The sequence below is a fragment of the Emys orbicularis genome, chromosome 6, assembly GCF_028017835.1.
Source record: "Emys orbicularis isolate rEmyOrb1 chromosome 6, rEmyOrb1.hap1, whole genome shotgun sequence".
NCBI lineage: Eukaryota > Metazoa > Chordata > Testudines > Emydidae > Emys > Emys orbicularis.
In genome coordinates, this window is record NC_088688.1 from 79,698,222 (window position 1) to 79,770,310 (window position 72,089).

Sequence of the window (72,089 nt, forward strand, 5' to 3'; positions counted from 1 at the left end):
TCAAAGGAGATAAAACACAGTAATCCATCAGTACCGAGGCTGCAAATCAAGATCCACTCCAAAATATTTCACAAGGAAAAGATGCCATCGTAGAAAAGAACAGGGCAGCCACAACTGAAAAGTGCCAGAGTCCTGGAGTACTGTCATGCTGAAAGCTCCCAGGCCTGGTTTTCCTTGGCTTCTGTTGGCACACAAGATTACTGCTCTCTGGCAATATTTAGAAGATCTCTGGTCAGTTCCCCTCCATCTGTTGATACTTGGTTTCCCCTGCATATAGTCCTTGAAACAGGTTAATACAAATGGGAAAGGGCTGCTGTCTGCTGATCACTTCTCAGATTGCTTCTTTCTCCTTTTGCAGTGCTACCAGACTGCCAGTCTTTCACAGTCCCAAGCAAAGGTGTATATAGTCTTTTGAAAGGACTTCTAGTAAAACATCAAATTTACAGCACCTATTTCCCCTCCAAAGGATCTCTTTAGAAGGGCTATGGCAAAAAGGTTCAGAAGTGACTACTGTTTTGGGGTGCCTCCATTTTAATATGTCTGACTGGGACACCTTGAAGCTAATATTCACAGGAGCTGTGCTGTGAAGTCAGTGGCAGCTGAGTATCAGAGGGGTAGCCATGTTAGTCTGAATCTGTAAAAAGCAACAGAGGGTCCTGTGGCACCTTTAAGATTAACAGAAGTATTGGGAGCATAAGCTTTCATGGGTAAGAACCTCACTTCTTCAGATGCAAGTAATGGAAATTTCCAGAGGCAGGTATAAATCAGTATGGAGATAACGAGGTTAGTTCAATCAGGGAGGGTGAGGTGCTCTGCTAGCAGTTGAGGTGTGAACACCAAGGGAGGAGAAACTGCTTCTGTAGTTGGATAGCCATTCACAGTCTTTGTTTAATCCTGATCTGATGATGTCAAATTTGCAAATGAACTGGAGCTCTGCAGTTTCTCTTTGGAGTCTGGTCCTGAAGTTTTTTTGCTGTAAGATGGCTACCTTTACATCTGCTATTGTGTGGCCAGGGAGGTTGAAGTGTTCTCCTACAGGTTTTTGTATATTGCCATTCCTGATATCTGACTTGTGTCCATTTATCCTCTTGCGTAGTGACTGTCCAGTTTGGCCAATGTACATAGCAGAGGGGCATTGCTGGCACATGATGGCATATATAACATTGGTGGACATGCAGGTGAATGAGCCGGTGATGTTGTAGCTGATCTGGTTAGGTCCTGTGATGGTGTTGCTGGTGTAGATATGTGGGCAGAGTTGGCATTGAGGTTTGTTGCATGGGTTGGTTCCTGAGTTAGAGTTGTTATGGTGCGGTGTGTGGTTGCTGGTGAGAATATGCTTAAGGTTGGCGGGTTGTCTGTGGGCGAGGACTGGCCTGCCTCCCAAGGTCTGTGAAAGTGAGGGATCATTGTCCAGGATGGGTTGTAGATCACTGATGATGCGTTGGAGAGGTTTAAGCTGAGGACTGTAAGTGATGGCCAGTGGAGTTCTGTTGGTTTCTTTTTTGGGCCTGTCTTGTAGCAGGAGGTTTCTGGGTACACGTCTGGCTCTGTTGATTTGTTTCTTTATTTCCTTGTGTGGGTATCGTAGTTTTGAGAATGCTTGGTGAAGATCTTGTAGGTGTTTGGTCTCTGTCTGAGGGGTTGGAGCAGATGCGGTTGTACCTCAGCGCTTGGCTGTAGACGATGGATCGTGTGGTGTGTCCGGGGTGGAAGCTGGAGGCATGAAGGTAGGCGTAGCGGTCGGTGGGTTTTCGGTATAGGGCGGTGTTAACGTGGCCATCGCTTATTTGTACTGTGGTGTCCATGGTGGCCAGCACTCCCAGCTATCTCCGTGACACCACTGATCTCCTGAGAAAACTACAATGCATTGGTGACCTCCCAGAAAACACCATCCTAGCCACCAAGGATGTAGAGGCTCTCTACACAAACATCCCACACACAGATGAAATACAAGCTGTCAGGAACAGTATCCCTGATGATGACACAGCACAACTTGTTGCTGAGCTCTGTGACTTTATCCTCACGCACAATTATTTCAAATTTGGTGACAATATATACCTCCAGACCAGTGGCACCACTATGGGCACCCGCATGGCCCCACAATATGCCAACATTTTTATGGCTGACCTGGAACAACGCTTCCTCAGCTCTCGTCCACTCACGCCCCTTCTCTACCTACGCTACATTGATGACATCTTCATCATCTGGACCCATGGGAAGGAGACCCTGGAAGAATTCCACCATGATTTCAACAGCTTCCACCCCACCATCAACCTCAGCCTGGACCAATCTACACGGGAGGTCCACTTCCTAGACACCACAGTACAAATAAGCGATGGCCACGTTAACACAGCCCTATACCGAAAACCCACCGACCGCTACGCCTACCTTCATGCCTCCAGCTTCCACCCCGGACACACCACACGATCCATCGTCTACAGCCAAGCGCTGAGGTACAACCGCATCTGCTCCAACCCCTCAGACAGAGACCAAACACCTACAAGATCTTCACCAAGCATTCTCAAAACTACGATACCCACACAAGGAAATAAAGAAACAAATCAACAGAGCCAGACGTGTACCCAGAAACCTCCTGCTACAAGACAGGCCCAAAAAAGAAACCAACAGAACTCCACTGGCCATCACTTACAGTCCTCAGCTTAAACCTCTCCAACGCATCATCAGTGATCTACAACCCATCCTGGACAATGATCCCTCACTTTCACAGACCTTGGGAGGCAGGCCAGTCCTCGCCCACAGACAACCCGCCAACCTTAAGCATATTCTCACCAGCAACCACACACCGCACCATAACAACTCTAACTCAGGAACCAACCCATGCAACAAACCTCGATGCCAACTCTGCCCACATATCTACACCAGCAACACCATCACAGGACCTAACCAGATCAGCTACAACATCACCGGCTCATTCACCTGCATGTCCACCAATGTTATATATGCCATCATGTGCCAGCAATGCCCCTCTGCTATGTACATTGGCCAAACTGGACAGTCACTACGCAAGAGGATAAATGGACACAAGTCAGATATCAGGAATGGCAATATACAAAAACCTGTAGGAGAACACTTCAACCTCCCTGGCCACACAATAGCAGATGTAAAGGTAGCCATCTTACAGCAAAAAAACTTCAGGACCAGACTCCAAAGAGAAACTGCTGAGCTCCAGTTCATTTGCAAATTTGACATCATCAGATCAGGATTAAACAAAGACTGTGAATGGCTATCCAACTACAGAAGCAGTTTCTCCTCCCTTGGTGTTCACACCTCAACTGCTAGCAGAGCACCTCACCCTCCCTGATTGAACTAACCTCGTTATCTCCATACTGATTTATACCTGCCTCTGGAAATTTCCATTACTTGCATCTGAAGAAGTGAGGTTCTTACCCATGAAAGCTTATGCTCCCAATACTTCTGTTAGTCTTAAAGGTGCCACAGGACCCGCTGTTGCTAGTGGCAGCTGAGGAATTCAAAACCAGCATCCACCTTTAAAAATGTTGGACTAAACCTGTAAGCCCTGAGCTTCTGCCTCACTACATCTCCGTTGTAGCTTTGCCCCATCAACCATGGAAATATGGGAACTGACTCCACTCTTGCTCTAATTCCACAGCTTTACAGGCAACCACAGCACTGCTCACTCAGACTTTTTGGGGCTACCTTCTCTAGCTCTGTGGCACCTTTATGCTGTCCATTTTTGAGAGCTGCCTCCTTGGGCACCACTCCACTCACAAGTAAACATCATTTTTTGCCAGCCTTACCACTAGACTCTCACAGTCCTCAGCTAGTGTTCATTTTATGGCTCCAGAGCTAGCATGAGTGACCTCAACTCATTTTAGATCCCTTTGATGTCAGGTGTAGGGGCAGTGGTGCTGGAACAATTTTTATAGTGGGGGTGCTGAAGACAGAAACCATGTATTTGGGTTGTTATTACTACCTCAAGCCAGAGGCACCCCTAGTTCCAGCACCTATGTGTAGGGAACAAGTCTGTAAATTTGTTATGCCCTCACCCTCACTGCACAGGTTGATTCCAGACTGCCTGAATCCTTATGGCCCTAATTCCCCACTGCCTTGCACTTTGTGTAGTCATTTACACCCATGCAAAACAGGTGTAAAATATTCATTTTCTCATTTTACACTCAGTTTGCACTGACTTTGCACAGGTGAAAGTGACTACAGGAGGTGCAAAACAGTAGAGAATCAGGACCAATATCCCCACCACCTCTAATGGTAGGTCAAGTGGAAGAACTGTAATTTAGCTTTCATCCTCAGAGTCCTCCACCAAAGTTGTCAAAGTCCTCCAGTAAAAAGAAAGAAGTCAGGACTTGATATTCATAATGTAGAAAAAACACTAAAAACACACAGGACTTGAAAGCATTAAAACTGCAGCCATGTTTATACAATATAAAAGAGTGATAGAGGACAAAGGCACATATTCTTATGTTATTTGCTTAAAGGAATACCGTCATCCTGAACTCAGTTCAAATCTCACAAAATAAGTTAAAACTGGTTTCAGGTACTACACCTGCCATTTTGCACCACACATGCCAAAGTTTATGGTTTTACAATTGCATTTTCCTATTTTTAAAAATGTTCTTTCCCCCTTTTGTAAAAACTAGCACAAACAACAGGAGGAAATGACTAAGGTACCAATTCTGCACACTTACATAAATGCTTAATTTTGAGCATGAGTACTCCCTCTGAATTCACCCTCTTCAATGTGAGACTATTCACATGCTTAAAGTAAAGCATATGCACAAGTGTTTGAGTGAACAGGGTCTGTCAAAGAAAACATCCAGTATTTTGATGTTGTTTGTTTGTCTAATTGCTTTCAGTTATAGCACTCATGATACTTGTATCTTCTCCCTTTAAATTGCAGTTCACATTTAATGCTTATGGGAATTTAGATGACTTACTATGGCCACTAGATAACTACCATATGTTTTCAGGAATGCAACATGTTTTGAATAACCAAAAAATATATAATTTAAAGTGGACACTAAAGCACCTGTTACCTCAAGGGGAAGAAGGTAACGCTTCAAAGGAAATACTAGAGAGATGGTAGAGGGAAGATATAACAGGGAAAGCCCCTTTTCTCAGAAGCACAGACTCGGCTCCCTTCCGTGTCTGTCGCCGGTGGATTTAGCTACCCATGAAATAGAATAAAATAAAGAGAAGACAAGATAATATGGTGCAAATAAAGGTAAGTGTATTAGGGATAAAAGGTACAGAAAACTGGGAAGAAGGGGGGGAGAAATACAAGAATAACACAGTAAAACAGCAAAACCATGAATCAGTAAAACAGTGAATCAGTGACTGACTCTAAGAGCTTGGAGCTCAGGCCCATAAACCCTCCCGTGGGATTCTACAAAACAATAAACAATACCCCAACACAGAAACCTTTCTCCTATTGCTCTGATGCAGCAGATGTCACGTACAGGCGTGATGCCCAGGACCTACAACTCTTGGACTGATTTAGAGTCCTTAAGGAGGAACACTGGGGAGTCCAGACGACTGATGGTTCTCTTCGCTGGCGAGGAGACCATCTGGGATGATGGACACCAGGAAATGCAGGATATAGGAATGACGATGACAGGACTCCTCTTCCTCAAACACACTGCGGGATAGATGTTGTTCTTCGATCTCAGCTCTGGAGCTCTGCGAAGACCCGACCGTGTACGAACTGTCGCTGGAATGGACAGCCCCGCGCAGGCGCTGAACAAGTCCTTATAAAGCCTTTGTGGCGGGAAGAGTTCTTAGGTGATGGAACGCTTCTGAGGTGATGGAACACTGAGGGTTGGACTTGGCGGGAAAAACTGGTTCTGACTGGTTTGAGCTAGAGTCTTTGTGGTAAACAAGTCCCCTTTCAAAGATGGAGTTCAAAGTCAGAGTTCATATACTCCATTTTGAATTTCAGTTTAAAATCAGTAATTCACTTCAGTATTTTAAAAACATCTTATTAATAGCTAATTGAAACAGTACATTCCATCTAACACACCGATCCTGCAAGCACTTAGGCACAAGCTTAACTTTAAGCATATAAATAAATCCTATTTACCTCAATGGGACTACTCACATGTTTAAAGTTAAGCATGTGCCTAGGTGTTTGCAGGATCAGGATCTAAAAGCTGTAAGCAAGTATTATATATATATATAATATATATAATCATAATATGAATTAGGGAAAATACTTATTTATCTATATATATACTACTATATTATATACTACATAATATATATATTTATTAGCAGTAGTATTAATAACAACAATGATAATTTTAATTTAATTTATTATGCCCCTGCAAGAAAAAGTTACATAATTCCAAAATACTCTGCATTTTAGACTATGTGTGTAATAAAACGCTTAAAAGTAGTCTTACTGAGAGGAAAAGAAAGATATAAAGACCTGGTAAAAAAAAAATAAAGCCACAACAGAATTTTAGTCTACAATCAAAACAAAGGGAGATCTTTTTGTTGTTATGTTACTATATATAGACTTAGCTTGATAACCAGTGGAATGTATACATGTTATATTAATCAAATGAGAAGTTCATTCCTAGTGGACAGAGCACTGGACTGAGACTCAGGAAACTTGTATTCTGTTTCTGGGTCTACTATTGGCCTGCTGGGTGACCTTGGGTAAGTTATTACATCACTCTTTGCCTCAGTTTCTCCATCTGTAAAATGCAACTGATACTGACCACTTTTGTAAGCGCTTTGAGATCTATCAAAGAAAAATGCTATATAAGAATTAAGTATTATTATTATTATTATTATTTATTATTCCATAACAGTGATCATATGCAATGAAAAATTCTGCCTGAATGCAATAAAAGAGAATTGCAAAGGAAAAGTAATCAACCATTTTATTAAAAGGCAGCCAAATTCAAAGTGCATTCTATTGACGATTCCAGAAAACACCCTTCCAAAAACAAACAAAATGCTACATATTCAGTTCCACAACAAAATGTGCTGTTGACTTCAGTGGCTGCAGGAATGGGTTCTATTTGGTTTATCTGAAGAATATTCTTGGATGTTGTAGGCACTTGGGTTAAAAAGGAAGTGATCCATTTTACTCTGAAGGGAAATATAAGAAAATTTTGAATAAATACCACTTTAAAGTAAAATCAATGGTTCTGAAAGGTACCTAATTTTCCTCACTAGAAGATGAAGTCTTTTATCTATCCACACAACAAGCACAGCACACAAAACAGTAGTTCGAGCTTCCTCACCCCTTCCTGACAGAGTGCCTTCACAACTATGACCTGGAGATCTCTATAGATTATAAAGTAGTTCAGTCTCCATGACTATTCAATCATTGTCCACTCTGCTAAAACTACCAAGAAGAATGCCAGCGGGTACTAGAATTATACCATCAATTCCTTTCACACAGGTCACCACAAGACCTGTTAGATAACAAGTTTCAATCACTATTGACCTGGGCTGGGTTTGAACTAGTGACCCAGAGGTAAAAAGCACTTTATCCCATAAGTTCTTGAGTCATTCAGTCTCCCTGTAGTTGTAACTCTTAATGCAAACCTTATTCCTAAGGTTAATTTAATACCTAAGATCAAGCAGGTTCCAGTTGGCTGTAAGTTATGCAGCTTCTGATGCAGTTGGAACTTCAGCAGCTCCAGAGGTGGATCAGGCAAGGGCATGCTTTTAGAACAGTACCTGATTCACTTAATTAAGAGGGCTTTGTGGCCATAACTGCTGTGGCCTACCATTCCCTGACACAATGAACCCCCAGAAAGAAAAGGATCCCAGGCATCTGTGCTTGAAATTGACAAGAAGCCTCACAGAGATTATGAACTCAGATGACCCTTCTGAAACTTCAGAGAGTTCATGTTCAGAAGTTCTGACTCTGACACCTCTCAAAGGGACAATAAAAAGACACTAGAGAGGTACACTGCTATATGTAGGTATGTCACTAGAAAGACACAGGTTTTCTCTCAATATTGAACACTGAAGTTCTAAACCTAGTACATAAAGACTGTGTGACAGATCCAGCATGAAGAATTTTGAAAGGGGATATTTACTAATGCATTTTGAAAATCTTGCCCAGACCTTGTCTTTTCAGAAATATGCCCTCATTTGTATGTTTCACAGTGACCTTATATCCACAGTGTCTATAAGGTTTCTTTGCATTTTGGCTTTGGAGTGCTTCTGAGAGAGAGGCGGGATTGTCCAGTGGTTTGGACACTAGCCTAAGAGTTAAAAGACCTGGGTTTAAGTCCCTCATCTGGCACAGATATCCTGTGTGACTATAGGTAAGTTACTTAGCCTCTCTGTGCTTCAGTTCATCTGCATATGAGGATAATAGTACTTCCCTATCTCACAGGGGTGTGAGGATAAATATATTAAAGATTGTGAAGTACTCAGATACTCTGGTAATGGGGGGGGCACACTTAATAAGTACATAAGATAGTCTTATTGTGTCCCACATTTGAGAACTGAAAGACTCCACTCTCTGAATGTCTTCCTTTTCCATCTTCCTTGTTTTTCCATCTGCTCCTTAGAACTATGTTAAAAGTTTACTGTTAGAGTTCTTTATATCTTGAAGTGAATTTAAGTGTGAAATGTGCTAGATTTACAGACTTGGGGCTTGAAATCATCTAGCCATGGAACAAATATAGCACATGCAGCACACAACTTGTCCACACTAGCCTGCCAATCTGTATCAATCCTGATTTGCAGGGCCGGCCCACAACATTTTGGCACCTGAGGTGGGGAGCTCAAATGATGCCCCCATTCCCCTTCGCTTGGGCCAAAACTTTGAAAGGCCTCAGTTCTGCCTTCTTCCTGTTCTACTCCTCTCATGGTACTGCTCTGCTACCTACCCCAGTAAAGGAGAACTAACAATTTTAAATGCCTTGTTCAAAAATTTTAAGTAACATTTAACTTTCAAACGCCTGAACAACAAATGTATTTTTTCTTGTATGAATAGTAAACACTGGCATTTTTATCTCTTTGAATAATCAAAGTGGTGCTTTCCGTGCCTTCTTGGTTGCAAAGATTTGAACTGCTTCCTGAAGGTCCACAGTCTGGGCCAGCTCATGCTCTGTTGAGATGGCTGCAAGGCCAACCAGCCTCTCCTGTGTCATTGTGGGGCATAGATGTGTTTTTATTAACTTCAGCTTGGAGAAGCTGCGTTCTCCACTGGCAACTGTTACAGGAAGTGTTAGAAGTATGCGCAGAGCAACAAAAGCATTTGGAAAGAGGGTGGTCATCTTATTTGTGCACATATATTCCAGAACAGCCTTTGGAGTTGATCCTGCTGAAATGTATCTTGAAAGGGCTTTCAGTTCATTACCTAAATCACTCGCATCAATATCGTGCATGTCATCATGTGTCAACACTGTCTCTAGTGCCCTGCATTGCTGGTGTAGGTCTTCTTCAGGTATAGTGAGGAGTTTTGGAATATCATACAACATCCCAAATATACTGCTGTGTTCCTTGAGCTGCATGAAACGTTCTTCAACTGACTGTATTGCACAATCTAGCACCTGGTTAAAGAATTCAACTTTGAATTGTTGTTTGGGGTCTCTTATGGGATTATCCCATGCCTCGTAATCAAAATGTTGTCTTCTTTGGTGACTCTTGTATTCTTGAATGGGTGAGAAAATAGCTTCAGTGTGAAGTTCCTTTGCCAACTTCTGTGCACTCTTCAGAATGTTTTGAAATCCCTCATCTGACCGGTAAGACTGTAGGTATGACTTTGCTTTGTCCAGTTGTTCCATTGCTCCAGATATATCAAGGTCAACACCTTGGAGTCTCTTGCTTACAACATTTATTTCAAACAGTATGTCATGCCACAACACTAAGCCACATAGAAATTTGAAGTTATGTATGTTTCTGGTGATTCCATTTCCCTCTGCCACTGTTCTCCCACGAACAGTTCCTGTCATAGCATTATCCTCCATAAGGTCAACTATGGCAACATCTATCTTCCCAATTTGGTGTTTGATAGGCTTTATCGCCTCCACTCGACTTTCCCATCATGTGGCACTCAGTGGTTTCAGAGTCAGAGAGGATATTCCCAGATGTTGCTTCAAAATTTTCCATTGATGAGTTGATGCAGAGAAAAACACATAGATGCTTTGAATTACATTAAAAAATTCAGCAGCCTCACTAGAAGCTGATGCTGCATTACAGATCACCAAGTTCAATGAATGAGAATTGCATGGGACAAAAAAAGCTTGAGGGTTTAACTCTTGGATCCGTGTCTGCACTCTTGTGTTTTTTCCTCTCATGTTGGCACCATTATCGTAGCCCTGACCTCTCATGTCAGCTATCGCAATTCCCGTATCTTCCAGCCTTTTAAGAAGCACATTTGTCATACCAGCTCCTGTAGTATCATCAATGTCAATAAATTCTAGAAAATGCTCTCTGACAGTCACCATTGCAGGGACGTTTTCACTAGGTTCTGTTGTTGTTACAAAACACACCATTAAAGTCATTTGTTCCGTATGGCTGATGTCAGGTTTGCAGTCCAGAATAACAGAGTAATATCTTGCTGACTTCAGATCTACCACAATCTTCCATTTGACTTTTGTTGCCAGTAACTGTATGATCTCATTTTGAATGGTTTTTCCAAGGTAGTGGTGTGTGTACATTTCTTGGGTGGTGACTCTTCTTAGATGCTCCTGGAGTACAGCATCAAACTCAGTCATCAGCTCTACAATTTGAAGGAAGTTTCCATTGGTTGGCACATACAGTTGATCTGAAGTGCCACGCAGTGCTAGGTTTTGGGTAGCAAGCATTCTCACAATGGCAATGAACCTTTTCAGAACATTTTGCCAGTAAAGAGACTCTGAACCAATCTTCTCTTGATGTTGATCATCTATGCTGGCCGTTAACCTTAGTCTCATCTCAAGCTCTTTCCACCTATGGAATGCTCTCTGGTGATTTGCTGCCTTCTCATGGCATGCCAGATTTCTAGCCAGATTTTTCCAGTCCTTTGTTCCTGTAGAACCCAATGTGGCTGGAACATTAAATTAGAAGAGTTTGCAACAAAAACAGTATGCAGCATTCTGGGTTTTTGAGTACATAAGCCATGGCCTCTCCACTTTGTCACCATTGGGGATTTCACGGCAGTAATGTGTTGGATGGAAACTTCTATTTTCACTGTCTTTGGGGAACATGAAGTTTTTCACTTGCTATGGCCCATGCAGTACAAGGAAGTCCCTCAGGCTACTGCTCAAGTGGGTCCACAGTCCTGGATCATCTAGACTTAAGGAACTAAACTCAGCAGCAGCTGTTTCTTGCGCCTCCACCACATTCTTCTCTGATCTACACTTTTCTTCAGGAATGTGCATGGTTACATCCATTTGAGATGGAGATATGGATGCTGCAGTAGCTGCCAGGTCACCTGCACTCTGACTAACTGGAAGATCAGGCATCTCCTCACCACTCACATCTTCACTGGGGCCGGAAGGCTGACCGTGACCATTTGTGTCTGTGTATCTCAGGAGAGCTCCTTCCTGCTTAGATAGAAAAGCTTCCTTTGCTTTCTTTCTTTTTCTGAATGCTGCCCCACAGGGGCGTTTTCTTCTTTCACTCATGACTGCTGTTCTGTGCCAGCTATAGTGGCTCTCAACACTCCGTTGAAGGAGACAAATAAGCAGGCTGGTAGCAGAGCCTGAGTGAAGGAAGATATCAGCCTAAGGGCCTAACTGGCTCCTACTACTTCAGTTGACTGCCTGTTCTCCTCAAGTGGGTTCAGGGAAGCAGCAGGAAACAGGAAGCTCCCTGAGAAGCTGGTGTTAATCAGTCCAGGCTCCTGGGGGTGCTAGAGAGGTACATAAGAGGCTTCTCCTCCTCTTTCTCCCTGCAGCTCCTGCTGCTTTCTGTTATTCCCTCTCACCTTTTCTCCTGCCTGCCTGTTATGTCTCTTGTGCCCTCCTTCCTCCAGCACAGCACTCCACCATCTTTGTGCATATAGAGCAGAGAGAATACATATGCACCAGCAGCAGACACAATTTTCTACACTCTGGGTCCTAGTGTAGGCCGCCTCAGTTCGTCTCACAGTAAGGCCAGCCCTGCTGATTTGGAGGAACTATAGTGTATAGTTAATACCACATACCAGGTAGTTTAACACCCACCTTTGGCTACTCTTTTGATATTGCCAATAAGAGGACAATTAGGATTTTCTTATACTAGAAGTATAAGAATTAGATAAGTTCATGGAGGATAGGTCCATCGATGGCTATTACCCAAGATGGTCAAGGATGATCTGGGTGTGCCTAAGGCTCTGACTGCCAGAAGCTGGGACTGGACAATAGGGGATGGATTACGCAATAATTGCCCTGTTCTGTTCTTTCTCTCTGATGCATCTGGCACTGGCCACTGTCAGAACACAGGATACTGGGCTAGATGGACTATTGGTCTGATCCAGTATGGCCATTCTTATGACATTCTCTCTCTCACCCTAAAGTTTAAACAGGAGAGATTGAGAGACACCCACACGTAAAAATATTCCTGTAGTGGGGGGAGCACTCTTCTGAGAGGTGTGGGAGACCACTGTTCAAATCCTTTCTCCACCTTTAGGCAGAGAGTGGAACTAACATGGGTCCCCCTGATAAGTGCTCTAACCAGTGGGCTAAAAGTTTTTTTTTTTTTTAATGAAAATTAACTGACTTTAATGGTCATTAAGCAGTCTTTTCCCTCCTCACACCCCAGCTAAGGACAACAAATCCTCTTAACCCATATACTAGTCCATGAGCTTTCCAGGGCGGGGGGTGGGGGGGGACACCTATTTTGGTGGAAATCTGTCTCAACAAGAACCCTCTCCAATTATCTTTCTTTCAGAAGTTCCAACAGTGTCAAACTGCAATGGCTAGTACAAAAAGGTATACAGTGTATTTTTAAAAAGGCCTTTTGAATTGCGTTTAGTAGTTATCAAGCTGCTGGTGTCTTGGGAGTGGGCTAAAAGTTATAAGGTTGGCACCCTTCGGCCCCTTGCTTAGACTCTGAATAGGGCCAAATCCATGAGGTGTGCTCAGAGCATGCATTCCAGATCAGGCCCTGCAGAGAAGATATGGGAGGAATGCCTATTTTCTCCCAGTTTGTGGATTGTGCTGGGCTTAGGAGGGAGATAGAACAATGCGCATACCCAGAGGCAGAATCTTAGGCACCAAGGGAATGTTTACCTTGAAAATTTAGGAGCCAAGCGAGTTTAGGCACGTACAGGGAGTGGAAGTTTTGTGAATCTCAGTGAAGCCTAAAACTGAGACATAGGCACATAAATCTGTGGTTTAGGTATCTAAGTACCTTTGTGGATCTGAGCCTAAGGCCCCTATTCTGCAACGAGCACCACACGAACACAGGATTCTGCCCTTATTGCAGGGCCAGAACCTAAGTAAAAGCTGAACTAGAACTTCAGGATTTGAAACTTAAGTATTGCAGCCCATAGAGCTAGTTTAAGTATTGATTTTATTTAGCAGTAACGCAAGGAACCTACAGGCCTGTATCCTGTAAGACACTGGCTTTAGCAGTAAGCATAAGGCTTGAGGCCAAATTGTCATCCCTAAGTTTTGGGGAACTGGGAATAGAGTGTTTAAGGGAGAAGTCTGTACAGAATGACTCCAGGCAACCACAAGAATATGAACAAAAACCAGTTTTTGGATATTTTAGGATAGGAACATCTGCAGATGTCTGACCACAAGAGTACCATGGCAACAAAGTGACAGATATGATGATAAATTGAGATTATTAAAATATTAACCTATAGAAGAAGGGCACCTCAACATTAGTAGGGTGAGGAAATAAAAATAAGGAAGATGGAAGAAACCTCTACTAAATATGATTAGGCATAGTGATGTCAGCATAACATATTATAAAAGTTGTATCCCAGCCTGTGTACAAGAGGAGAGAGAGATGTAGCCCTTGGGAGGTGCCAGGATTATGGACAATGGTGATGATGAGGAAGGTGATGAGGAAGATAATGGTTAACATTTCAAGTTTTTCTGCAAGGCATAGTGAGTTTATGGCTGTTCAGATGTACATTCTTTATCTCTCTCTACCTTGCTGGGTTAGAGTTTTTGTGACTTTGCTAAATGTATTAATAAACTATTACAAATACAGAAGGGTTCCTAAAGTGTGAGTGTTGCAACTGTGCACATTGTGATTTCCAGCTGAACAGTAAGTTTAATAACACTGGGCCTGATCTTGGGACAAGAACCTGTCAAACTTCAGAATGATAACTAGGAATTCTTAAGTAATCAATATAATTAATACACAATCTATAGATCAGGCTACAGTATAGACACCCTTTTACACTGTTTTACTGTGAATTAACCTGGGAAACTGGGGTATATAATGAGTCACATTTTATCCTGGCTGCATGTAACAGGGGGCTAGGCCATACTTGCATGGAGGCCCACGGTAACTTACTCTGTAAAATTGGAATAATCATGTATAACTATCTAATAGCAGTTTTCTAATGTTTCATTAACATTTGTAAAGTCTATTACAGGCTAGGAAGGAAGGTGTTATATAACTGCACAATATAATTATATAAATAAAAATAGGGACTGTAATTGGCCCTGAAGAGTGACAAAAGATAGCAACACAATCATACAGTATGGCTATCTGTTGAGATAATGTGGCAACACTGCAACACTATGCCATCAGGAAGTGGCAATCTGGTGACACCTTGCTGATGTGCTACCACATGGTATGCTCAGAGACAGGGCCGCCCAGAGGAGCGGGCAAATGGGGCAATTTGCCCCAGGCCCGGGGCCCCACAGGGGCTCTCAGCCCCGCCTCCGCCTTCCTCCATCCCCCGGCGCCTCAGCGCGCCGTGTCAGGAGTGGCCCTGGACAGCACTGCAGCAGCGTGGCTCCGGCAGGGCCTGAGCTCCTCCCACTGAGTCAGAGTCGCGTGGTAAGGGGGCGGGGCTGCAAGCTCCGGTCCCGCCGGAACCACACTGCTGCAGTGCTGTCCAGGGGCCAGGGCAGCTCCTGGACGCGATGTGCTGAGGCTCCAAGAAAGGGGAGAGGCGGCGTTAACCCAGGAGCGGCCCTGGACAGTGCTGCTGGGGGGCGGTCGGGGGACGGGGGGTTGGATCGTGGGCGTTCTGAGGATCTGTCAGGACTTGGCGGGGGGGTAGATAGGGGTCGGGGCAGTCAGGGGACGGGGGGGTTGGTGGGGGGTGGGGTCCCGGGGTGGTGGTTGGGAGGGGCGGTGAGGGGACATGGAGCAGGATGGGTCAGGGATTATGAGGGGACTAGTCGGGGGGCAGGAAATGGGTGGGGGTCAGATAGGGGGCAGGGCCAGGCTCTTTGGGGAGGCACAGCCTTCCCTACCCTAAAGCTCATTCAGCAGTTTGAGGCTTGCAGACAGCTATTTAACACAATGAGCCAAGCTGTTATCTTTTCCCTTAGGGCTACCATCCCTTTCACTTCTCAAATGCCAAATTATAGTCTACATTTAATTTCAGTGCCATAGGGAGATTCATGTCATGGGAGGGTAGCTTCATTTAAAATTAGCCACTTTAGATTAACAGTGATAGAGCCGAGAGCCATGGGGGAGGGATCACATGAGAAGAGCAATATCATACACACCTACCTCCTTCCCAACCCTACCAAAGGAGACCCCCCCCCCTCCCCTGCATTCCCCGAGGCTCCAGAGGGGTTAATTCAGTGGTTCTCAAACTTTTGTACTGGTGACCCCTTCCACATAGCAAACCACTGAGTGCGACCCCCCTTAAAAATTAAAAACACTTTTAAATATATTTAACACTATTATAAATGCTGGAGGCAAAGCGGGGTTTGAGGTGGAGGCTGACAGCTCGCAACCCCCAGTAATAACCTCGTGACCCCCTGAGGGGTCCCGACCCCCAGTTTGAGGGGTTAATTTAATTTTAGCACCCTGTGTCCATTCACATGCATGTGCTATTTTGAGCATTTCAGTTTTCACAACATAGGCTCTTCCAGATTCTGGAACAAGCTCAAATGCTCAGTTCGTGGAGTATGTACATAAGCTATACTAAAGACAAACCCACAGTAACCGTCTCCAGTTTGTGAGGGACCCCATGGAGCCAGTCTCTAGGAAACAGATAAATTCATGGAGGTTAAGTCCATTAATGGCTATTAGCGAGGATGGGTAAGGAATGGTGTCCCTAGCCTCTGTTTGTCAGAGGGTGGAGATGGACGGCAGGCGAGAGATCACTTGATCATTACCTGTTAGGTTCACTCCCTCTAGGGCACTTGGCATTGGCCACTGTCGGTAGACAGGATACTGGGCTGGATGGACCTTTGGTCTGACCCAGTATGGCCATTCTTATGTTCTAACTGTTGGCCAAATAGGGCCCGTTCTCCCCGGAGCTTACCCAATTACACCACGGAGGCACGGAGAGACAGGAAGACGGGTACCAAGTTCTTTATTGATCGATCAGCTGAGCGGGCGCTCTCATCGGCTCATGCCAGAGGAGAGACACACCTTACATGGCCGAACAGGCCCTTTTTATAACCAGTAACAAACAACTTAGCCTTCATCCTTTTGCGTCATTACGCTGACCTATGGATAGATAATAGGGTACACAAGATACATATATTACTTTTGGGGAGGGGGATACAAAAGACATCTGTGGCGGATACATTTGTCATTTCGAAGGGAAAACAAGGTACATTTGCTGACCCTTTGCACTAAAAACCTTGAGGAGATATGGGGAAGCAGCTGCATATACTTGTGAGCCAAATGAGCCAATTAAATTGATTGGGAAATAGCTAACATGATTAAATACATGGTTAAATGCATATCCTTAATTCTACTTAGGCCTTTAGGCTTTTTCCATCAAATCTTTAGGCCTTTTCTATCATAACCTAAGTGAACCCAAAGTTATGGAGACAGATATGAGTATCCGAAACCTGGAAAAATCTCTGACTGGATGGGCTCAGGCGTTTGTCACAAGCTGAAGTGGTTCAAAAGTTTTGGATTTTTTTTAAGCAGAATTTTTTTATTGTTTCTTTAAACAATCAAACACAGCAAGCAGCAAATATTTGGCCACACACTTCTGAACCCCCAAACCATGTTCAGGTTTTGGCAGACTAATTTCAGCTTTTCAATTAAAAAAACCACAACAAATTTTGAAGGAAAGCAGACATTGTCCGTGATTTTTTCTGCTTTTTAAAAACCCCTAGTTTTTGATCCAAAAAAAGTTTTGACGGAAAATATTTGTCCAACCCTTTTAATGAGCTTTAGTGCCTTTTAGCACTAGCTGATGCTGAAAACCAGTGATGCCTTGTAAAGGTGACTTGAAAAGAAGTTTTCTCAAAACTGGGTTTGTGCCAAGATGCGGAAGGTTTTTAAATGTTTATTTTTCCCAGGGCTGCCGGGGGGGAAGTGGGGCAATTTCCCCGGGGCCGCAGGGGCCCCCCCGCGAGAATACAGTATTCTACAGTATTGCAACTTTTTTTTATGGAAGCGGCCCCAAAAATTGCTTTGCCCTTGGCCCCCTGAATTCTCTGGGCGGCCCTGCTCGGAGAGAGCCACAGGGATCTTTTCTATCAAGCTCCCATAACAGCGGTGACAGGGTGATATCCTCTAGCAAAGCAGTGGGATGACGTTGCCCATGCAGAGACCTGACATGGTGGCCGATGATGTCGTAGGATGTGGCAAGATGATGTCCGGACAACGTGCCTGGGCTTCTTTTTCCCTTGGAACAGTCCCAACTAGGCCTTCCATGGGGATTTCCGACAAAGACTACAGGTCCCGGCATGCCCAGCGGCGCGCCCGCCCAGCGCAAGGTACATTGGGGCATGTAGGCCCTGCGGATGCTCCTTGCATGGGCGAAGTAGGTGGCGCCATTTGCTTCCCCCTCTCCCCTGCGAGCGGAAGCGCTGGCGGTCCCTGGCCCCCTGCCTCGCCCCGCCCCGCTCCCTGCCCTCAGTGGTGCGCCCGCGGTCTCGGGGAAGATGGCGCTGGAGGCGCGGCGGATGGAGCAGGATGCGGAGGACGGGGAGATCTCGGACTCCGACATGCCGGCCAGCGTCTCGGCCAGGGGCCCCGCGCAGGTGAGGGGAGGCCCCGGGGGCTCGGCCGCCTCCGTAGCAGGGACCCCGCCGCGGCTCCTGACCCAGCCCCGGCTTCCCGCCACTGCTGCTGCCTGGCGCCCGGCGGCCGGGGCGGGCCTCAGGGCGGGAGACTCCCGCGCAGCGCTGGGGGAGCCCGAGAGAACGCGCCGCCCCGAGGAAATGCCCCGTGCCCGGCCCCTGGCCTGCTGGAGCGGCGCTGAGATGCTGCCGGGATGGGGCCAGGAGAGATGGGTTGGGAACAGCCCCCTTGACAAACCGCCTCCCCTCACTCTCCCAGCCCCCGGCACATCTCCAGTGCGGTCCTGGTGTATTGCATAGTGAGCCTGTCTCTCTGGCTGGGGGGAGCTGTTGTTGCTGTGCTTTGTGGGGAGGAGGTTGGGAGACGAGCAGCGGGATTTGTTGTTAGGTATTGCTGGGTGTTTCTCTTCGGAAGAGACATTGAATGAGCCTAGTTAGTGTTTTTTATCAGGTAGGTAGGTACTGTTGTCCCACGAAACATGAGTAACCCCACCCCTTTGTCTAATTGCTTTTCCTCTACCCCCGTTTTCCAGCGCACGTGTTGTTGGTTTTTAATGGTTAGTTGTGCTGTACATAAGAACGGCCGTACTGGGTCAGACCAAAGATCCATCCAGCCCAGTATCCTGTCTACTGACAGTGGCCAATGCCAGGTGCCCCAGAAGGAGTGAACCTAACAGGTAATGATCAAGTGATTGTCTCCTGTGGTTTCAGAAACAGAACAGCCACTGAAAACGTTTCAAAAGGACATGTCATGACAGCAATTACTTTTTGAATTTAAAGCTATGTCTCTTTTGTGTTTAAGCCTTTACCTGCTGAAGAGACTGCACTTAATTGGCTTTCAAACTTTTTTTAGTAAATACTGGTTTTCATGTGTATATTATCCGATCATATGAGAAATATATGGTGGTAGGAGTGCAGAAAAGCACTGAATAGGATAATATAGTCTTGAGATGTGCACCAGGAAAGGAGCATGTAAACTACAGATGCATTTTTAATGCATAGGGCTATGCTCACCATGTTTTTCCAAAGTCTTGTGCTATCAGCTATCCCTTTAATTAAAAGCAGTTATATATTTCATACAGTGGTAAGACAAGCTGAAGAGTCTTTACTTCTGTTGCTTTATGCCAGAAAATAATTCAGGAATGCCATCAGGTTACTGGAAGAGTGTGTGGGTTAAAGAGAGGAATGTATTCATCTAAAATTGAGGGGACAAAAGATTATTTTTAAGATTATCTTGTTTTTTAGGAGCTCTTGTTATCATTTTTGAAAGAACTGGAATTATGGGTAAAGAATGCTAAGTTTACAATGGTAGCAGCAGTATGTCTTGTGGTTTGTCTGTAACTAGGAGCAAGAACTAGGTTATATTATCTATTCTTTACAGATATATTGTGTAACCGCAAGAGCTGGGTTATATTATCTATTCTTTACAGATACCTTGTATAACCTTGAACATCTCAGTTTACCCATCTGAAATGGAGAATCATCAATGGGTATTCTGAATGAGACTTGGTGTCAGAAGGGTGCTTTGAAGTCCTTTGATGAAAGTTCTAGTTAAAAATAAAGTATATCTAGTCTAGTTTGTTTTAAAATTATTCTCACATATGAATCAGAGTAAATTCGTCTATTAGTGAGTCTAATTGTAATCAAATAATCAAGGTAGCTTTCCTTTTTAAAAATACTAATTGAATTAATACAAAATGACTTTGCCATTTCAGAAACCACATGATGGCAACAGTTCAACCAAACCTTTCCAGAGCACCATTTCACCCTGTGCACCAAGTGTTCCTTATCGAACAACCAATGGTGTGGACTCAAGTGATGAGAGCTTCTCTGATTCAGATGATGACGCTTCTGTGTGGAAACGGAAACGACAAAAATGTTTTAACCTCCCTCCTGTTAAACCAGAGCCTTTTCAGTTTGGCCAGAGTCACCAGAAGCAAACTGTCCTAGGGGGTAAGAAGATCAACAATATTTGGGGTGCAGTGCTTCAGGAACAAAATCAGGATGCAGTGGCCACTGAACTTGGAATTTTAGGAATGGAGGGTAATATTGACAAGAGTAGGCAGTCTGAGACTTACAATTACTTATTGGCTAAAAAGCTGATGAAAGAAACTGACCAAGATGTGGAGATATTAAATAAAGAGCTAGATGAATACATGCAGGATGACAAAAAAACAGTGTCAAAGGAGGAAGAAAATGGACAAGGACTTCTCAAACGGAAACGTCCTGTCAAGGACAGACTGGGTGAAAGACTAGAAATGAATTATAAAGGGATGTACGAGATTACTGAAGAAGATTCTGAGGAAAAAGTGGCCGATGAAATTTCTTATCGGTGAGATCTTATGTTTCTTAATCTATTAGGTTATGTGAAAGTTACCGAAGGGAAGACTAAGACTGTGTTCTTGTTGAATGGTTGACTGTTTTAGGTGGCCATGTTAAATTATGAGATAAGGGTTTGAATGGCTTGTTCAGGTTCCCAGAATCCTGAAACCTAAATGCAGTATTATTGGTGGGGCTGGTAGCACCACTTTTTATTAAGGTTGCCCAACACTTCCCATTATAAGACCCTGTTTTCAGTTGGTTAAAATTTGTCGAAGTCATAAACATTTCAGCTTGAATTTTCCATGCAAGGTGTCAACCTGAGGCTAAATTTTTTTATTTATTTTTTTTTGAAAACTTCAGCCAAAAGTGTTCAGCCATTTCTGAGAATAAAGCTAGGGAAAAAATACGTTTTGCCCATGTTGAAAAATTGTGGAAACCTTTTAATTAAAAAGCTCTAGTGCCTCCTCCCACATATGCTTCAGAGCAGGTACTTGACATTTGCCATGGGGAGTGGCATTTGTTTCAGACATGTGCCTTTTGCCATCCTTGGGAAAACCTGCCCAAATTTGGCTAAGTTACAACTCTTTGAAAAATTGCAGTTCACAAATGCTCAGTACAGACTTAAATTTTAGTAGCTAAATGCCTTCAAAGATTCTGTCTGCACTGGGCATGCTCCAGCCCAGGATTGAGCAGGACTTTTCCTGCGGTTGCCACTCTGGGCTTCTGTGAGCTCCGCCTATGCCAGGTCCAACATCTGATCTGAGAGTTGGGAACCTGTCTCTCCTGTGCTCTGAAGAATTAATACCCGCTGGTCCCAGGCAGCGGGGAGGAGGAAGCCACCTGATTTGAATGCAACTGAGGCTGGAGGCTAGCGAGGACTGGCTGGGCAATGAGATTGGGAGCCAGAGATAATGGTATGGGGAGACTGGGACTGAGAACCTGTTGTAGGGGGATGGAGGGGAGATACCTCTGCCACCCACCAAGGCTTCTCACCAATGTGAGGGCAGCTGGAGGTCAGGGTGGCAAAAGAGAAAAATCAAATGAGGAAGCCAAGAGGAGGGAACTCAGACTGGGATGAGAAACCTGATGAGTAAAGACTGGAACTGGCTAGGTGAAGAAAATCGAACTGTGGTGAGGCGCAAGGGATGGGGAAAAGACAGGATTGGGACAGGGACAGGTCAAAAGGGACAGAGTGGAAGGGGTCAAGCATAAGGGACAAGCTGCTACAGCTACTGTTTTCCCTGCCAGCTCGGGACTCCAGCACCCCGTCTCGCTGAGTCAGACACTCCAGTCTGCTCTAACAAAGACTCAGGGTCTGAATCACTTGTCCCAAAGCTGCAAGTTTACCTGAAAACCAGCTCACAGGAGTGTGCTTGTCTTTAGCACTCAGATGCCCAACTCCCAATGGGGTCTAAACCCAGATAAATCCGTTTTACCCTGCATAAAGCTTATGCAGAGTAAACTCATAAATTGTTCGCCCTCTATAACACTGATAGAGAGATATGCACAGTTGTTTGCTCCCCCTGTATGCATCCGAAGAAGTGGGTTGTAGCCCACGAAAGCTTATGCTCTAATAAATTTGTTAGTCTCTAAGGTGCCACAAGTACTCCTGTTATTTTTGCGGATACAGACTAACACGGCTGCTACTCTGAAACCTGCTACTGCTCTGTTACTCCCTTAACTCAAGTGGCAGAGGTCTGTGCTGTGGATCTAAAGGTTGACACTGCTGATGAGCATTGTGGGTGTCAATATAATGCCATATGGTGGAATTTCTGCTTTTTTTTTTTCAGTTTGCCTTTTTTAAAACCTAGGCAATTACACAAAAACCGTTAGAAGAATATTACATTTGTTAATTCATGCACTCAGAAAATAGTGTCAATGCCGATACCACGGTTACTTGTGCAACTTTATTTCAGGCCCCATTCTATGTATGCATCATAATACAGTCTTTAATTACATGACAACATGCTATTTTTCCCTTAGTGGGCACTGTCCATCCTGTGCACTGAATGAGGCAGGTGTCCTGTGGGGGGGAAATAGTATGTGATTATGTAATTAAAAACGGTATTATGCATACAAAATTGCACAGACAGTCTTAATTCTGGCATTTCCTAACTTTTGAGTGTTTGACTTTGCTAACTTAACAACATTCTTTTAAGGTTTTAGTGTGTAATAGTAGATAGTTTGCATAAACTTACCATTGTGGAAAGTAACAAAACCCAAAACTGATATAGACGACAACATTTGTATCCAAAAATGTACACTAATTATTCCCATTGCCTGTTCTTACTAAATATCTTCTGTTCTTCTGAATTTTGAAAAATTATAGTACAGTAAAATGAATTCTAGTTAACTACAGATGTGTAGAGTCCCCAGTTTGGCATTTTATGGCTTTATGAGTAATATCAATTTGTGTCATTACATTTTGTGAAGTTACACTAAAATATGCTGAAAGTCTGTTTTCCTTCATTTACATGTTTAATACCTGTCTTTGTAGGAATTGTCATTCTGAATCAGATCAGTGTAGAAATGCTAGTTATGTTATCCGCCAGCCTCAGCCTCCCAAGTAGCTGGGATTACAGGCGCGCCACCATGCCTGACACAAACCCTTAATTAAAAAAATAAAATATAAACTATAGGTCTGAACTACTTCATTGTGTCTCTTAAAAAGAAAACTGGATTTGAAAGGACACCATCATCTTGATCATATTTGTCTAAAAACTGCATCTATTTAGTTACAAAGAATTTAAGATAACTGTATTTGAACTTTGTTCATGTGACAGCACTGCATGTACTCTCAGTTTCATGGTTTCTCATGCATAGTTAGTAAGCTGTGATACTGCAACTACATGTGCATGGGCAAATGCTTGCTGAAAAGACCTTACAAACATCAGTAGGGAGGAAATAAAGCCTTACAAAAATATTTAAAGATATTTAAAAACAAAACAGGGCATGTTATTTAAAGATTGAGCTATCAGAAGTACAATATTTTGAAATCAGTTTAAAAAACTGAGTTGACAGTACAGATATCGAAGGAGAAAATCTACGTGTATCTTTAGTTTTGGGTAACTAAAGCTTATCTCCTACGAACAGTAGCATTTATAACATTACTCATTTGAGTAGTCCCATTGAAGTCATATGTTTAATTTTACTCATGTGAGAAATCCCATTGACTGGGGGTGGCGGGTTTCTTTTTTAGGCTTCGAGAACCAAAGAAAGATTTGATAGCCCGAATAGTGAAAATAATTGGAAATAAGAAAGCTATTGAACTGCTTATGGAAACAGCCGAAGTGGAACAAAATGGCGGACTCTTCATAATGGTAAGAAGAACTATTTTTTGCAATCGATCTTCATACTAAATACTGTTGCAGTGCTTTCACGCCTAATAAATTTTCTCAAATTCCCTGCATTAACTCTCAGTCCTCACCATGGCCTTCATTCCCATCCCTTTTCCATTTGATCCATGAAAACAACAAGTAAACCTTTAAATAGATCACGCTTACATATAAATAAACTTGGCAAATTCAGTTTTTATTTTTATAATTTTGACTTTATTTTTAGGAATTTTTTTTTTTTTTTTTGGTTTTCTTTCAATGTAAATTTTTGCAGTTGTGGGAAATTATGGAGGCGTTAGATCACGGAGGTGTGGAGGTGGGGGAGATGTCAGACAATAATTATTTAGACATTGAGTTAAAAAAATTAGCATTATAACAGTTAAAACACAAATTGTCAACATCACATTTCAAGATGTACAAAGTAAATATCCTTAAATCAAACTACTAAGTTCTCAAGCAACATTTTTCTTTCTTTGCCTATCTGTAAATTTCAGTTATCATCAATGGAGATATTTTTTCGTGGGTTTATGCGTGTATAATGAAATAGACGTTTCCATCATTTACAGATAAAAATCTAATCCTTCAAAGCCTACATATGAAGTGTAATTAGGCTTTAGACTAAACACTGCATTGAAATAAATGGAGGTGAGCAGGGTGGAATTGATTTAATCACTAGTCAGGAAGACTTGATTTAATCATGGATTTCTACATAAAAGTGCATTCTTGTTGGTTGTTATAACCTTAATACATATTCTTCACAACTCAGAGATAGACGTAGGTTTCATTTTTAGAAGGTACACACTATACATTTTTTTTAAATGATTTCATAGAATCATAGAATATCAGGGTTGGAAGGGACCTCAGGAGGTCATCTAGTCCAATCCCCTGCTCAAAGCAAGACCAATCCCCAGACAGATTTTTGCCCCAAATCCCTAAATGGCCCCCTCAAGAATTGAACTCACAACCTTGGGTTTATTATTTTGAAAACTTTTCAGATTAGTTTTACAGCTATATCAGAAAATGAATGATCGTTTGTTTACTTCATTTATCAAAGGTAATTGAAGCAGATATTTATGAAATCATTGGGAGGTGAACTATCAATATTTGAAGGATTTTCTTGCCATGCTGTATTAGGAGGAGAACATCACCAGATAGACATTAACATTATGTATTCTGGATTTTTTTCTTCAACAGCAAACATATAACATTTTAACAAAACAGACATATGAATTTCTGAATTTTAACATTCAAGTTTTTTAAAATCAGGTTTTTGTTCAAATTGTTTTTAACTAAAATAGTTAAATGAAATATTTTTTTTAAAAAATTTAAATCGGCTAGGTCAGCCAGGTCAACATGAGAAATTTAAAATATTGGCTTCTGCAGCTAACTCAGTCGTCTTCACCTTCAGTTTCCTGTTCGTTCATAATCTGGAAAAGAAAAACAAGCTTTCCTGCTTTTTCAGGTCCTAAACGATTTCTCATTTTGGAATGAATTAGTTCAAAGGAAGAAAATATTCTTTCTACACCGGCAGAAGAAGCTACTGCTGTTAAAAGTGAGATTATCAATTCAACAGTCTCTGAATCCAAGTGCTTAAGTGACTTCCTCCAGTTCACTGGTGTGACTTTCTTTAAAACATCATCAGCAAACATATATTTCTTGAATGGTTCACCCTTAGCTCTGAAGTTTATCATAGTTGGCATTCTGGAGGGATGATTGCTGGATGTCCATGTCATAGCCAACTCTTCTTCAGCAGTTGAGAATATTTGACCCTGGTACTGAGTATTGAGAATATTTGCAAGAAAATGAGCTGGAGATAGTGCTTGTCCCATTCATTTTTTTAATGCTTGTAATTTAACTGTCATTGCCTATTTCTCTTTTTAAGATCTCACTCAGTTCCTTCCAAATTTCAACAGCGTCAGCAATAAAATAGCTATTTCCCTGCATTTTGTTCAAGGTTACAGAAATAGGCTTCAGGGTACTCAGCATATGTTCAACATTTCTCTTAAGCCCAATGTTGAGAGCTTTGGCTGTGACAGTACTATCTATTTTTTCACGATTTTGTTCACACACTGTCATCAGATTAGGCCAGTTCTTGATAATAGTGCTCAAAACAGTCCACTACTGAGTTCCATCGCACATCTTTTTTCAGAGCAGCTGCTACAAAGTGGATGTTACGGAAGTATTTTGCAGTTTCAACAACATTAGCCTTTATTTCTGGAACACTGAAGTCTTTGGCTAGGAGGTGCATCAAGTGAGCACTGCAACTGTATGTTGTTAGCTTGGGCTCTATTCATTCCTAAATAATTTCTTCTCATCTTGGATACATTTGCAGCATTGTCAGTGACCAAGCTGCGTACTAGACATTCGAATTTTTTTTCACAGTTATAGCTTTTACTGCTACTTCTTGTAAGTATTCTGCTGTGTGTGAATTTCCTGATGTATCAATTGTTTCTGTAAGGAAGACATTCCCTTCTTCTGTTGTCACACAAGCACATACAACTGTATCATTGTCGACATTGTTCCACCCATCAAGACTCAGGTTAACAATTTCACCCTAGACCTTTCGCACACTGCTCAATTTCTCTTTCATACACTTTATTCAGCAATTTGCCTGCGACATCTGCTCTGTTGGATGGACTGTATCCTGGTCTTAATGACTGAACCATGTTAATGAAGTATGGGTTCTCAATCATACAGAAAGAAGAGTTTGTTGCATAAACAAACCGGGCAGTTTTTTTTATCAATTACCTTTTTTTGTAATCTGCTGGTTCTTATCACAAACTTACCTGTGGTTGTTTCTGGGTGATGGAGATTTTTTTTTTTTCCCTTTTTGCTACAGGTGATATACTGTGGCTATGTGACATACATGATGTGACTGAAACACTATCATTGGCAGATAACTTCGAAACAGTAGAAAATGATGGTGATCTTGAAGGTGGATAGTCTTCAGAATCCTGTATGTTGAGGATGGATTCTCCTAAACAAAATAAGTCAATGCAGTTATTTAATAATTATTACCATACCGTTCATTTAGTATTGCTTATTGCATTCACTGACCCTCAGTACTACTTTAAAGGTGAAATTGTAAAAGGAAGATCTGCCTATTTCAGCTATTTATTTTTTATCACAACTGCATCTAAAACGATAGTACCATAGAGTAACAACTATATTTTTTGCTCAAACATGAGAATTGAAGAATGGTTCAGAAGGAAGACAGGCAGTCCTTAAGAAAGAAGTATGAAATAAAAAAGTTTACCAACCTGAAGATCCTGTATGTTCAGATATGTTCCTTTCATCATCTTCAACGCAGCTTCCTCCTGAGAAGGAACACTTTTCATGATGTTGTTTCTTTCGGGCAACCAGGCCTTGCATTTCTTTGTTGCACTGTTTGCATTTTGCACGCATGCCTTTCTTACCCACAGGTAGAGGAACTTCATTAAAATATTCCCAAACTGGGTCTCTTTTACGGCCTGCTGCCATTATAGGTTTTCCCTTCTAGTGAGAGAATGGTATGGTAGATCTCAAATCAATGACGTCTACACTCAGAAAGACCTCAAGACTTCTGGAATATGCTGCTCAACAGTTTCACCTTTGTTTCTACTGCCTATCTCTCCCTTATCACATTTATCTCCAGATTTCTCCTTGTCCAGCTCTATTCCGACCCCAACAATCTTCTATTCATTGAACTTTTTGAAACTTTGCACTTTTAGAGAGAGGTGACGGATTGACTCTGTGTACACATATTTGCAGAGGGACAATAGGGTTGAGATCTATTATTTTTCACCTCTATCTATTATTTATTTAAAAAACATTTTTGCTGTTAACAAGCGTGTTATCTCTGGAGACACAAATCCACAGTTTGAGAATGCAAAACTAAGCATCTCTGATGGTATCTTCTAGACTGAGCCCCGTTGGGTAGATAAAAAGATTAACCTAAATAATCTATGCAGAAGCCCCTGGAGCCCCATAAGATTGGGTCCCTAATCCATGAATTATTAGAACTTGTTTACAAAACTTTCCTTAAACATTACATGAATATATTGTCTCACACTATAGAAATAGAATTTATAATCCCTATTCCATGATGAGATATCTTTGAGCTCTGATGTATCTTAAAACTATTTTTAGATAGGTTTTTTCCTCAAAAAGCATTTTATCTCAAAAAGATACAATTTAAATAAAAAAAACATCAATTTTTTTTTTATTTAAAAAAAAAAAAAACATTGATTTTTATCCACCCTGGAGGTGAGAGAGTTCACATCTCCCAGCTATAGTTTCAGGCAGTCAGCAGACTCAGGAAGACACTACTGGGATGTTGTCTTCACAAACATGAGGGCTAGTAACTTTTTATAATGAAAGCTTTAAATTACTCCTGGGGGAATTCTGTGCCAAAAAATTAACAATTCTGCACACAATATTTTAAAATTCTGCAAAAATCTGCATATTTTATTTGTCAAAATAACACAATATAATCTTGCCAGTTTCAGTTATTTTGGTAATTTATTTCAAAATACCTTTCAGCAAGTATATCTGTAACAATACAGACAAAAAAAATTGAGGAAATGTGTTTTTGACAAATAGATTTCTTATAGGCATATTAAAACAGAACTTTGAGTAATTCATTTTAACTACAATAGAGAAACATGTTTCCCGCACCCCTCAGTGCAAAGGCTTGGGGGAGTCAGGGCTAACGAAGGAGCTGAGGGAGACGGAAGGAGTCTGAGGGTGAACCTGGAAGATTGTTGAATGTGGGTGAGAGTAGTATGGAACTGTTACTTTTTGGGGGGAGGAGGGATTATTAGGGAGTTGGGGAGCCTCTCCCATGTAGACCCTGGCTGACCAAGCCTCTCTTATTCAGCCAGGCATATTTGCCCGTCCCTGTGTGTCTGCACCTCATGTGGCTCTGGAGCCCCCCACCCCTCCCCATTCAGCCTCTGGCTCAATGCCGTCACCCCACTAGCTCCTGAGCCTGCACCCCATTCTGTCCCTTCCCACTAGCCCTTCTGAGCCCCAGTCTGTGACCCCTGCAGCAGCCCCATGTGCACCACTCTGCCTCCTAACCTGGCTCCACAGGCAGGCTGCTGTGATGAAAGCTGCTGGCTGCTAGCTGTTATTGCTAGTCAGCCTGCTGTTTTGGCACCACAGCAGCCTCTGGTGGGCAAAAGGCGGAACTGCAGCATTTCTTGGGCAGAATGTATTTTCTGCGGGGGAGGGAGGGGATTCTGCACTGGACATGAATTCTGTGTGTGTACAGTGGCACAGACTTCCCACAGGAGTATTACATTCTGCAGTATCTGAGTCTACTACATAGGCCATGTAAATACATTAAGCAGGTTTGGTGTTGGATAGCACTGGCCTACATAAATGTTTAATCAGCATACCACTAGATGTCAAGATGACAGGCTCAACATATGACTTAAGCTTACTCCCAAGTACAAATTTCTGAATGTAGTTTCAGTAATTCTTTCCTGCTTTGCTGCCTACATTTTTGTAGTAAAGGGAAGGAATCTTGTAAATTTCACTTTACAGTCTCATAGCAGCTACAGACTTACAGCTTGTTTGCATGCCTGTGATGAGAGGCGTTACAGATGACTGATTTGTTGGGTACAGACCCTGCTAAGTATAGGCTTTCTTATTGGCTGGGGGCTATCAAAGTTTGTAAAACAACTGAGCTTTGGGAAGAGCATAAAATATGCATAAGTTACTTTAATCATATATTTCCAGCAACCATTCTTGATAATGAGATGTAATCCATTTGTATCTAAATATTCCAGCTAATGAACTAGACTTCTCTTAGGAAGAGATGCTACCTTAAAGGATTAATGCATGTGCCAGCTCAAATGAAAAGAAAGGATGTAACTCCTAACAATACTTACCCCTCATACTCTTCAGACAATGAATTATTTTGTGCATGTGCCACAGAAGTATTTTTGGCAACACCTAAAGAACATCTCATAGTTGCTGTTAGTTTCTATGTTAGGGTTTTATGCACAGAGTGATAAGTGTATATTGTCTATGTAGTTACTTTTCTTAAAATGATTAAAGGTAAATGCACTAAAACCAAATTTCAGTATTAGTATTGACATTTGGGTTGTTCCTGTTTGATTTTTTTTTTTTTTTTAAATTGGCCTCTTTAATGATGTAGTGTTTAGGTGTTTAAACCGTATAAAGGAAAGAGTTATTCTATTATTGTTAGCAATATATTAAATGTCCATAATTTTCAGGTCTCTTAATATTTGGCTCCATTCATGCTTTAATATGACACCATTGCCACATGCCGCTGTTGATGTTACATCAACCACTGAACCAGGGCCATCCTGAGGCATACGCAGCTGCATAGGGCACCATGAAATTTGGGGCATGAAATTGCCCAAAATTTCATGGTGCCCTAGGCAACTGCGTGCTGCATACGCGGCAGCACCAGCCCTATCCCAGCCCGCCCTGCAAGGGGCAGGGCCGTCCCTAGGGGGGTGTGGGTCCCCGGACAACTCCCCCATCCTGCCTCTTACCCTTCCCCCCCCTGCTCTGGCACCGGCCCGCCCCCATTCCACCTCTTCCTCCAGTGACCCCGCACTCACCAGCAGCGTCGGGAAGTGGAGCAACCCGGCCCCAGCCTGCTCTACTCCGCCAGCCCCCAGCTGCAGCGCTCCGCTTCCCGCTGCCGGTGAGTGCGGGGTCACTGGGGGAAGAGGTGGAATGGGGGCGGAGCAGGGGGGAAGGGTAAGAGGCAGGGCAGAGGGAGTTGTCCGGGGCCCCAGCCCGCTCGCTTCCCTTGCCCCAGCCCTAGCCATGTCGCTCAGGTTGGGGAAAGGACTCGCCGCCGCTGCTGCCAGTGAGTGGGGGATCCCTTCCCCCGACCCCCCTCCCCCGAGCGATACGGTTGGGGTCAGAGCGAGGGAAGCGGAGCGGGCTGCTCCTGGCCCCCTGCTAATCCCCCGGGCCACGCTGGGCCTGTGGAGCCCCCAAAAGTGTCCCCCCACAGCTCCTGCCTCCCAGACCCGCAGGGGGGCTGCGTAGGGCACCCAAATGGCTAGGGACGGCCCTGCACTGAACTCAACTGGAGCACAGAACTACTGTGCAGGGAGGGAGGTTTCAGAAGTGTTTTTAACATCTATCATACCTCTTGAGACAAAATGCTAACTTAGCTAAAATTAAGTATTTGAGTTGTTAAATAAAAGGACATTACAGAACCTAATAAGTGAGATTTTAGATAGTAATGTGATGAAGTAACTGCTCACATTGAAAGGATCTGAATATCTAATTTCTTAGACTGTTATGGTCTTTGAAAAATATAAGTAGTTATGACAGAACTTAGAATCCTATGAGTTAAATTATCATATAAGAACTGCCTGCTGCTCCCTCCTCTCCACCTCACAGACTTGTATGAGTAGTTTGACATTTAACACCCACCCATGAAATATGATTACCATACTACGGACCATCTTTCATTCATTATCGAAAAGTCAACTCCCACCTCTATTAGGCCCATGATGCCATCCTCCATCACCCACTTGTTAAATTTTCAAACAAGCATCTTCATGCTTTTTCCCATGCTGCCCCTCACACTTGGAGAAGCTCCCTGAAAACATCTGCAACACTAACTCATTATCCACCTTAAAACTCTCCTTTGCTCTGAGGCCTACAAAAAACTCGGCAATGGTTAAGTTGCTGGTGTACTGAGACCACTGCCTATCATGCTTCCAAATGTTGTTTCATTGCTTCCTTGTACTCCCCTGTCTGTATGCATCAGACTGGGAGCGGTTGGGTCATTACAAAACCTAAACCTAATTTCCCCCTTACTGTTACTCACACCTTCTTGTCAACTGTCTGAAATGGGCCACTCTCATTACCACTTCAAAAGTTATTTTTCCTCCCTTGGTATCCTGCTGTTAATTGAATTGTCTGGTTAGACTGACCTCACACTTGGTAAGGCAACTCCCATCCTTTCATGCATTTATACCTGCTCCTGTATTTTCCACTCCATGCATCTGATGAAGTGGGTTCTAGCCCGTGAAAGCTTATGCCCAAATAAATTTGTTAGTCTCTAAGGTGCCACAAGGACTCCTCGTTGTTTTTATCAGTTGTCTTGTGTCTTATGTTTAGATTGCAAGCACTTTGGGGAAGGAATTTTTTTCTCTCCTGTGTTTGTACAGCACCAAGCACATTGGGGTCTGGTTCATGATTGCGACTGCTAGATGCTACGGTAATACAAATTAATAATAATCATAATACCTGAATAGGTGAATTGATAGCTGGTGTGATCTGATACACCAATTCTTGCCTCTTGACTGGTGCTTAAAGCTTTAAATGAAGTTTTTGTTTTTTTTTAAATCTCTTAACTCACCTATCCAATTATACAGTGTCCTATATGTCCATTGGCCACTTTTGGTAGATGAAGCTCAAAAAAAACCCTCTTCAGGGTTGGAACTGTTTTTGTAATATGCTTGTGCAGCACCTAGCGCAGTTGGGCCTGCGTCTCTGGATGCTACCTCAGTACAGCACCTAGCATGTAGGGTCATAGTACTTAACGGGCTCCTAGGCACTACCACAATAGTATTTTTATTATTAATATTTTGTAAATAAAAGAGTTGCTCGAATAAAAATTAAGGGAAATTTTAGATTTCTTAAATGACAATTATTTTGAATCTGTTTTAGACTTGCCATTATGAATAATTTATTTTTCCCTTATGCAGAATGGTAGTAGAAGAAGAACGCCAGGAGGAGTTTATTTAAATCTGCTGAAGAATACACCTAGCATTACTGGAGAGCAAATCAAGGTAAACATGTTAGATTGTAAATTATTATGACTAAAGTAAATTAAAATCCTTCTTTGAAGAACTAATAATTTTTAGAGTGCTTTTTTTTAAAGGGAGGAGGGTTAAACTAATATGAAAATGTTCATTGTGACAATCTGTAACTGCACACACACAAAACTGTTAAAAAGACATAATTAAGGGTGCAAAGTCAAGGCCTCAAAAGTTAGGGAATGCCAGTCTCCTTGATTCAGCTGCTTACAGTGTGTATGTGTAATGACTAGGGGTCTATTTAAATTGCAGAGAAATCGCACATTTTTTGCAGGTTGGTCATGGCATAAATAGCAAGTTTTGCAGATGTGTTCATACAGTATATGTACCAAAATACTATAGTGTACTACTGTTACATTTGTAAGTGGCCCAGAGGTTCTCGAAGTTTTTTTTGCTGGGACCTCTTTTGAAAATATTACAGGCTGTGACAATCTGTCCCCCTTCCAAAAAAGCGATCCTCGTGCCCCATACCATACCACACTTGTGCACTGATGCTGGCAGCGGCACTGCTTTCAGAGCTGGGCACCTGGTCAGCAGCCACTGCTCTCCAACCACCCAGCTCTGAAGGCAGTGCTGCTGCCGCTGCCAGCAGCAGCACAGAAGGGTGGCAATGCCATGACCTCCACCTACAATAGTTAGCTATTTATAAGGAATAGCCCCAATTACCTTTTCTATACTTTTCTAATATGTCTTTAAAGATTGAATTTGGGTCACTTAGCCTGCTAGTTGCTCAACCCTTTCTGGATTAGTGGCAGTCTTATTATTTTAAAGATTAATAAAGGCAATAATATTAATGGCTAGGTATGTGTAGGGCTTTCACTTGTTTTTTTTTTTCCTTAGCAATTATAAGGCAAACACTTGCATAATCAGCATATTAAATAAATATTTTCCTCTTCAAGGAAATCTTCTATGTTGAAAACCAGAAGGAGTATGAAAACAAAAAAGCTGCTAAGAAGAGGAGAATACAGGTTCTAGGAAAGAAGATGAAACAAGCTATTAAAGGGCTCAACCTTCAAGAGTATGATGATGCATCTCGAGAAACTTTTGCTAGTGACACAAATGAGGCCCTGGCTTCTTTGGATGATTTACAGGAAGGACATGGTGAAACAAAGCTGGATCCGGAGGATGCCATTGAAATTGATAATGCTCATGATCTGGAGATCTTTTAGTCATTAATGGACTGGATAAATAGAAGAACTAAATCTCTGACATACTAAATCAGCCTTTTATATTATACTTCTCTGTGTACTTGTTTTAATAAATTGCACAAGTAAATATGATTGGGAACACTTGTATTTTGGAGAGAACTTGATATAATTAGCTAAATGTAAGTGCTTGGTAGAGATGTTACCTGTCCTATTTTATCAGTCTGGTCATTGTGTCCTTCAGAAGATGTTAAAATGTTTTAGATAATTCTCTGTCTTATAAAATCTGTTGCTGATGATTTTCGCTTAGTTGGCAAATTTGGGAATAAACTCAGGGCTAGTGTTTAAACAAAAAAAAATATTTCATCTGTCAAAGCTAAAAAGTCATCCTCAAGCAGGCGCTGCTCCTAAATCTAATGGGTGGGAAAAAGCATTTTGCTAATATAAAATACATATTTGTATTAAAGGGCCTATATTTTTAATATGGCAAAATACTGAGAAATATTACTTTTTATAGGACTAAAAGTCCTGTAAAACCTTCTCTGGTGGGTTTGCTCAAAAGCAACTAGGTTACTGCGGTCTTCAGTCGCTTGGGTAACAATCTATTTTCTCAAAGTAATCAATGGTGGATAGTACATTAGGTATAACTTTATAAAAGGCTCTGGTCCCTCCCATTTCTTATGACGATGAACTGAGCTAGCTACCTTTTTTGTATACAATTTTGCAATATTTGGGACATAAGTCATTCAAACCATTGCTCTGAACTTCTATTCATCATGCCTGATCTTTTTGCTGAATGGGTCAGATGCTAATTTGAGATTCCCTTCAAGGATTTGTCTGCTCCATATTCTGTATGCATGCAGAAACAAAAGTGTTAGGTTGAGTTTTTTGCATGATTTCTACCTTTACAATATTCAGAGAATGTGTACAGAGATTTGAGCACAGGAGTGTCAGGAATTTGAGTTCTAATCCCATCTGTCACCTTGCCTTCTGTTTCATTTTTTTCCCATTTGTAAATGGGGATAATACCTACCAAGCTCACAAAGGAGTTGTGAGGGCTACTTAGTTAATGTTGGTAAAGCACTTTGAAGATGGTACTTGATATAAGTGCTGAGCATTCTTTTTGTGTGGGATATAGCAGAAGAACTTGTGTGTGCTAGATTGTTCATGCAGCACGAACATCTGACATCTTAATGTTACTTAGAGTTGAGTGTTCTATGAATGGAACACATATTAGTTTTCAGTTTAAAATGTTTCTAAAACAAAAAGCCTGATCCTGTAACTTTTGCCCATCCAAAACTTCCATTAATTTCAGGACAATACAAGAGCAATAGAAAAACAATATACAGTAACATCCATGTGCAATTCTGTTTAATATGGTGAAATTCAACACATTCCAAAATATCTGAAGCTTAGGAAAAAAATCTATAGGAAGAGTATCCATAAAGTTGATCATCCTCCAACAGCAGTGACTTGTGAAAGAGTATTTTGTATCTACTGAAAAGGTGTGGCTGTTCTCAATTATTTAATTTTTAAAAGAATGAGAAATTTAGCATCCTCAGGACTTCTGTTCTCTATTGCCACACTTTTCTGTTTAGATTTATAGATCCCATGTTAGCAAAAAGTGAGTTTAGTGGCTGTATACCATACCCAAAATTATATGAACTTTTACCAACCATAATAGTGAAGTAGGAAAAAGATGAATTGAGTACTTTAAAATCACTTAGAAAAACATTAGCCTGACCTATAGCAAATAGCATAAAGACACTGCATTTGTGAGATCTACCTAGGAGAAGAGTGGTGAAATTTCCCATATTTGGCTCAGTTTACGGCTGTAGAGTGCAAAAAATAAAGATTACAGCTTTAAAATTGTTTTTTGTGCTTCTGGTGAGGTTTCTTAAGTTTTTCCAGGTATTAATTGTGCACAAAGCAATATGACCATATGTACAAACAGATTAGAAAGCAATTTTTTTTACTACTGAAAAAAACACTGGGACCAGGTATTAATATGGGGATGAGCTATCTTCCCTACTGTGGCTTTAAGCTGATATTTATTACCTATCAATTTGTGCTCAGACAGTGCTTAATTTGTAAAGAAAGAGGTGCAGGGGCTCAAGCAATTTTTTTACTTCCAGAAATGAGGCAGCAAGCCTAGACGGGGGCTATGAACGGCCAAGCCTATACTTGCGAGTAGGGTGACCAGATATCCTGATTTTATAGGGACAGTCCTGATTTTTGGGTCTTTTTCTGATATAGGCTCCTATTACCTTTTTCACACTTGCTGTCTGGTCAACCGACGTCCGAGGCTCAGAGATGGCACATATCAAGTACTGTGCCCATGCCACTTCAGAGAACCAGTATCTTTGGCACTATGGTGGTGACACTGAGCACAAGTTCCCTCATAGCAATGAGCCAAAAATGGGGTTAATCACTTTAACCCTTTCCATGCACATTCTTCCCTGTTTGTATCTCCCTTTAACCCTTAGCTCACAAGGGTCCCTTCTGCCTGCCGAGTGTTCTGGGAAACGTACTAGTTAAGGGAATACTTAGGCGTCCCATTAGGTACTGGGAATGAATTTAAGGGTGGAGGGTCAACCTTTCCCCTGTGCTGGTGGTTGAGCACATTCTCCCTTACTTGTGCTCAGTGCCCCTCTGGTGACGCTGAGAGGGGAGGGGTATCATGCCCCTTCTCCTTGAAACCTCGGGCAATTCCGTCTCCGGAGCAAGCCCATCCCCTGGCTTGTTTGCAGGTGCAGTACAGAGGAGTTACACCTGCCCTCCGCGCGCCCCCGCCCAGCCTGGCCACCTTCTGGAACGTGGGCGGTGGCGGCGGCTGCTGCATCACAAAGGCGCCCACGCCGGAGCGACCCCGCGCTAAGAGCGGTCCCGGCGCTGGAGAGGCCGCGGGGAGTCGGGAGTGGGCTGCAGCCGCCATGGTCTCCGTCGGGACCAACACTGACCTCAAAGGGTGAGGAGAAGGAATATGGGGCTGGTGCGCCCAGCAGCTCCCCCACCCCCGTACCCGCACATCCCCCCGCACTCCCGTGTCCGCATTTGGAGGGGCTAATGGGGGCCACCCTACTAATCTCTGAGCTCTCCCGTCCCGCTGGCCCCTTCTCTGCCTATTCTCTCCCACGTGTCTGAGGGAGCGGGTCGGCAGAGATTTCAGATTGGCAGCTGCCAGGGCTTTCCCCAGAGCAGGGACCTTCCAGCACCTAGGTTGGCCCTGCCTCAGACTGCCTGGTGTTAGCAGACACCCCTCGTTCTGTGCCTTGTTTCTAAACTAGATTGTTGCCGTCCTCAGGGCAGGAAGCATCTTTGCCTGGGAAGTGTCAGGCAGGCCCCTTGTATCCCTGGGCTTACAGACAGAAATACAACCTTCTCCTCTGCCCCAAGAAGCGCTCCCATAGGCACCCTACACATAGAGTAGAGCACCAGGACCACACTCAGCCAGATGCAGACCCCAGGGTCCCACCACAAATGGAGGACTAGCTCACAAACCATGCCCCTGCTAGCCCCCAGCTGTGCGAGCGTACAAAGCCAGCTCTGCTCCTGTCTGGTGTCTGCCTGGGGGTGAGGAGGGCATGCAGTGATTGGAAGCATAAGAAATCATGCTCCTCAATTTATGAGATCAAATTAATTTCTTTACTGTTATGCTAAATACAGAAGAAAAAACATTTGTTAGTTCAGCATAGTGTCCTAGGAAAACATGAAATTTCAGTTAGATAATAAGCTTGTCTGGCGGTAAGGGAAGAAGCAATATTTTTATTAATTATAATTATATTAAAGACTTTCCCCCTCTATGAATTATATGGACTTGTTTGTTTCAGTTAATAACCCAACCCAGTCTTCTGTCCTAACACTGCCACACTGTCTTTTTTTAAATGTTTTGTTCCACAGGCTTGTTCACTGCCATTTGCCAAAGTTATCACACAAACATGGGATGATTCCAACGCATTACGTGATGCCCTGGAAAGAAGACATGAAGAACAGGAAATTCACTTTAAAGGTAGTGGAACCAGAAAAATATTTCCTCCTGTTAACACCATAATAGTGGCCTAATTTCCAAAGATGCTGGGCACACTCAGTTCCCATTGCCTTCACTTCTGAAAATCTGTCTAGGCAACTGTATTTGCTGTTGTCTCTGCACCATCTTGCCACTGTTGGTGGAAGTAGATTTTACTCTGTAGCTTGTGACAGGTTTCAGAGTGGTAGCCATGTTAGTCTGTATCAGCAAAAACAAAGAGGAGTCCTTGTTAGAGACTAACAGATTATTTTGGGCATAAGCTTTTGTGGGCTAGAACCCACTTCATCAGATGTACGGAGTGGAAAATACAGTAGCAGGTATATAGTACATGAAAAGATGGGAGTTGCCTTACCAACTGGGGGTCAGTCTAACGAGACAATTCAATTAACAGTAGAATACCAAGGGAGGAAAAATCACTTTTGTAGTGGTAATGAGGATGGCCCATTTCAAACAGTTGACAAGAAGGTGTGAGTAACAATAGAGGGAAATTAGTATGGTAAAATTAGGTTTTGTAATGACCCATCCACTCCCAGGCTTTATTCAGGCCTAATTTGATGGTGTCCAGTTTGCAAATTAATTCCAGTTCTGCAGTTTCACATTGGAATTGCCACTTTTAAGTCTGTTATTGAATGACCAGGGAGGTTGAAGTGTTCTCCTACTGGTTTTTGAATGTTATAATCAGGGCTTTGGAGCTGTGCTCCGGCTCCGCTCCAGCTCCAGGCAAAAACCTGCACTCCGCTGCTCTGCGCTCCAGCTCCGGGCTCCGCTGCTCTGCGCTCCAGCTCCGGGCTCCGCTGCTCTGCGCTCCAGCTCCGGGCTCCGCTCCAAAGCCCTGGTTGTAATTCCTGATGTCAGATTTGTGTCCATTTATTCTTTTGTGTAGAGACTGTCCGATTTGGCCACTGTACATGGCAGAGGGGCATTGCTGGCACATGATGGCATATATCACATTGGTAAATGTGCAGGTGAACGAGCCCCTGATGGTGTGGCTGATGTGGTTAGGTCCTATGATGATGTCCCTTGAATAGATATGCAGACAGAGTTGGCTCCGGGGTTTGTTGCAGGGTTTGGTTCCTGGGTTAGTGTTTTTGTTCTGTGGTGTGTAGTTGCTGGTGAGTATTTGCTTCAGGTTGGGGGGCTATCTGTAAGCGAGGACTGGCCTATCTCCCAAGGTCTGTGAGAGTAAGGGATCGTCCTTCAGGATAGGTTGTAGATCCTTGATGATGCGCTGGAGAAGTTTTAGTTGGGGGCTGTAGGTGATGGCTAGTGGCGTTCTGTTACTTTCTTTGTTGGGCCTGTCTTGTAGTAGGTGACCTTCTGGCTCTGTCAATCTGTTTCTTAACTTCACCAGGTGGGTATTGTAGTTTTAAGAACGCTTGATAGAGATCCTGTAGGTGTTTGTCTTTGTCTGAGGGATTGGAGCAAATTCGGTTGTATCTTAAAGCTTGGCTGTAGACAATGGATCACGTGATGTGGTCTGGATAAAAGCTGGAGGCATGTAGGTAAGTATAACGGTCAATAGGTTTCGGGTATAGGGTGGTGTTTATGTGACCATCGCTTATTAGCTCTGTAGTCTCTAAAGTGCCACAAGGAATCCTCATTGTTTCAGTAGCTTGTACCATCAGAAACAAGCTTCCAGTGTTCTGATTTCTTCCTCTTGACTGTGAATCTCATGAAATCTCAGCTGAAACATGTCTTTCATTCCTTGGCGATACCTCTTAGTCCTTCTCTCTCCCTCTCTCTCCCTTTGTACAGGCATTTAGCAATAATGATTACTGAAAGATGCAATACAAAATAGGTGGGCTAAGTAAAGTCTTAGCAAACTGAAGATTGACTAAAGCAACTCCTTAGAAGGCAAATTTGAACTGGATTCTGAAATAAATGATGATCTAGTGGAGCTTTTGGAAGGTGGGAATGTATTGTGCTTCTTTGTACGTGTGAGAAGGTGGGCTGTGACATTCTAATTTTCTAGATGTAATGGATTCTGAAGATGTGGTTCTAAGGGATACCTTGTAATAGAGGTGAGAGGAGATAAGGCAGAGATGGTATTGAGGCAGTTGTGTATATGAGTGATATTGTGAACGTGGTAATGGATAGATCTGCATCGATAGATGTAAAAGTAAAAGATTTGCAGGAACTGATGATGCTAGGATTATTACTAATGGGGACAAATGGAAGGTCTGAGTTGAGAGACTAAGGGTATGAAACCACATGTGTCTGATGAAGTGGGTATTCACCCACGAAAGCTTATGCTCCAATACTTCTGTTAGTCTATAAGGTGCCACAGGACTCCTTGTCGCTTTTTACTAGAAAGGTAAGTCAGCCTATTAGATCAACTTACAGCCATCGCAGTAATTACTAGGTGGTGCACGTCCACACTACCCTCCTTGGGGCGGTGATGCACGTCCTCACCAGGAACACTTCCACCAACCTAAGAGGAGCAGTATGTGGAGCTGAGAACCCGGTCTCTCAGCTCTGTTGGCAGCTCCCTGGCAAGAGCCTGGCTACCCCACAGGCTCACAGGCTCCCAGCAGGCTGCGCCCCACTCCCTGTTACCCTCCGGAAGCAGGGGGAAGCCCTCTGGGCTTCTCACCCTGGTTCCTAGCCAGGAGCGGGGTCCATTCTTGCCCCAGCCACCCAGCTCTCCAGAGGATGGGGGGCGGGGGAGCAGCTAGGCTCTAGCTACCTGGCTTTCTTGTCAATTTACAGTTCCTGCCACAGACACTGCGTTGCCCTAACTACATCTACATAAGCCTTACGCCTCTCGTGGAGGTGGAGTTATTATGTGAGTGTAGTAGGGCACTTACATCGGCGGGAGGAAGGCTGTAGTGTAGACACTGACATAATTAGGTCGACGTAAGCTGCCTTATCTCAACTGAACTGTGTAGTGTAGACCAGCCCTAAGTAGAAGAGGTTGAGATGTGTCCTTGAGGATGTTTCACTTTCCCAAGAAAAGCCATTCTCTCTCTCACATTTTTGTTGAAGGAAACTGAGAAGCTGTAAGTTTATTTGCTCAAGACAGGCTAAGTTATTAAAGGAATGAAAAGAAATATACAACAGAGCATGATCAGCATAAAAGTGGCAAAAAATGAACCGAACTGTATATTTTTGTCTGTAAAGCACCACACACTGGGGTACATTTTAAACCATTCTCAAATTCAGAAACATTTAGACCCCTAAAATATTGAGTAATATATTCCGGCTTGTCACTATAATGTCACAGAAGGGACAAAAATAACAGGAGTACTTGTGGCACCTTAGAGACTAACAAATTTATTAGAGCATAAGCTTTCGTGGGCTACAACCCACTTCTTCGGATGCATATAGAGTGAACCATAGATTGAGGAGATATATATACACACACATACAGAGAGCATGAACAGGTGGGAGTTGTCTTACCAACTCTGAGAGGCCAATTAAGTAAGAGGGAAAAAAACCATTACAAACATTGAATCTATCTCCCCTTGTAAGTATTTTCACACTTGCTTCTTATCAAACTGTCTGTACTGAGCCATCTTGATTATCACTTCAAAAGTTTTTTTCCTCTTACTTAATTGGCCTCTCAGAGTTGGTAAGACAACTCCCACCTGTTCATGCTCTCTGTATGTGTGTGTATATATATCTCCTCAATATATGGTTCACTCTATATGCATCCGAAGAAGTGGGTTGTAGCCCACGAAAGCTTATGCTCTAATAAATTTGTTAGTCTCTAAGGTGCCACAAGTACTCCTGTTATTTTTGCGGATACAGACTAACACGGCTGCTACTCTGAAACAGAAGGGACACTAGCTAAGGCTAAGATGTTTATTTTCAGATGTTTATTTTCAGTCACTAATAGCTTTCTCAAAATATTTCCTTTTAGGCTCAGATTTGTCATTCTTTGTTTTAGCCTAATGGTAAATTTAAAAAAAAAAAATCTGTTGAACCTTTCTAGAACTATTAAAACAAGAAAAAAGGTTTACTTCTTTTAAAAACTTTCTTATACTTTTTTTACATGCTTGGATAATTCAAGCATTATTAATTGTTTTAAACTTCACACGTATGTAAGTCCTTCCTGAGAGAGGAGTGCTTTGCTAATCAATTTGCAAAGTTAGAAGTAATTCAAATTCACATATAATGAGTTACATTAATATTCCTTAGCTAAGTCCCAATCCTGCAGACAGGTGAGTATACTTTATCTATGAGTGTAATCCCTTATTGAACTCATTGGCTGCTCCCATCAATAAAGTTACTCTAGGAGTCTAGGTCATAAGTGTTTGCATGATTGGAGCCTAAGAACTACAAAGTCTGATCTTCCAGAGAGGCATAGTACACAGAAATAAATAGAAATATGTATATTATTCAAATATACTCAAGTGAATGATTACATACATATATGGACATTTAAAGAAATAAAAACAACAAGGAGTCTGGTGGCACCTTAAAGACTAACAGATATATTTGAGGACACCATCAGAGGACCCAACCATATCGGCCACACCATCAAGGGCTCATTCACCTGCACGTCTACTAATGTTATATATGCCATCATGTGCCAGCAATGCCCCTCTGCCATGTACATTGGCCAAACTGGACAGTCCCTACGTAAAAGAATAAATGGACAGGAATGGTAACATACAAAAGCCAGTAGGAGAACACTTCAATCTCCCTGGACATTCTATAACAGATTTAAAAGTAGCCATACTTGAACAAAAAAACTTTAGAAACAGACTTCAAAGAGAAACAGCAGAACTAAAATTCATTTACAGATTTAACACCATTAATTTGGGCTTGAATAAGGACTGGGAGTGGCTGGCTTATTACAAAAGCAGCTTTGCCTCTCCTGGAATTGACGCCTCCTCATCTATTATTGGGAGTGGACTACATCTACCCTGATCGAATTGGCCCTGTCAACACTGGTTCTCCACTTGTGAGGTAACTCCCTTCTCTTCATGTGTCATTATATAATGCCTGCATCTGTAATTTTCACTCCATGTGTTATACCAATAGAATAAAAACCAGCAGGATCTTATTAAGAGGGATAAGGCAAAGATGCCACATTTATTGTAAATATAATAATACTATAAAAGATAACAGTAAATAACGTTGTTTGGCTACTTATTTCTGTTACTACTTATTTCTTATACACACACATTATACCTAATACCTATACACTTACACACACATTTACACACACACACATCCATCAGATGTTCTGCAGCTGCTGCATAGTTACCAGTCCTGCTTGAGTTTGCAGCTTGGGTTCGTAGCTTGTGGCGGCTAACTGGCCAGGAAAGCCGGGCACAAGGACGAGCTGGGTCTCTGTTGGGCATGCACCGATACCCTTCCATGTTGGCAGCAGAATGTTACCCTTCTCCCAAAGTTTTCCATCTCACCCATCCTTTTTGTAGGCTTTAGTTTGAATCCAGAGTCTATAGGTCTTGCTGTGTCATGCTGCCTCTGGGTTTGGTGATTGATCACCCGTCAATTGCAGACATGACTTTCAGCCTCGGACCGGGCTTTGATCTTCCTTCTATTGTACCTTTTCTTTTTAGGGTGGATTCTTCTTACTTTGTTAGGGCTCTTGTCTGCATCTTCAGCCGTTGATGTTTGAACTCTATTTAATCAGGACAGGCTGGGGCTGGAGGTTGATTCCATCATCCATACATACCTCATTCACACATCTAAACTAAACTAATAAGATTACAGCAGGGTTTGCAAAAATGAAGGTTGCAGCAAGCCCTTACAAAATGGAGTAAGCGTTTTAAAATGGGGTTTGAATTACAATATGGCAAACAGTGAACAGAAGTTACAATATAGACAAGTATAATGGATGGCAAACAGTGAACAGAAGTTACATTGTAGGCAAGTGTAATAAATGGTGAACAGAAATTACAATACTGAAACAGTGCAAGTCTCAGTGATTTAAGCAGGAATTGGATTGATGGTGAAACTCACAAAGGCAGCTGACTGAACAGCTATGGCTCTTAACAAGCATCTTAACTGTTAATTAGCCAGTTATTGGGGTAACCGGTTTTATGAATGAATATTATTTCATTCATAAAACTTTACTTATGAAGTTGCATTAATAAAGTGAACAATTAAAAACAATTTCATTCATCAGTCGTACACATGCATCTGAAGAAGTGAGGTTTTTTACCCACGAAAGCTTATGCCCAAATATATCTGTTAGTCTTTAAGGTGCCACCAGACTTCTTGTTGTTTTTGTGGATACAGACTAACATGGCTACCCCCTGATATTTAAAGAAATGTACCTGTGAAAGCCTCTAGATATGCACATATGGGAATGTGTACTACATGTCTAACGCTCAATTCTGGTGTGGATTTGTCTGCAGAAATCAGGAGGCTGGGTGCACAGTGTCAATTCACTGGCTTATGTGCATGCAAATGGGAGGCCCTTTGAAAATTTGGCCTAGAGCAGTGGTGGCCAAACTGTAGCTCTTTTACTCTAAATGTGTGCCTCCTGGAGCCCCCCATGCTCCCCATTTTCTGCCTACCAGACTGGGGCTGGGGGAAGCTCATGGCTTCTTCCCTGCAGCGGGGTGGTGGGACTAGGGGCTTCTGCCAGAGATAACTGGTGCCTGCTGAGAAAGGGGGCACAATTTAAAGGTTCGCTCCCCGTGCCCAACAGCTTGAGTCACTCCCCACCAGGCACACTTCCCCTCTTACCCTCAGCTGTCCGTCCCTGCAGCTCCCACATAGCTCCCAGTGGAGAAACAGCGGCAAACAGCTGGGAGCTGCAGGGAGGGGCCTCTGCTCTCCCTGTTGCTCCCAGCTGTTTGCTGCTGTCTCTCCCCATGGCTGCAGCTCCCAGCTTGCCAGCTCCAGCTGCCATACAGGGAGGGGATCCAGCAGCACCATGGGATTGACTGGAGCCAGCAACCCCCCTGGCAAAAGTCTGGGGGCATACGTGACCCCCCCATGCATCGCCTCTGGCTTCTGCCCAGTGGGGAGGGGGATCTCGGGGCTTCAGCCTCACGGGGCACAGCTGCCGGGGCTCGGGGCTTCAGCAGGAGTGGGGCTTAAGCCCCTAGCCCTGGCAGGCATGCCCCAGCTCTCGAACTTCTGAAGATTGTCGTATGCAGCTCAGAAAGTCAGTAAGTTTGGCCACCCCTGGCCTAGAGTTTTTGGTTGTTTTTGTTTTTTTGCTTTCCTCTATTTACTGAGCCATCTGTTAATAGGTTGTTATATCAATTAGGGTTTTCAGTTAATAGTATAATTATTAAAGGAGTTAATTCAGGCAAAAATGAGTTTTTTCATATGCAACCATTGGAATTTCTTTACACAGCATGCAGAGGTTGTTGGGGTATATACTGGTGCCACAGAAGATAGTCTGTTTTTGGAGCACAGAGAAAGACTTTGCCATGGAGAAGAAAGAAAACACATACGGGAGAAAATTCCTCAGGAAATAATGATTGCAGATATTCCCATATATTCTCATCTCTCCAGATACCAGAAGTCTGTGATTGCTCATGCATGGAGGATGAAACTCTGACCTGCTTTTTCCCTCAATACAGTCATGTTTGAACTGTATAGGCTATGAAGTTTAAATCTGCTGCAAGAAAAAAACTGTGTGGTGCTTTTTTTCTCTCTTTAAAATAGAATTAACATGTTTTTAAAGCTGATTAGATGTTCTATTTGAAATGAAAAATAATTTCTGTTTGCAATTTGACCTGCATATTTTTGATTAGGGAAGGGAGAATCTCAAAAGTTTCAGACTTCCCAGTTTGATTTAGATAAAGCGCATACAGACAGCTTATCTGAAGTTTATACAAACCTTTAGACTCTACTCAGCTTTCCACCACCATCTCCAAGAGACTGGTATGAATCCCATTCTTTATCCTCTATTATTTTCTTGGAGAGAGTCCCACTAGCTGTCTACCAGCCCTCCTTACATCTTCTAAGGGTGACTAGCTAGCTTCCTCTCCTGGCTCTTCAGGGGGCAGCTGGCTGATTCACTTCCCTCTTCCTTTTGATTAGGCGATAGTTGCATTCCTCCCCCTACCTCCAAATGCTAGGCAGGTAGCAACATCAGGATCTGGAAATTGTCCAACTGATACTGTTACAGCTGTTGCACTTGACTCAGCTCTAGGTCTGAATTGCTTCCAAGTATATTATAGAAAAAGAAATTCCCATTATTGGCTGAAAGAGGAATTATGGGTTTACAAAGCCACTGAGATCATGGGGAAGTAAAGGAGACAAAATCTGGAGAAATACTAAAGGGCCATCAGTTAAAAAGGTGCTGAAAGGCTGAACAAATATAAATGGAAATAAATAAAATACATAAATGAGAACAGTTGGTTCCAGTCATACAGGAGCTCTCTGTATGGAATCAATTCCATTTGTCAATCAAGAACAGATGCCATTAAAATGATTTAATTGAATTTTGCATTATAATGGCTCTTTAGTCATAATTGCTTATTCTAAAAATGCCACAGGTTCAAACTTCAGAGAGTGAGAAATGGGGAAAAAAGAAAATGAAAAACCTTTTAAATTTAAAAGCTGCTAAGTATTTATAAATGTTCTGGGATAAAAAACGTACTTTCCGCATAACCAGTTTTGTTTATATTTCACATCTGCTGAAAGGAAGACAATTAAGAAATTTTGGGCTTGCCATTTTTATACGCTAATAACATTTAAAAAAAAATACATTGGCGTGTAATTTTAAAATATTGCTCTCTTCACAAATACACTTTATTTCAAATTGTGATTAAATCTAACAGTATAACACTTTCTGCTCTGGGTTGAAGAGGATCACCTCCCTCCCCCCCCCCCCCCCCCGACTAGATCAAAAGCAGAAAGGAGCTGTCTTCAAAGCCATATAAAGTCACGATGAGCAAATGAGCAGTAGGGTTTCAAGAACATTTTTATACATAGTTAAAATGTGCTCAATATTTTGTGTCTAGAAATATTAATCACAAAATAGTGTTTTTCACCCTAAGTGGGTCCAAATCTGAAATACTTTCATTTATAATTTTTTTAAGAAAAAATATAACATTACATTTGTATTGCTTATGGCTTTTCCCTTCAGAGCTACTGTAGTTGTGGATAAAATCTGCAGCTGACATAATTTTCTTTTATAGATAAGGAAATAAAAATATGACCTAAAGCATCACTCCCAAAAACTATGAGTCAGATTGTCGTCCCTGCGACATCAGCACGCCGGGACTGTAAAAGGCTTGCAGCTGGTTGGAAGGAGAATGTTCCTGATAATGAGCATTGTGCTGGGCTGCCATAAGCAGCTCTACTCAACTCCCCGCCCCCTTGTGCCCTGGTACAGGGTGTGTGTCAGAGATGGGGGCATGTAGTGCTGTGTTAATTTTGATGGAATAAATGGGCCCAGAGAGTCAAAGGTGTTAACATACCCCTATGACTGTACAACGCTAAACAATTAAATGTTTTGGGGGGGGTTGAATACAGAGACTTTGGCCTGCTTAATTCTATGGCAACTACCACCATTATATATCTTTATTAAAGATACAGAAAAAGAAGAATAAAGAATTTAAAATATGAAGTACTGTATTAAGTAAGGTTTTCATTTTAACAATATTCCTTATTCCCCTTCGCTCTAACTATAGAGTTTCTATAGGGGAAACTGCCTGTTAGACAGTTTTTTAGATGGTATTATAGATAACAACTATCCTTCTTGGGGAAAAGAGAAAATTAGTTGAGATGATCTGGCGGTGTTGTTGCAAACTGATTCTGCTTCCTTTAAAACAAACAAAATAACCCAAATGCACAGAGAAAGGGACAGAAAAGAACAGTGATATTAAATGCAGCTCCTGTCTTTGGTGCTGACTCTTACTTGCAACTTCACGGCTAAAAAAATAGACATGGCACCCTATCTTATTAGCCACTCCAAGACCTCGCAAATTTGTACCAGCATTGAGCTGTATAAGGCCTGGTTTACACTGTGGGGGGAGGGAGATCGATCTAAGTTACACAACTTCAGCTACGTGAATAACGTAGTTGAAGTCGACGTACTTAGATCGACTTACTGTGGTGTTCACCATGGTGAATTAACTGCTGCCACTCCCCCATCGACTCCGCCTGTGCCTTTTGCGGCGGTGGAGTACAGGAGTCGATGGAAGAGCACTCATGGATTGATTTATCACATCTAGACTAGACGCGATAAATCGACCCCCGCTGGATCGATTGCTGCCCGCCGATCCGGCAGGTAGTGTAGACATACCCTGACATTGCTTTTAGCTACCTCTTGGGTCACAGGCTCACGGCAGTGTTGCAAAAGAGACAGTCTTGACCAACTAAACTAGACTTTTATTAAACAGAAGGCAAAAAGAGAGAGAGGAAAGAAAAGAAATAAGGTGGGGAAGGAAAATGATGTGGAAGGGATGAGGGTAGTGGGTGAGTGACAGCAGGAACTCAAGTGTCACATCCCAGGTGGTATTCAGGATTTAGTGGAATCCACTGGAAGCGGTAGGGTGACCAGACAGCCTAATATTATCGGGACAGTCCCAATTTTAGGGGACTTGTCCCGCATCCCGACCTTACATTGGTCCTTTGTCCCGATATCGGGGACCGTCTGGACCGCAGCTCCGGCGCCGCCGCTCACCACTTCCTGGGGCAGTTCCCAGCGCCCACCCGCCGGCAGGAGCGCCGCGTGCTGCAGGGGCGGGCCTTGCAGGCACCGGGAGCGGGCAGAGAGCCCTCTGCCCCTCCTCCCCACCCGACCCGACCTGCAACCCTAGGAGCCAGAGGGACCAGCTTGCCGGATGCTTCCCGGGACAGGAGCCGCACCAGGTGAGCACCGCTGCGACTCCCCACCTCACCCCTTGCAGGTCCCTCTGGCTCTTAGTGTGCGGGGGGCTCTGCATGCTGCCGGCGCCTGCAAGCCCCGCTCTGCAGCTCCGGCAGCTCCCATTGGCGCTTTTCCCGGCCAATGGAAGCCACGGAGCTCGCGCTTATGGCGGGCGTAGCACATGGAGAGTCTGGAGACTCCCCTCGCCGCTCTCACCCTAGGAGCCAGAGACCTCCCAGCAGGGCTGGTGAGTGCGGCCAGGGAAGGGGGCAGGGTGTTACGGAGTGAGTGTCTGGGAGGTGTGTGTGGGGTGCTGGGCTGTGAGAGTGTGGAGGGCGCTGGGCAGTGGGGGAGGTTTGTGTGTTTTGGGGTGCTAGACAATGGGGGCCTGTTGGGGGGTGCTGGGCAGTGGGGGAGATCTGTGTGTGTCAGGGCACTGGGCAGTGCGGGTCTGTGTGGGGCATTGTGTGGTTGTGGTGGTGGGGCCGTGGGGAAGGGCACTGGGAGGGAGGAAGGAAGGGAGGGAGGGGAAATCTGTGTGTATTGGGAAACTAGCGAGTGGGCGGTTCTGTGTGGGGTGCTGGGCAGCTGTGGTGGGGCTGTGGGCAGGGGTGGCGCTGGGCGGGGGTGTGTGTGCACAGCACTGCATTTGTGGTGGAAGGGTTGTAGGGGGGCTCTGGGCATAGTGGATCCAGGGGGTGCTGGGCAGGAGAGCTGTGTGGCTCAGCATGGGCCCACCCCCAACAGGAAGGGGTACGCTGGTAGCACATGGACCAGTGTGCCTCTGGCTCCAGACAGGGCTGTGCACTGTGTCTGTCTGTCTCTTTCCCCCCCCCCCCCCCCCCCCCCGCTCGCCCAATATGTCCTGATATTTCACTCTTGCGATCTGGTCACCCTAGGAAGCGGTGATGTCATCAGTCCCCTGTCTCTGGCCCAGTCTAGTCTGAACATCTTTCAGGATCACAATGATGAAGGCCCAGAATGTCAGGGTGGATCCCAGGTCCCCAAGAGATGGTGAGAGCGGCTGACATGGTGAACCTTGCCCTTCAGTCCAACTGTCCCCAGTGTTTTTCACATCCCCACCTAAGGTCTTTTTTTAAGGACCCCAAAAGGGAGTGATGGGTGCAATAGTCTATCCCCTCATTATTTGCTCCACCAATTAGACCTCATTTCCAATGCACCAGTGTTAGGCCATTAATTTCCAGTTCCATTCTCCTCTTGTTTACCAGTCATGATCTCAACACAATCCTTGGGTTGCATCAGTAGACTTTAATTTGAACTCATTCATCTGTCTTTAACTTTTACTGACCTGTATAAAGAATTGTATATAACAGGCTGAGCTGGACCTTTACCTTGAACAACTTAGAGTACAGGCCACTGCACAACAGCAGGGCATAACATTACGGGCATTCTTGGTAGCATGGCTGCCCATAGGCAGTCCAGGAGAGGCTGCTGTAATTTAGGGCACTTCCCGGACCTAAGTTACTCCAAAGGCCATTCAGTAGCATTTCAGCCCCTGAAGCAGCCCAGAATCAAATGAGGGGTGGAATTAACATTCTGGCATTTCTGAACTATTGAGTGCTTGATTTTGCAACCTTAGTGCTCTTTTAACATAAGTTTCTGTGTGTAATTTATTTTAAGACGTGGGTACTAGATACACAGTCTAATTGGTTTAGTAGTCTGATTTCTTTGCATTTGAAGTCAAGCATTTGAAGAGACGCCATCATCTTCAGGGCTCCCAAAAGTGTCACCTATCATATATCTGTTGTGCAATGTTCTTCGTGTTCTAAATCAGTGGTCTCCAAACTTTTTTGATTGCGCACCCCTATCAGTAAAAATTTTTTGAGCACGCACCCCCAATATATGTATATTTATTTATGTATAAATTATATACATGTACTACTATACTAATATAATATTATGTACATTATAAAACATACAAAAAATATAAATTAATAAAGGATGAGATAAAGATGAAATAAACAATATTTTTAAAATAATTTTTATTGTATTTTATTTATTGGTACAAAAAACCTTTTTGCTCTCACAAAAAAATTATTATTAATATTTTTTAGTGAGAGCAATGTGATTGAATATGCTTCATTATTTCTGAAAATCTTGGTTTAACACTTTGTGATACAGCGATTCGAAGGTCTGGATTAGGGTTAGGGTTCGGGAGGGGCTGAGGGTGGGGTGCGGGAGGAGGCTCAGGGCTGGAGCAGGCAGGAGGTGCAGAGCACTTACCTGGGGCAGCTCCTGTTTGGTGCAGGGGGTGTGCAGGTGGCTCTGCGCAGTGTGGCATCGCCCCCATGGCCACGATTCTGGGAGCTGCGTCCCCCCGCCCCCCTCCCCCGGGCCACCCGGAACGCAGGAGCTTTAGGGGCTGCAGGGCCCTGGGCTAAGGGGGCCCCGGGGCCCTGGCCTGCAGCTCTAAAGCCCCTTTCAGAATGCGGCCCTGAGTCCTCCGGCCCGTGGAGGAGCAGGGGCAGCTGCGCAGCCAGCGGCCGGAGAGAAGCGGCACTTTCCCCTTCAAAGCGCCTCTTCTCTCCAGCCGGCTTTGAAGGGGAAAGTGCCGCTTCTTTCCGGCCTCTGGCTGCGCAGCTGCCCCTGCTCCTCCACGGGCCGGAGGACTCAGGGCCGCATTCTGAAAGGGGCTTTAGAGCTGCAGGCCAGGGCCCCGGGGCCCCCTTAGCCCAGGGCCCTGCAGCCCCTAAAGCCCCTGCGTTCCAGGTGGCCATGCCTGCGGGGGGGCAGCTTCCCCGCTCGCTCGTTCCCTCCCTCCTCCGGCCGCCCTTTTTTTCCCCCCCCCTCTGGCGGCACTCCTCCTGCCACGCCCCCCAATGGATCATCTTGCGCACCCGACTTTGGAGACCACTGTTCTAAATGACTTTTTATTTTTAATTCACTCACTGGTCACTAAGAAATGCAATGAGGGGAAAATAAAATGTCACTATTAGATGTGATCACACCAAATTACAATAAGCCTGTATATTCTGCAAGTGAAGGGGACCCAGAGAGAAAGGGGTTAAGACAGTGAATTGACCCAAAATGTCTCAGCTGGTAGAGTACTACTGCTGGGCCACGGGGATGGGCTTGCTTGTCTGGGGACTATAGTTGAAGACAGAGTAATAACAAAATGCTTCTCTCATATTTTAATTTTGGTCCTGAAGCTCTTTAATATAATGGTGAAGAAACAGTGAAGAAAAAAATAATGCTATATAAAGTTTAGGTCTGGATCCTGTGAGGGGTCAGGTGTCAGTAGGCATGCAGCTCATTGCAAGACTGCATCCATAGTGCGGAACAAACCTGTCTTAGTAGCATCAGAGTCTTGGAGGAAAAAGTTGACTTCAGAAGAAAGTCCTTCCCTATTCAATGCTCTCTTTGGACCATATTGTCCCTGGCCTTATGTGGGGGTGGAAGGATGAGTGTATAACAAATTTTCCCCACTCCTTGCATAACCCACCTAAGGGCAGGCAAAATTGTAGCCCTGCATTCACAGCAGCACAGGGGCTGCTCCATCTCTACTCTGCTGAGAGCACATGGCACCCCAAAAGGGCTTGAGAGGAGGTGGAGCCATGACTTTGTTCCCCTTATGCACCAGCCTGTGGAGCTGGCCCCACAAGATACATCCTACAATGGGATGTAGTAACAGGTGTGCAATCTCTACCCAGGAGTTCCAGGGAGGCATTCACATGTGCCTGCTAAATGGGTTCTTAGATGTCCACCTACATCCTTCTGCTCCTTCTTGAGTCACTGGGCCTTATTCATGGCCGTTAACCTACCATTAACCAGCCGAGGAGGATTTCCTCTGCCTAGGCGAATTGTCAGTTGCCACAGAGATACCAGAGTGCCTCTGATACCTCCAGCACCAGCTCCTAGAATATGGGACATGGCTCAGAAAAAGGAAATGTGACTAGAGCTCTTCTACACCTGTCTGATTTGAAGCTGTGAGTAGCTAGGTGTAAAATAGAGCCCTGTAGCAGCTCTATTTTATGATGAGGCCCAGACCGAGAGTTTTGCAAAGTCACCTTTTCCCTTCGCCCCCTCTCTGGTTTTACAGTGAACATAGCTCAGCCAAACCATAAAAATCTGCCCATTAAGTTCAGGGCAACAAATAGGATCCCCATACTAGTGATTGTACTGGTGGACTGTGTTGCTATGGGACAAGTCTCATATCCTCTTATGCATCAGTTTCCCAATCTGTTAAAAAGGGTATGTAATAACTACCTCCCAGGAATAGTAGCAAGATTAAATAGTTAAGGCTGGTAAAGCACTTAACAATGAGTGCTCCAGTTTTGCCAAATTAATATTTGATGGTAGCAATTATATTTCATTTTCTTTTTTCTTAAGTTGGCTCTGCTTTTCTTATACAATCACCACTCTGTCATTTTAAACCCGCATGCTGTTAGTAAATTGCTTAGTATTTCTTGTATTATTTTTTATTCGATTTTGCTATTCTGAGCTGTCTGTTGTCTGCTAACTGCTTAATTTCTCTTGTTTTCAGTTCCCCCCCCCCCCCATAAGAAGGACTCAGGATTAGTTTGCTTGAGAGAACATTCTTAGTTGCATAAGAATCTCTGCTTCTTTAGTGAAGTCATTCATTATCTTCAACATGAACTTCAGAGGTGGATTTAACCTCTTGTATGATTAAGGTGTCATTTTGCGATGAGTTATTCATGCTCTAGCTCTGTATTGTAGTGAGTTTGGTTGGGTGGTCATTTCTGGACAGAATGTGCTCAGCCATAGAAAGAGTCTCAATGTCACATTTCTGTACTAGTAAACAAAACATTTTAAAAATTGCTCTTATTGTCAAAACACTTCTAACTGGAGTAAGAGCAACATCTGGAGTACAGGTGTGGAATCTCCCACAGATGAAGTTGTCTCAAACATTTACACGATTCTTTTTAATTTAACATCTCTATCTCTTTCCTCAGTGCCTCCGTATTACAAATTGGCTGCATTCTTTCCTTCCCTAGATTTATGAGGTAGTCAAAGGCGTCTGTTCTCCCAGTTTAGCCAAATGGAAGTGGAGCAAATTAATGCCTACGTTCTGCAGCTGCAATGAAGGCTGTACATTCTCCTGCCTAGTCTATGGGGTGAGCCTTGGGAAGAGGGTGGGGCCCAAACAAGAAGAAGAGGCTGAGGTCTCCCCAACCTACATATCCAGCTAACTGTATGGAAGGACTTTCCCCCGATCCCCAGCCATGGCAGCACAGCTCTGAGTTCTGCAGCTATCACTGGCAGCATTAATTCACCATGAGTTTTCCTGCAGACAGGCTCAGAGTTTTCAGTGGGGGCTTGCCAATCGGTTTGGCTCCACCACAGTTTCTTCCTCCACCTCCCTTCCTTCCTTCACCTCTGGTTCTGTGCTCTTTTCTCATGCATCCCAGGGACATGTGGATCATTTGCAGAGGTGGTCTCACAAGCAGAGAGGAACAGTGCCATCCATTTAGCCATCTTTCCTGTACACAAGATCTATGTCCTGACAGATTTACAATCTCTGAGACAGAGATTAATGGATTGGACCGTGGTGGCTTATAAAGATGATACTTTGGGAATATCTGAGGCTGCCATCTTGGACTCTGAAATTTAAGCTTCCCCCCTGTGAAATGGAGCTAATAATGCTGCTTACCCACATTTTTTGAAGAGAATTGAGATCTATAAATAAATAAGTTTTAAGTCATATTATTATCAATAAAAGAAATTGGCTTATAAGGAGAAAGGGAGAGAACTCTGCATCTTTAATATTATGAAATGCTTAGATACTATGATGGTTGCTATAGAAACACAAATAAAATAAAATAGACATAACTCAAAGGAAAATGGTGACTGCCATCAGGGGAAGATGGAAAGAACAGAATAAGGAGAAAGGGAAAGCTTCTCTAGGGAGCATTATTTTCCAAGGTACAAATCATTTAGTTTGTATTTGTTTCATATTTTTCTTGGGTTTTCACTGTTTTTTAATTTATTTGTCTATTAACTTTGCAGTTGGGCAGCAAAGTTGGATAGATAGCCCCAGAGATGAAAGTATGATGAAAAATTAATTCAACAAGTAAATTTTGAGGAGGGATTTAAAGGAAGCAAATAAGGTGAATTACACAGAGAACTGTGGCTGCCCTTTTCTCCAGATATCGCACATTTGCTGCCATACTGCTGCAGCACCATTGGTACTAGCAGTGCCATGAGCACTAGTATAAACTCACTACCAGTGTCATATTATTATTGTATTTATTTGTATTATCATAACACCAAGGACTCCAGTGATGGCCCAGGACCCCAGTGTTTTAGGTGCTGGACAAACACAGAATTGTTTAATAACTCTGCTCAGAAAGCATAGTGTTAAAATGTCTGTGGCTGATCTGTCTTGCTCCCATGGTTGTTAGCACCAATGGAGCTGCAGTGGTAATTCAGCAAAAGTGGAAGGTGTAGACAAGGCCATTGAGAAGCAGGCTATTCCAGGCACTGGGGAGGCAGGTACTGGATAAAGCATGGAATCATGACTAGAAGGAGACAAAAGTTGATTTAAGGTTACTTATACAATGCTTTTCATATTTGTGTTGAAAAAGTAATTTTCTTTTACAAACTTTGCTACTGCTATTTCTTTAAGAGTAATAAGAAAGAAAATGTTACCACCTGTTCTTTTTGTTTATATGTGCATTTGTGTTCCTCGACATGTAAGTGTGTCTCCAGAATCTTGCAACCCAGGCACCATTGCATTTGTCCCTCAGTGTCCTCATTTCCTACAGAAGGATGAGCTTGATCACCTTTAACTAGAGATAAGTCTGAGCTGCAAAATTTAGATCCAAATCCTGATTTCAAATACCTTGTGCTTGGGACAGGGGTTTGGTTCCATTTATTTCAGAGGTATGTCCCTTTGAAGTGTAACCTGTGCCATGCTTAGCCTCCCTCCCTCCCTCCATGAGTGAAGGGAAAGAATGTGAGTCATATGATGGGGGCTATCTAACTAAAAATCAGTCTTGCTGGGGCATATGAAGTTAGCCTGAGTTCATTCAGGAGAAAATACTCGATTAAAAAGTAGCAGAATAGCCAGAAAGGAGCCAGTGATGAGGCTTAGGGTGGCTAACTTTCCAGAGCTCCTAGGTAGAAATGTTTGGCAAGGGACTTGCAGGGAGCAGGAGCCAGCTAAAAGGAAAGCTTCACTAGGGACAGGCCTATTCGTGGATCAAGGGTGTGAGCCATGACGGTCTGGGAAGATGGGGTGGAAGATGATCTCTGTTGTTTTGAACTTTATTTTAATACACCAGACTCCCAAAAGGGGAGCTGTACTGAGGAACACCTGCTGTCTGAAGTTTGATTTCCTGTAATGAGACAGCATAGGGACCGAAGCCAGAGTAGGTAACTCCGGTTATATGGTGCCTTAAGTGCTAACTGTAAAACCTAGAAAATCAAAGTTTAGGGGTATTGGGACTTGTCTGTATTTTTAACTTGTCACATCTACAGGAAAATGAAAAATAGCAAGACATAGGAGAATAGAATAATGTTGAGAGACACCATTTCTCCTCTCCCTCCACTGAGTGTCACTCTTACTCCAAGCTTTTCTTAGCTAAGCAGCATTCTGATGAAGCATGGAAACAGTTTCTTCAAAAGTCTTGCTCCTGTCCTTTCCCATTCCCCAGAGCCCAAACCCACAGAAGTTGGATGAAGGCGTTTCCATCAGATCTGGAGGAAGAGGGGAACATGCCACAAACAAGATTACTGCTAAATTATGAATCCTCTTAGGTTATGGCTCTCTGTCGGATGTGCTCTAGAGGGTACCTTCTAGCAGACCCAGTCATTGCAATCTTTATTATAAAATTATTTTCTCTTCCATTTAAAGCTATGTTCTCTTACTGAACTAAGCTGGATGTGCCATTCACCAACTGAAAAGTCACACTCAGATGGCTTTGGTTTTAAAAACTGATCAATTGGTGATTGACTTACATGAGTGAGAGGTAATGTGGATTTCTTAGTGAGAAGCTAATTTGTTTTTCTTATGCAGTTTGAGCATGAATTTCCATAGTAAATCCATAGATGGCAGTTGAAGCTGTGTTTAGCAATGTGAGTGCTGTGTTGATTTCCCCAGTTTGATTTCCTTCTTTTGATAAAAAGGGACTGCATTTAATTTTATTCCTGTTAATATCAGCTGAGAATAACAACTCAAACTCCTGCCAAAGCCCAAGTGTGGGATACAATGTGTGACAAAGATCCATAATGAGGGACACAGAAAAAAAGTAACAGAGGGTCCTGTGGCACCTTTAAGACTAACATTGTCTTAAAGGTGCCACAGGACCCTCTGTTACTTTTTTTCTGTGTCCCTCATTATGGATCTTTGTCACACATTGTATCCCACACTTGGGCTTTGGCAGGAGTTTGAGCTGACTAACATTTTGTTAGTCTTAAAGGTGCCACAGGACCCTCTGTTGCTTTTTACAGATCCAGACTAACACGGCTACCCCTCTGATACTAGAAAAAAAATGTGCATGCAGAAAACATAACTCCAGTGAAGTCCAAGGGTTACTCCATCTTTACAGTGGCATATACTAAGACAGGGGTTCTCAAACTGGGGGTTGGGATCCCTCAGGGGGTCATGAGGTTATTACATGGGGAGTCGCGAGCTGTCAGCCTCCATCCCAAACCCTGCTTTGCCTCCAGCATAATAGTGTTAAATATGTTAAAAAGTGTTTTTAATTTATAAGGGGGGGGGGGGGGTCACACACAGAGGCTTGCTACGTGAAAGGGGTCACCAGTACAAAAGTTTGAGAACCACTGTACTAAGAGTAGCATCTGACCCACAGATTCTAACTAGTCTAAACAGGTTTTTCTTGGTATAATAACAAGTATGATGCTCCTCCCTCAAGAGGAGGTGGAAGAAACCTGTAACAAGGTGGTCTGCCTCTTCAAAGGTCAGAGAAGCTGGGTAGTAGCCAGCTCTGTTCTGGAGAGGATCCTGGCTGGGAGGTACTGGGAATCATTGGGCCATCTGAGCAGCATCAGGTGATTGGGTCTGATGATTACCAGCTATGGTATATAGATGCAGGATCCAGGGACCAGGAGAGGGCTGGGAGAACATGCTTGTAATTGTAGCAGAGGACTGTGAGAGGCCCTAAAAGATTCCACTAAGATGAGTGGAAACCCTGATCACAATCTGTGTTGGGAACAGGATTATTACCTTATGTTGTCACTTAATGTTTCCATTTGTGTGTGTGTGTAGCGGTACCCGTGTTATGCCAATGTACTTCTGAACATATACATTGTGCATTACATTACTCAAATCAGGGTTGTGTGTGCAAGGTATTGCAAATTGTATGAGCAACTCAGGCCCAAACAAAAATGTAAGCATACTTAAAAATTAGGATGAAAGTGACTGGCTCATTTCTCTAACTCCCTGATCTCTAACTATTGGAGGATCCTGACATTCTAAGCTTCTTTCTTCTTCTCATCTTTGACTCAGGAGGAATGCTGTGTTAGCAAATAAAATGTTTTTCATGCTATTTTAAAAAATATAAATGTAATGTTTGTGCTGCTGCTCTGAATGTGTTCCTAAATTTATTTTGATTAAGTTGTGCCAATATGCAACACTTTCCTACCAAGCTATTACTCACTGAGGATGAAATTCTTGCATTTGCAAAGGACCAGAATTAGGCCACTGTCCCATTTGAGTCCTACTTAACCTCTATTTTGAGGTTGTAAGTGGGACTTAAGCAGTGTTGCTAACATTCATGGTTTTATCATGACTCTTGTGGCGTTTTGTGTTTTTTCTTAAAGCGCTAGGTCCTGCAGTGAAGTGATTATGTAAGAAATTCAGATTTATTTATTTTTAAAAGTGTCTAGCCCTCATTATTGCAGAGGAAGTTTTGAAGATGAGACCCCACAAGGTTCAAAAAACAGAAGACAAATTTAAAAACACTTACAATGTATTATTTTTTTAAATCTCATGTTTTGGGGGGACCTGACCCATGATTTTTGAATGCTTGAGCTGGCAATGCTGCTTAAGTGGGGTGTAGACCTTGTACTGGTCCTCTACACAAGGCTGAATTTCTCTCTGACAGGAAGAAAGGAGAATGAATATTACACAGTGTATCTCCACTGTTCTGTGTTGTAGCAATTAGTAACTACAGAGGGATTGGAGGTGCTTTGGCACAGCAAGAGCAGTCAGAAACCTTACCATGTTTGGCCAGGAAAGCTAAGCTATATGAAGAGAAGAATGGATAAGAGTGAGCAACAGATCTTGTTCTGGATTTTTTGGATGTAGATCTATGGAATAGACATCTTTCAGGTCAACGATTGCCCTATTATATTGTGTATTTTCAAAATGTTGATTCATTACTGTAAAATGTTAAGGAAACGTTAGCCCAGAGGCAAAAGAATTTATTACAGATGTCTTTGAATTTATCTGGTGAATCAGTTGTGCCACTATTTGACAGTTTTAAAGGAAGCTCGGAATTAGATCCTTCCAAAACATTTAAATATATTTCATACTGTAACAAGAGATTCCTCTTGCAACATCCTATCATCACCTTAACAGTTACCTCATTTATTACACAGTTTCTTTATACCATCCTCTGCAGGAGAAGAGAGTTATTTAAATAAATAATTTGTGAGTGGAAACAGTTTCCATTTTTCCATATGTGGACTATAAAAAGCACATCTAATTTTGCTCATAAGATGAAGTTTCTGCTTACTAAATATAAAATGCTTTTGCAAGCAGAGAAATTGTTAACCCAAGTTATTATACTTTACTTTCTTCATTCTTTGTGGTTCTTGACATTACTTGCTGTTACAATACCCTCAAGAGGAGTACACAGTGTTTGCTTTTACAAATGCATGTATAACAAATTTATTAGAGCATAAGCTTTCGTGGGCTACAACCCACTTCTTCGGATGCATCCGAAGAAGTGGGTTGTAGCCCACGAAAGCTTATGCTCTAATAAATTTGTTAGTCTCTAAGGTGCCACAAGTACTCCTGTTATTTTTGCGGATACAGACTAACACGGCTGCTACTCTGAAACCTGAAAAATGCATGTATATGCACCAAGAGCCTTTTATAAGAAACATTAAAGCCAAATTCTGCCCTCTGCTGAACAAGTGAAGATCCTATTGAAGTCAGTAAGAACAAAGCTTCACGCCTCCCAGGATGGAATTTGGCCCTTTGTTAAATACCATTTGAAATGAATACCCAGATCCATTAAACTATGAGGAGCTAATCTTCAGGATTCCAAAAATTCTTCTTGTGCCAGCCGGTAAACTGGTGAGTGTAAAATTTAATAAGTAGACGGGTAATGCTATTTCCCAGGGGAAAACAGACATAACTTGAATGCAATATCAGTAATGCCAAGAAATTGCAATCAGAAACACAGAGCACTTAACTTTTTTTCATTGTAGGGAAATTGCTAAACATATGGGCAAGCATCAGACTCTGACGGATGTAGATGTCGTACTTAAAGTACTGCACAGGATCTTTTCAGGGGGACTACAGCAAACGCCACATTTATTGGTAATACATGCATCAGTCAACACTATCATATGCATATGATCTATATTACACTCATGCACTCAAATACACAGACACACACACACACACACACACACTCCGTCTTGTTGTTGTTACCAATTAGTTGCTCCCCTTAACTTCACTGGCCAGGTGAGTTAGATGGGGGAGGGGTGGAGCCGGGCTTCTGCTGATCCAGATCGATGCTCCCATGTTGACAAGACGAGACCCGGGGTCCTCTGCAAGACACCTCGCATTTATAGTAGCTTCCCTCTCATGCAAATCTATACCAGATTCAAAATCTGTATCTGTGTCCGTTGGTCCTTTGTACTGCTTTTTTCTGGGTGTTGTCCCAATGCTGTTCAAAGAGGGTGTTTTCAAAAGAAGGTGCTTGCTTCTAACCCCCAAGGCCATCAATATGTCTGCTCTTCTTTAGTGAGCCCACTTGACAAGTTTTATTGTTTTTGGGTCTGGCTTCCATCCCCTCTCCAACTGTTGCAGCTGTCTGGAGATGCTTGCCTTCCACGCCTTGCTCATTCAACAGGGCAATTGCTTAAAAAGGGGGTGGGGGGAGATTTTATTCTACTCCTAGCAAAAAGACATTTTTTTAACATTATACCAAGGCTCAATACAAAGTTTTCTATATAAGGATCTGATACAAAGTTGTATGAAAATAGAGGCATAATACAAAGTCATATCAAAGTTATGTGAAGATGCTTAATGCAGAGATTTTTCTACATAGACACTGTGAAAAGAATCCAACTAGTCACACAGAGATCACATTTGGGTTGCTGCTATTGGTATGGCTTATTAATTGCCCATTCATGCTGGAGTAATGTGCTGTCTGTTTTGAGAAAACTTACTCACTGGACACTAGAGGTTAGAACATACACATGACTGCAATCACTGGTGCCAAGTACATTTTGAAAACAGTCGAAGAGAGAACAATTCTTCCTTTACTGTCAGTTAATGGTACGAACTCTGACTTAATTTTTTATATGTTCAATGCAATGAACGTGGCATTCATTATTGCTGTGAGCATTATTACCTTTTCCTGTCACTCTATGAAAGGCAGCAATTACACCTCTACCCCGATATAACATGACCCGATATAATACGAATACGTTCGGATATAACGCAGTAAAGCAGCGCTTCAGGGGGGCGGGGCTGCACACTCCAGCGGATCAAAGCAAGTTCGATATCATGCGGTTTCACCTATAATGCGGTAAGATTTTTTGGCTCCCAAGGACAGCGTTATATCGGGGTAGAGGTGTACTAAAAATGGCAAGGGTCAGGTCATTTTTATAACACCTCAAAGAATCTGCAGAAGAGTTCTTGCAACCTGGGGGTGTGGAAGTCATTTCTACTGAATACTTCGCTAAATGCATAACAGTACCAGGAAAAAATATGGCCTGGCTTCTGTGAGACTGTTGGGAAGCTGGGGTGCATCAGAGGCTACCTGTGCCTTGTGTCCAAAGTTGCATCATAAAACAGAGGAGGATTTTGTCCTTGTAATGTTAATTTAAAAAGATAAAATCTGATGGGAGTTTATTCAATTAGATCAAATTCTAAGTCTAGATTCTCACATGCATATAATAATGTTTATTGCATAATGATTTATTGTTTTGGTGAATAACAAGATCTAGGATCCCTTGAGTTAAATATTAAGCTCTGCACATATTTACCTCCTGAATCAATAAAACTAGACATTCTTTACTACAAAAATTTAATAAATTCTTATTATTGTAACCCATTTTGCCATAAAGTGGTTGTCCACATAAGAGTCTGCTGCAGCTTCCAATAGCAGATTTAAGAATTGTTTAGTAAGCTTATACTTTTAGCACAAGAGGTCACGGGTTCAATCCCTGCTGATGAACCATAGTGGAGATCATCATGTTATATTTTATTCACTGTACTTAAAGTTGTCAATCAGAGCACAATTACTACCTCATTAACATTCTCTGTTTTCAGAGATGCTGAGCACCCACAATTCTAGCCAAAGTCAAATGGAACTGGAGGTGCTCCGCATATCTAAAAATTAGGCCCTAATTTCCCAGTTATATAGGTCTCTGCTTTCCAACTGATTTACATAATAACTCTATGTTTATATATCATAGCCATTCAGTGTCCAGATCTCTACACTCTGACTGTCTGAGAGACTATAGCAGTGTTGCAAGATATATGACCCTGCATACAGATGCACAGCTCTTCTGTTGTCCCACACTCTAGGAGTTAACATCCTGCATAAAGCTTCTGAGCTTTTTATTAGACTGCTTTTTACATTGATTTCATTATTAAATTAAACTGTACTACAAGCACCTGGCACAGCCCACTCCGTAGATAAAACTATTAAGATGATTTTATTTTTTATTCTTTATTTTATAGAAGTCAGACGAAGGAAGTTCCAGTGTTTTTAATCTGAATTGAATTCAGATATCTTGGGGCAGAGGTGTACGAGAGCGAGATATAATTTTACTATTATAGCTAAGAGAAAATAAAGGCAGTATGGGGACTATACAGCAACATGCCAAATGCATCTTTTGCATTTTGTTTTCAAAATTGCAAAATTGACCATAGTAGCTTGTTTTAGTTACATTGTGGTATTTATATACAGTCATCCAAGGATTAGAAGTGTAGCTAATAGAGAGAAGTTCTCGTGTAATGTTTAATAGACAATAGCATTTGAGAATCTTTCTTTGCTCTCAAAGTATTTTAAAAATGCTTGCATGAGTGGTGATATTGCTTGCCAGAAACATCCATAATCCTTTGTCTCATAATTCACTACCACAGTAACTGAACTGTGAGAAAAGATTATTACATTTTCTGACATGGTAGACTGCTCTAGACTGAAGAACAGGTGGAAACAGTTGATTCCACAGATGTAGCTAAGACCGTGTAAAGTACTGGAACAGATTTATAGTCTGAACTGGATATGTCTGAAGACTTTTGTCTCAAGCAAACCTCCATTTACTTTAGTTCTTCTTAATGTTAAACTGAATGACAGAGAAAAAGCAGCAATCAGCCCATAGCAAATTTTCACCAAAGGGAATATACTACTTTAGGAAGCCATACACTTGCAAAGTGAGGTTTGTTCTGAATGCTGCCAGCTACCATGGCAGCAAAAGTGCAAGAGGCTATTGATAGATGGATTTTATTGCTTTTGTTAGAATTGCCTGTTTGTGCACCAGGAATATTGAGAAGTTGTACTATATTTATGTGCTACTAAATTAAAGAGTATATAGTGCTATAGGAAACCACATTTTCCAGATACTCTCCAAAAAAATATGAAGTATGGAACTCATCTTCCCTTAATGTTAAAATTATATCTTCTTACATTTAAAAAAAAAAATACATTTTGAAAGTAAATCATTCTTAGGAGATGCTGCCATACAATCAACCTTTCATTCAAATCACAAAAACTGCAGTCTCCAAAAAAAATTAGAAATGTAAATATATTGAAGCAAGGGGTCCCTACTTGGCACTGCAAGAAAGACAAATACATGACAATTAATTGGTATAATGAAGACACTAAAAAGATTAGTTATGACCATAATATCATTAAGCAGCCTCATTTTTATGACCCAAATTTAAATATTATTGTCCATTGAATTGTTCAGATTGAGACTGCAATGATATAAATGCTTCTCAATAAATGTGTCAATAATAAGATTAGGGTGAAACAAAGAGCTCTTTATTATTGTGTTGATTGGCCTGATCTTGCGCCTAGAAGTCAATGGCAAAAATCTCATTGGCTTCAAATGGAGCAGAATTGGGACCTAAGAGAGAAGGAAGTGACTGGGGCATGATCCTCCTGATCTTCTTTTCAATTAAAATCAAGTTTTCATCTTGTATAAAATGACTCAGTAAAAAGGCCAACTTTAAATTGCTTTAACATAAATTTTCAGTTTGCAAATACTTACAGTGTTTTCAAGTTGTCACACTGTGAGAACAAACATTGACATTCCTTATCTACTCAAGTACACAAGAGAGAGGTGATATAAAATATAATGTCTTGTCTACATGGAGGTTTCAGCCATTGGTAACCAGCAAATGGTGCAAATCCCTAAGGTGTTTGCACCAGTTCAGCTCACCCCAGCTTGAAACTGAGGGGTTTTTCCATTGATGTAGGTAATGCATCTTCCCGACCTAGCTGCATCTATACCAGGGATGAGGTCAGCTTAAATATGGTGCTTAAGTAAATCAATCTAAATTTTAAGTGTAGACCAAGCCTGAGGTAAATTGTACTGATGAAAATCAGGTGTTATGGGTGCTTTGTATGTCTAGATTAGGTGTTCGCATTAGTGTAGTTAAACTGATGGCTGACCACCAATACAGTAACTCCTCACTTAAAGTCGTCTGGGTGAATGTTGTTTCATTGTTATGTTGCTGATCAATTAGGGAACATGCTTGTTTACAGTTGTGCAATGCTCCCTTATAAGGTCCTTTGGCAGCCGCCTGCTTTGTCCACTGCTTGCAGAAAGAGCAGCCTGTTGTAGCTAGCTGGTGGGGGCTTGGAACCAGGGTGGACCGGCAGCCCCCCTATCAGCTCCCCGCTCCCCTAAGTTACCTGTGCGGCAGCCGCCCAGCAGGCTATCAATTGCCAGCAGTTCAGCTGTCCCTCCCCTCACTGCCATATGCTGCTCCTGCCCTCTGCCTGGAGCTGCTCATGGGAGCCTCCTGCTTGCTGTGCAGGGGGCGGGGGGTAATGTCAGGGTGTCTCCCTCCCCCCTGCTCCTGCACCCCACTTACCCCATCTCCATGGGGGGGAGGATGACACAACAGGGCTCAGGATGGAGGGAGCTTCCTGGGAGCAGCTGCTGTCTCAACTTGCTGATCTACTTGACAAGGCAGTGTACTTAGAGTGGGGTCAGCGTACTTAAAGGGGCAATCTATCTTTCTCACACAGGGTGTGTGTCTCTGTCTGCCATGCTGTCTCCCCACCCTCCATTTGTGCTGCCTTGTAGAGTGTAGGCTACATTAATAACAATTAATAACCCTTGAGGGCTCAGCCGAGTGCTAGTTCATCATTTAGCAGTAGGGCATTCCCTGGGAAATATCCCACCCGCTTCCACCCTCTGACTCCACCTCAACCAAGCTTCACAATCATCATCGCTGTGTACAGTATTAAATTGTTTGTTTAAAACTTATACTGTGTCTGTATATATATCTATATCTCTCTATATATATATTTTATATATATATATAGTCTTTTGTCTGGTGAAAAAAATTTCCCTGGAGCCTAACACCCCCTCCCCCCCATTTACATTAATTCTTATGGGGAAATTGGATTTGCTTAACATCGTTTCACTTAAAGTCACATTTTTCAGGAACATCTACAACGTTAAGCGAGGAGTTACTGTATTTGTAACCAGGGCAAATCCTCAGTTTAGATAATGCCAAAACTTTCCAAAACAGTGTGCAGGACAATGGTGAGTTGCACACTGGGATACCTACCCACAGTGCATTGCACTGCACAATGACACAAGCACTCCTGTTGAGTATGCGCAGTGCTGACACAAGGAACCAAGTATACACATGCACAAGCGATAAGAACATAAGAATGGCTCTACTGGGTCAGACCAAAGGTCCATCTATCCCAGTATCCTGTCTTCCGACAGTGGCCAGTGCCAGGTGCCCCAGAGGGAATGAACAGAACAGGTAATCATCAAGTGATCTATCCTGTCGCTCATTTCCAGCTTCTGGCAAACAGAGGCTAGGGACACCATTCCTGCCCATCTTGGCTAATAGCTATTGATGGACCTATCCTCCATGAATTTATCTAGTTCTTTTTTGAACCCTGTTATGGTCTTGGCCTTCACAACATCCTCTGGCAAGGAGTTCCACAGGTTGACTGTGTGCTGTGTGAAGAAATGCTTCCTTTTATTTGTTTTAAACCTGCTGCCTATTAATTTCATTTGGTGACCCCTAGTTCTTGTGTTATGAGAAGTAGTAAACAACACTTCCTTATCTACTTGGGGGAACCTTTTCTAATTAGCTGTATGTTGACAGTGACCTTGTACATAGGAATTATCAAATATAGGAAGCAGAAATTAGAAACACAGGGACAGTGCAGCATTTACACAGTCAGTTATATAACAGATACATTTCTGCTTGATTGAGTTCAAACAACAGGGAAGAACACGGTCACTATTCCATATGCTGAAGTGAGGATTCTTCAAACCACTCTATCTTTTGCAAACAACTTCAGAGATTCTTTTCCTCACTACAGTATCCCAGAAAAAAAACATGATTCTACTTCATAGCAACTCTGCTCCATCAGTGCTTTTTAGGCACGTACTATGCAGACACCTACTCAGAAGACTTGCATTATCTAGAGAAAGAAAAGAAATATTAACATATATATCAACTACTGAGTGAGCATGTTATAGCAGTGGTTCGCAAACTGGGGGTGTTATAGCAGTGGCTCTCAAACTTTTGTACTGGTGACCCCTTTCACACAGCAAGCCTCTGTGTGCGACCCCCCCTTATAAATTAAAATAACTATTTATAAATGCTGGAGGCAAAGTGGGGTTTGGGGTGGAGGTTGACAGCTTGCGACCCCTCCATGTAATAACCTCATGACCCCCCTGAGGGGTCCTGACCTCCAGTTTGAGAACCCCGCTCTAGAGGGCACAAAGAAACTTCAGCGTTTCACCCTTTTAAAAAACAAACATACAAATAAAAGCACAGGCTGGCTGATTTTCAACAATTTGGTAAGTTTCATAACTACAGTAGGCCTACTATGCTTTTAAAATTAATTTTGATTCTCATTTTTAAGTCATGTAATGATTAATAATTGATATTAAAAGACATAAACCGGCAACATATATAATAATAGTTGAGAGCCCGGAACCTCTTGAATGAGTCAGATGCTCTAACACTAAACCAAATGAATAGTCTCGTCTTTGTGTTCCCCCTCCACCTTCTGTGGTGAAAAACAGTTTCAGATTACAAGTAACGAAAAAAAACAGTTTCAGATTTGCGGGAGGGTGATGACAAATTCCATGAATGGTAAGGAGGGGGTGCGACTAGAAAAGTTCATGCATCACTGTGTTATAAAACCATCCATCAGTACAACAGGAACATCATATCTGTTGGAAAAGAGCAGTACCAATTTAAAAGTAATTGACCAAGAACTTGTGCAGAGTCACAGAGATTTGACAAACAGAGGAAGGTCAGTCTGCATCTCATAATTTAACACCTTTATAGAGCCTGGATACAAATGTGCAAAATGAAGGGTATTCACAATTCCTACATTAATCAGAAGAAGCAGCAGCTAAACCATTATATTCTGCACAAGAAACCTTTCCTGTTACCTTTCTCAGCATCAGACTTTGGACTTCATTGGACTTTGGATTAGCCCCATAATGAGGTGAATGAGAGCAGTGCTGAACATGTACAAGTTTTTCCTGTGCTCAGAATTTTGTTTAATGTTTTGTTATGGTGTGGTTTTTTGGAAAGTACTCTTTATCCTGTATTTCCCCTTTTGCTGTGAAGCAATATTATAAATAAGGAACTGAGAGCCTGATTCTCTTCTCACTGACCTCAGTATAAATTGAGAGTAGCTCAATTGAAATCAATGAAGTTAGACTAGTTTAAAACTGGTGTAATTGGGAGGAGCATTGGTCCTGATTGGTATTTACTAGCTACTGCTGTTACAAAAAAGTTCTGGCATTTTGTTCTTGTGATCTTCTGCTCATTTAAAGCACTAATTATAGCACTTTCTCCTCCAGCCTCATCTGTAGTTTTTCTCAAATGGAAATTAATAAAATACAGTACTCCCTGATAAAATTGATACTAACATTGGATTGTATAACATGACATTTAAAACATCTGCCCAAACACACTGATTATCTTCTTTAGAGCATTCTTTCCTAAATATTTAACTAAAAACTTAGCTTCAAAGGCACGACCCATTTTCAGATCAAGTGAACTATTTGGTTTTTAACTTCTTAAAAGGTAGATAGGAAAATATTATTTCCCATTTTAATTAAATAACTCACAGAGAAAACTGGCAAAAACAAGTATTGTTTATTTATTGTAGATTATGACTACTGTTAATCTTACAAAACTTCCAGACTTGGCCTGATTCTATAAATTAATTTATTTATGGCAGCTTACAAACTAATAATTTAATTATAAACAGCTGCATGAGTGCAAAGCTTAGGTTTCCAGTTAAAGATTAGAGGAACAAACACCACAGAGTTAAGATGGAAATTTTGTACGTTTAGAATAGAAGAGTATTAATATAGTATGGTTTAACCAGTAAATAAGAATGTGTTTAGGAAATATCTGGCAAGTATGCAATAGTCTCTACAATTTATGATAACCATAAATATATTCAACTATGGATGCAATTAGAATGCTATTTGAGTATATAATGTATAACAAATTAATTATAAGAGTTGTAAAGCATGCCAAAGAACTCAATTACTTATAATAGATTGAAATAGAAAAAAAAGTTGTAAACCAACAGGATAAGCACAGTATTCCTTGGCTTTTCTCTACTAGTTAAGGGGGGCGGGGGGAGTTGGTGGGTCCCTTAACCAGCGGAGTCTAGAAGCTCTGAGGTGTCAGTGTCCTCAGCCCCTTTATGCCTTATGAGGTCACTCAATAGCAACCCCTCTTGTTGACTTAGGAGTGCCACTGATAGGCTCCAAAAGTAGTCTATAGTACAATTTATGTGCCCCATATCAGGAACAAAGAGGTACAATACAATGCCTAGAACAAAGAGGTACAGTACAATGTTCAGCTTTACAGAAAAATATGTAATGTGTCTAATAATGATCTAATAGTAGCCTGAGGCACAGCTTAAAAGGCTGTAAAAGAGTTTCTTCTGACAGAAGATGAACCAGATTTCACTAACGGGACAAGCAAGAAGTCTCAGACCTATGCAAGTAATAGATGTAAAAATATAACCGATGATGTGCTAATTTGAAGAGCTACCCGGTGTTCTAACCCACATACATGGAGCAACTTTTAAAACAATGGGGTGGTGGTTGCAGGATTTCTTTTAGCAAAAGTCCATTGTCTTTGACTACATATGGAGGAAATATCACCTTCCTTTGTGCTATTTGTTTTTTATTAGGCTGAGTCTTAACCCTGCAAATGGGAGCTGGTAGATTTGGTGTGAAAAACCTTTGTCCTTTTACTACACCTCTACCCCGATATAACACGACCCGATATAACACGAATTCTGATATAACGCGGTAAAGCAGTGCTCCGGGGGCGGGGGCGGGGCTGCGCACTCCGGCGGATCAAAGCAAGTTCGATATAATGCGGTTTCACCTATAACGCGGTAAGATTTTTTGGCTTCCAAGGACAGCATTATAAAGGGGTAGAGGGGTATGTGGCGTTCTAACAATATATAAACTGATCTGACCAGCCCCACTTACCACCACAATAGTTTTTCGAAACCAGCTAACCTGATATTTCACACAGTACCCATATAGTTCTCCTCAGGTGGAAAGATAGGGAGCTAAAATATGATGGTCCCAATGACAAGTTAAAGATTACAACTGGAAACAAATTGAGTATCATTGGGACTCCTTAAGGGTTAAGGAGGATACCCTGAAGAAAAATATATCAGATCTCAAATCTGACCTATATAATTAGGAGGTGAAAGGAAACATACCAACACAGAGCTCCCTTGGCAAACTAGCTATTCTCTGCTCCAGAAATACCAAGACCAAAGCAGAACCACAAAGTTTTGTGAGGGAAAATTACCTCCATGATTAAATGAAGACTAAAGGATTTTTAAAAAATAAGAAACATTGACTCAGAGCCAACATTAAACACCTTCAGGGGCCTCAGCTTGTCGTCCTATAAATATCTCAATTTTCATTTGGATCTGATATTGCCTGTGCACGCTGACCCTTTCACTATAGCTGCAGTGTAAAACTACATAATGCTGTAATCCTACTTTGCTGTCAATTTTATGTTGCAGAGCATGTTGCAGAGATGGTGTTTTCACTTTTTCCAGCAGTTCTGCTGATTTCAAAAGACTGGAAAAGATAGAAAAAACAGAATAAAGTTTGAGAGAGAGAGAGAGAGAGAGAGAGAGAGGAATTAAACAACAAAGGCGATAACTACTGGAGAACTTGTTTGTGATTGTCCATAGGAACTATATTACTCTTTTAATCAAGGAGGCCCCCTGGGAATGGGAAATCTCTCTTAAAGGAGGGAACAGCCTCCTGGTGCAGATGTATAGGAAGTGGAATGAGGTACCAGAGTCCTGGGACTGGCACGGTAACAAACAGACTCCATATGGGTGGCCCATCTCCGGGCAAAATCACTGGAATTCCCAGGCAGAACCATGGCTCATACTAAAGTGGGGGAAACCTGTGAAATGATTAGGGAAACTCCAGAGACTAGAGTTTTTCTCTCACCAACCCCCTCCCACAGGTATTTCCATGCAAAGAGGTAATGTGGGTTGGAATCAGGCCTTTCGATTTTAATCCCTTTTACTTTCTCTTCCTCACCCACTTTTTAACAGGGGTCAAGAAAGCAAGTATTTTTTAAGAGAATGTTTTAAAAACCATTTTGTAATGAAATCATTTTATTATTACAAAAATCCCAAATTGTTTTGTTAGGAATATTTTTCATTAGGACTGTACAGTATATTGCTTGAATTTGTGTTCTGTTGTTGGTGGGAGGTGCAAACAGTAAGAACTGGAATTACTGCTACTCTTAGGCCTGATGGCTAAAGAGATTGTGCTCTGTTCACCTCTGTGGGCAAAAAAAAAAAAAAAAAAAAAAAAGCACTGTGGGAAGGAGATGAGAGTGCTGGCTGCACTGATTTAGCTGCAACACCTGTAGTCCCCATCCTCCCTCCTCCCCCCCCCCCACCTGCACTGAAGTAATTTGATTCAGTCTAGGTAGAGGAGTTAAGACTTGCCTAGAGGAGGTACTATCATGGTGCTGGCAATACTTCTGCAATGTGGGGAGTACTTTTTTTTTTCTTTTTTCATGGACAGGGAGTGTGTTACAAATGCTGCAGGCATCTTAATCAGTGACAACATTTTTTTCTAGTATAGACAGGCCTAAACAATATATGTATCTAAACTTCCTTGAGGGAACACTGTCAACTCAATCATGGGCCAAATCCTCAGCTGGTTTTAATCAACACAGCTGAATTCAGCTGCCACAGAATTTCTCATCTCATACACTCACAGTGCTGTGGAATCCATGCCCTTTGCCATAGAGTACACATTTTACCCATCATAATCCTTCAGTGGCTAGATGCTGTGCTATTTCAGAGAACTGGAAAAGGGAAAATATAGTGCCCATATATAAAAAAGGGAATAAAGACAAGCTGGGAAATTACAAACTAGTCACTTTAATGGAGCAAATAATTAAGCAATCAGTTTGCAGACACCTGGAAGATAAGGTGATAAGTAACATTCAGCATGGATTTGTCAAGAAAAAATCATGTCAAACCAACCTTAAAGCTTTCTTTGATAGGATAACAAGCCTTGTGACTAAGGAGGGGGGGAGTGGTAGATGTGGTATATCTTGACTTTAGTAAGGCTTTTGATACTGTCTTCCATGACCTTCTCATAAACAAACTAGGGAAAACCAACCTAGATGGAGCTACTATAAGGTGGGTGCAAAACTGGTTGGAAAACCATTCCCAGAAAGTAGTTATCAGTGGTTCACAGTCAAGCTGGAAAGGCATATCGAGTGTGGTCCCATAAGAATCAGTTCTGAGTCCAGTTCTGTTCAATATCTTCATCAATTATTTAGATAATGGCATAGAGAGTACACTTATAAAGTTTGTGGACAATACCAAGCTGGGAGGGGTTGTAAGTGCTTTGGAGAGTAGGATTAAAATTAGGGTTGCCAACTTTCTGACTGAATAAAACCGAACACCCTTGCCCCACCCCTTCTCCAAGGCCCTGCCCCACTCACTCCATCTTCCCCCCCTCCCCTCTGTTGCTTACTCTTCTCCACCCTCACTCATTTGCTCATTTTCACTGGGCTGGGGTGGATCCCTTTTCAACTGGATACCTGGCAACCCTAATTAACATTCAAAACGAGCTGGACAAACTGCAGAAATGGTCCGAAGTAAGCAGGATGAAATTAAACAAGGACAAATGCAAAGTACTCCACTTAGGAAGGAACAATCAGTTGCAC

General features: G+C 42.4%; 2 protein-coding genes across 3 annotated transcripts; both read left to right on the forward strand.

Moving 5' to 3' along the window:
- The first annotated feature begins 17,915 nt into the window (after positions 1 to 17,915).
- On the forward strand, positions 17,916 to 35,525 carry PHAX (phosphorylated adaptor for RNA export). 2 transcript variants are annotated; one of them, XM_065406197.1, is made up of 5 exons: positions 17,916 to 18,035; positions 19,790 to 20,406; positions 23,596 to 23,716; positions 32,425 to 32,508; positions 33,435 to 35,525. In XM_065406197.1, exons 1-5 carry the CDS (start codon positions 17,937 to 17,939, stop codon positions 33,702 to 33,704), a joined length of 1,191 nt encoding a protein of 396 aa, XP_065262269.1. In that variant the 5' UTR covers positions 17,916 to 17,936; the 3' UTR covers positions 33,705 to 35,525. The 2 variants fall into 2 exon arrangements, with proteins under 2 accessions (XP_065262269.1, XP_065262271.1); XM_065406199.1 differs by having other exon boundaries at positions 33,376 to 33,437.
- A 1,088-nt stretch (positions 35,526 to 36,613) lies between these two features.
- SPMIP10 (sperm microtubule inner protein 10) lies at positions 36,614 to 45,202 on the forward strand. Its single transcript, XM_065407054.1, has 3 exons — positions 36,614 to 36,648; positions 37,581 to 37,689; positions 44,996 to 45,202. The coding sequence occupies exons 1-3, from the start codon at positions 36,614 to 36,616 to the stop codon at positions 45,200 to 45,202; spliced, it is 351 nt and encodes a 116-aa protein (XP_065263126.1).
- The last annotated feature ends 26,887 nt before the right edge of the window (positions 45,203 to 72,089 follow it).

Coding starts and splice junctions, on each gene's coding strand:
- PHAX (XM_065406197.1), top strand. CDS start 17,937: ATGGCGCTGGAGGCGCGGCGGATGGAGCAGGATGCGGAGGACGGGGAG. Junction 20,407..23,595: donor GCCGATGAAATTTCTTATCG/GTGAGATCTTAT, acceptor TTTCTTTTTTAG/GCTTCGAGAACCAAAGAAAG. Junction 23,717..32,424: donor ATGGCGGACTCTTCATAATG/GTAAGAAGAACT, acceptor TCCCTTATGCAG/AATGGTAGTAGAAGAAGAAC.
- SPMIP10 (XM_065407054.1), top strand. CDS start 36,614: ATGGTCTCCGTCGGGACCAACACTGACCTCAAAGG. Junction 36,649..37,580: donor ACCAACACTGACCTCAAAGG/GTGAGGAGAAGG, acceptor TTTGTTCCACAG/GCTTGTTCACTGCCATTTGC. Junction 37,690..44,995: donor ACAGGAAATTCACTTTAAAG/GTAGTGGAACCA, acceptor TTCTTTACACAG/CATGCAGAGGTTGTTGGGGT.